Source organism: Electrophorus electricus, chromosome 5, assembly GCF_013358815.1.
Source record: "Electrophorus electricus isolate fEleEle1 chromosome 5, fEleEle1.pri, whole genome shotgun sequence".
Lineage (NCBI taxonomy): Eukaryota > Metazoa > Chordata > Actinopteri > Gymnotiformes > Gymnotidae > Electrophorus > Electrophorus electricus.
The window spans coordinates 10,122,890-10,177,889 of record NC_049539.1 but is presented as its reverse complement, the minus strand read 5'-3'; the positions used below and the strand labels follow the sequence as shown (position 1 = coordinate 10,177,889).

Here is a 55,000-nt window from a genome sequence, read left to right as displayed (position 1 = left end):
GGGGGCCTGACAGAGGCTTCTCCGAGAGGCAGCTTCAGGAGGCGGGAGCCTGCTTAACATTTAGATTGTTTCTCTTAATAGGGGGTGGAGTAACTCAAGAGAGTGTGTGTGTATGTGTGTGTGTGTGTGTGTGTGTGTGTGTGTGTGTAAGAGATAGAGACAGAGTTTCAGTGTGTATAAGGAGGGACTGGTAGCAGGGTCAACAAGGTGACTTTCAGGTAGGACCCGACTGGATTTTGAGGCCGAGAAATGTTTGGGAGGGTGGAAAGAGGGCGGAGGGGGATGAGCCAGGAGGTGGAATGGAGCGGTGGAGGTTCCTGCGATCCCACACTGAAAGAAACGCCACTGAAGCTGAACTTTTTTTTGGCTGTTTGGTGATTTCTACAGTCCCAGCCTGGTGTTTTGTAAACGGCCATGGTGGTCAGAGACAGTTCTAGGAAACTTCGATTCATTTACCAGCTATGTGCAGCGGTACCACGATGAAATCGACCATCCCTGATGACTCCTGCAGGAGGCGCCATACCTGATGAATCTTGCTGGTGGCACTCAGTGCCACAGAGCTGCCGAGCTGCCTGTTTTGAGAGGCCGTTAAGCGTCGTTGACTGGGTCGGTCCCGCTCCCTGAGACGTGGGGGAAAGCGCGCCCCCGAGTCCGTCCACGCTGTGGTGTCCTGCCTCTCTCTGCTGTTCTTTTTGAGAGGGCCTTTGAGAGGGCTCCCTGCAGTGGCCCTCCTGCACGGAGCCGTTTAGTAGAAGCGGCGTAGTAATCCGGGCCGTCTGCCTGTGCCCCACGTCACGCCATCGCCCGCGCCGATGTGTGACAGCTTATTTCCCCACCTCCCACCACCACCACCACCAAACACCCACCCCCTCTCCCAACAAATCCACTGCTAGTTAATAACCAAAGGCAATAGCTGGAATTCTGTGTGCACAAGTACAGAGAAGGAGAGAGAAGGAACACACCGAAATGGTGAGAGATTAAAGAGAGGCGATTATGAGGAGGAAATGTGTCAAGAAACACACAGTTCAATCTGACGTTTCAATTATGAGCACATGCAGAGTGGCTTATGGAGCGCTTTAGATAAGCCTGTCGTGTGTGTGTCACAAACACAAGGGAGGAAACTGAGCTAGTTTGTTTATACATCCTGTTTATTAAAGGTTTGCGCTATACCTCTCACTCACACACACGCACAGGCGTGTGTGTGTGCAACCTGAGATGCGCGCGCCTGGTGTGCTCCCATGGCCTGCTGCAGAGGTGTACAGAAAGAGGCCTGTGCATCTGTGGCTATAAAATGGGATTTCCTTTATCACAGGATTCAATCGATCAGTACGCCATCTTTCTGGAGGACTCTCCACAGTCCCCGCGCAAGCAGACTCAACTGAGGCACAGACCATGGGAGATATTCACACGCGCAGGACTGCAAACTTTACCTGCATCTGATGCCACGGATCTCACGCCGTCCTCTCCACCTGCTCGAGTGGGCCACTTCCCTGCCCGAAGCCCCACGCGCAGACCTGCATGCTGCTTAGCCAGAGGGGCTCGGTCAACGGGAGGTCATATGGTCACTCTGGTGACATGTATCTTAATGTTAGCACGGGCCTATTAAATTGCACACACACAAAACACAGACACACACACACACCGAGCCACACACATCAATGCACACACTTTAGCAGAGGTTTATGCCTTACAAAGCGGACAGCTCTTGAGAATGACATGCACCTTAACACAGTCTTTGCTAAGTGTGGCCGTGGCAACAGCTCAGAGCTGAATGCTTCTGCAGGGCTTTGCAAAGTTAAGCACCTTCAAATCACTCTTTAGACTCCTCACTTTAATATGCTCACACGCCCCCATCAGCCATCAGCACCTTTATGTATGCTAAATCTCCCAGTGCATCATGGGAGCTGAGGGCACAATGGTGGGATAGCTGTCATGTAAACCGAGAACGCCTGCTCTAAAAAGCGCTCACACCCACGTGCAATCACACACACACACACGCGCGCGCACGCAGAAATGCGTATGCGCACACACACACACACACACACACACACACACACACGCGCACACAAATGCGTATGCGCACGCACGCACGCACACACACACACACGCACATGCGCGTGCTTTCCCAAGCAATATGTGCATTTCCCTAGGTCAGATTACAATAAGGGCAGATGTGAATAATATGGAGAACATTCACTACCATGGAAAACGCTGAAATTAAGCACCATCAGCGATCTACACTTCTCCTGGAGTCCAAACGCAAATCGGGCCAATAGATGTAAATGCTATAAGATCAAAATGTGGTCCAGAACAGAACACATTGCTGATCTCTGGGCAGCTTTTACGAGAGCTTTAAGGAACGGGTTGACCAAGGTAACAAATGCGGCGCGTGTCATTCTGCCTAAGGGAGAAGATGCAGGCTTGCATTTTCTAATCACTTAAAACATGCAGAAAGTGACTACAAGAGTAATGCTCCCAGATACTATTAAAGATGGCATCAAACATTCATCATTTACGCTAATTAACAATTTGAGAGGCTGATGCATCAATTAAATATGTATATTTAATTCTAAAATGCTCTGAATTAAGTATTTGTGGCTTGACAAATGTGTACATGCGTGCAATTGTGTGTACGTGTGGCACAGTTACATCTGTGCCAACTGCCATCCGCGGGTGTGCACGTGATCCTTTATTAATAATACTAATGCATTCTTTAATTGCAGCTGTACCAGCAGCAATTTTGCAAGCGGGCTGAAACGAGCCGTCTAATGCCTTAATAACGCCACTTCTCTGATGAATAATGGCTTGCGTGGAGACGGTGGATAAGGGATGCTCCGGCCCAGCTCCGGGGGAGGCTAATTAAGCGGCCCCTCCACACAGAGCGCGGCCCCTCCGCAGTGGGCAATCAGCGGCACACCGGCCCCATAGGGCCTCTCTGATACACGTGGACCTTTCAATCAGGGCAGATGAGTGCTTTCAATCAAGGAGAGAGCGGCAGAGCGGTAAGCAGACCACAGTGGAGGGGGGTTTTGTGATTGACCGGTGGGCATTGGGAACAGCCCCTTACAGTCACACCCCACCCACAAGGCTCCACCCACTATGCTTACGACACTATGCGTGCATACATCGTTGTGGGAATGGTTTGGTGCGAAGTGCTGGCTGCACATGGTTCATAATGCCACTGACGTGGCCTGAACAAATGATTTCGATACTTTTCACAGCACACCACATGTTGGAGTGTCCTGCTGGTGATACTGGCTGATGTATACTCTATATACTCTATATATCTGGTGCGCCTCGCCATTCCACGGGGATGGTGGGTCTCACCGCTTCCCTCCTGCCTTTTCTCCACACCCTCCATACCTTTTGTCTCCTTTTGTAAACATCACGCAGCTTTTAAAACCCTCTAGCAGCATTTAAAAATGACTACCTTTCCCAGAACACTTCACATTTCAGGTTTAAACTGGGACGCCGGTTGCACGGAACATGAAGGGGAGTCTGTTTAGCGTACACCACCGAAACGTGGGAAACAACTGCACTAAGTAACTGTGTAATGCAGAAGAAAAGCACTACACAAGGTAGTAATAAAAGAAATCCCGCTGACATCTGAATCTAATCAGCGCAGTTTCTCGTTCCAGCAATGTCAGGCAGAGATGCATTCCTCTGAGCCCAAATAGCTGCAGCAGACACCGTCTGAGTTAGGAGACATTGTTGAAATGGAAGGTCATTCTGTAACGAGTCAAGCCACTTTGTCATAACCGTTTAAAACCTGATGATCCCAGTGAGCCATCTTCCCCCGGTGGCCATCGCAAAATGATTAGCAATCACCATGAGGGTGGTGAAACAGCCAGGACCAAGCCTGCAGTAGTTAAAGCTTGCAGCTTATGTTGCGGTGTTGGTGTTATGGTGTTGTTGTTAAAATGCTGGTGTTGAGGTGCTAAAATGAGATTAACAGGTTGAGATTTTGATGTTAAGTTGATTGTGTTAAGGTGATGGTGTTAAGGAGTTGATGTTATGGGGTTGATGTTAAGGTGGTGATGTTAAGGAGTTAATGTTATGGGGCTGATGTTAAGGTGGTGATATTAAGGTGGTGATGTTAAGATGATGGTGTTAAGGTGGTGATGTTAAAGTGATGGTGTTAAGGGGTTGATGTTAAGATGGTGATTTTAACGTGATGGTGCTAAGTATTTGATGTTATGGTGGTGGTGTTAAGGAGTTGATGTTAAGGTGGTGATGTTAAGGTGGTAGTGTTAATGAGTTGATGTTATGGGGTTGGTGTTAAGGTGATGGTGTTAACGTGTTGATGTTAAGGTGGTGGTTTTAAGGCGTTGATGTTATGGGGTTAATGTTAAGGTGGTGATGCTATGGAGTTGATGTTAAGGTGGTGGTGTTAAGGTGTTGATGTTTTGGGGTTAATGTTAAGGTGGTGAAGCTATGGAGTTGATGTTATGGAGTTGGTGTTAAGGTGGTGGTGTTAAGGTGTTGATGTTATGGAGTTAATGTTAAGGTGTTGATGTTATGGGGTAGATGTTAAGGTGGTGGTGTTAAGGTGTTGATGTTATGGAGTTGATGTTAAGGTGGTGGTGTTAAGGTGGGCCAAGCTCAGCTGAGGCCTGCTCTTTTCCGGCCACTGCTTCAGACGATTGATGCTTCTACTACTGTACTGAGAAACACACACTTTTTCACTCCCCCTGCCTGATCACCTCATTCAGAGCCATGGAAGGAGGATAATGAACTCTGCGCGTGTGCGCATGCGCATGTGTGTGTTTAGATGGGTGTGTGTGTGGATGTGGAGCAGGAACAGCAGGGGGACGACGCAGGACGACATGCGGCACAGATGAGGGAGCTCGGTCCTGCTTTGTCCCGTTTCAAACCGCGTACACAAAGCACTGCGCACGCCACGTTCGACCCGGAGAGAGGTTTGATCGATATCTAGGGCGTCACCTTGATATAATTAGCTGAATCATACTGTACAGATGGAATATCAAGGTCCGCAAATCACAAGGGCAACAGCGTGGATGAGCGCAGTGCATTGACACTCATCGCTTACGAATCTGCATTTATTCTGCTCTTCCTCAATATCAAGGCCACGCCGCCCCTCCCCCACTCTAAATGCAGCATTGTTCCTGCTGTTTGTGTTTCTGTAGATCATTTCTTTTCAGGCCGACTGGCGCTAACTAAAGCAGACACGGGCTGACGGAGTGCCGCCTCGAAACGCCAAACAGTAACGCACACGTTCAGGCACCGTGATAATTAAAACAGCCCTCCTGCGATTTACTGAGAAATGGCTTTCATTTTGGCTCAGGCCCCACAGAAGATGGGCAGCCAAGCATCTTTCCAGCAGAGGTAATTCTAAAATAATTTAGCCACACTCAAAATCCACTTATAAGATATATCAAGTAATGGCTTTGTCCTGAGCAGATGAGGCCATTTCAAAGCCAATTTCCTTCGGATTCATCAAGCTTGACCATTTCTGCAGCCACAATAATCCATCGGCGAGTCGGCCATGTCCTGACGGGCTGGTGAGACAGGAGATGGGGGTGGGGGAGCTAATGTCCTGTATAAAACCAGACCGGCAGGAAGCGCGATTGCTTCCTCTCCAGCCACTATTACCCTGCTCCCAGCGCACTAGCCACTGTTCCAAGCCCCGCAGTGCGATGGTCCAGGGTAAAAAAAACGTGTGGAGTAAACTGAAGGATGAGAGACGAGGCTTATTCATACAGATTAAAATAACGAGGTAGTCGTTTGTGCGCCAGGATCGTGCAGCTTGTTTTAGTGTAGTGGAACGATGACAGACAACATTAGAAAATGGAACTTCCTTTTTTCAGCCTGCCAGCGCTGACAAATGGCGTCTTTCAAAACATCACAGGCTGACCTGGAGCCAGGAAAGTGTCATTCAGCCCTGTGAAAGCAAACAAACAGACAGCCGTGGCGAGGCTGTGGAGGTCAGCAGGAGGGCTGTTCTGTTACGGTTTAAGTGTGCCACATAGTGGGGGCGTGAGTTGAGGGGAATCCCCCCCCCGACTCCCACCCCAAATTCCCAACTTTGCTTTGGGATCTTGTAAACAAACAGGTTTCCAAAGCTCCACAGGCAGGACAGCCATTCACACACACTTTCCCGATACAAGATGAAGGGGAGGCTTTTTTCATCATTTCCTTTTGATTGGCTTGATCTCTGCTGACCTAAGATGATTGGAGGGGGTGTATGATGCCGTTTTTTATTTTTTGTTTGTTTGTTTATGAATATTTTGGATTGATTTGGGGGGGGGGTTGTTACACAGGCTCTGAGGTGTGATGAAGCTTGCTGGTGGCTGTGTTCACCGCGTTCGATTCCCGGCCTGTCTGTCTCTGCGCCGGCTGCACCAAGCTTCAGTCTGCTCCGCGGTTCCTCACAGTGGGCGAGCACCCGCCAAGTCACTCAGCGACTCGCTCCACTTACACACTAAGGCCCCCCTGCTGCCTGATCGGAAGGCTTGTGGACACACACACACGTGTGCGCGCACACAACCGCAGGAGGTCAGCCCAGCAAGGAGCCACAAATGAAGGTCCTTCATATCCTCAGCTCTCATCAGGGACACTGTGGCTGTAGGACCACATGAAACAGGGTGTGTGCGTCGGTGACACGTTTGTACCATCCGGAGGGAGAGGAGCGGCTGCCTTTCTCCCGGAAAAAGCAACAGCAGACGCTGATCCCGACAGATGTTATGAATTGGGGCGCCTCTGTGCTCTGTGACCGCTTTAACATTCCGCACTCCACTTTTTTTCTTCTCAGGCTGAAAGAAAGTGAGTGGCGCGGCATAGGTTAACGTTTACGTTTGCAACTCCTGAATTCAAATGATATATGCTGGTCCTCTCCACATAACCTGCCATAGGATGGAAGTGGGATTGGGTAAAAGCAGAATAAACATATAACATGCAAATTGTACTGCCTGTGAGATAAACCAGCCTTCGTGACGATTGCTTTTCTCTGTCGGTCTTTCCTTCCGGTTCGATTCCTGATTGAACTGCTGGTCCTCAAAGGGAAGATTATATTTATGGTGGGACGCTTCATATATTTTATCATAGGTAACACTAACCCATGCCAGTGGCGCGTTATAACCTGTAGTAAAGGCAGCGTAAGACAGCGAGGGCAGTAACTTGTCATCTTCCATAGCCCGAACAGGGCCTGTGGTGCTAATGAAAGCAATTAGATAAAGCTGTAGTTGGGGGAGAGGTAGTGTAATATTAACACCTAATAAAAGAGTGATATAAAATTTTATTACAGTGAAGTCGGGCTAAATTAAAACACCAGTCCCAGGGGTTGTGGTGGTGCGGGGTGCTGTTGGAGGACGCCACCTCTTCTCATCCAGGGAGATTTGTGAAATTAATATAAATGAAGATGGAAACACACAAAAAGGGAGGGAAAGGGGACGTGTAAGAAGGACGACGGTGGAGAGACGTAAGCACGGCTCCTCCCTGCTCGGGATTATGAGGGCGGCCTTCAAAATCGCAGTCTGCCATTCTTAAATCCTTTTTTTTGGCGGGGGGGGGGTGTCCACTTTCCTGAGGGGAGGCAGAGATCGGGGGCATCACCAACCGCAGCAGACCGGCAGCACCTTTAATACGGAGGCCTAATTAAATGCACCCGAGGAAGGACGGGAGAGAAGTGTGTCCCGTTACATGGTTATTAAGGCTCTGCTTGTGGCAGCTGGGCTGTACACCCGCGCGGCAACGCTCCACTTCAGCTGCGCTGTGGTGCAGCACGGTCTGAAATCACGGGCTCCTTTAAATCCTCGCCTCAACAATAATATTACCATCTGCACATCAATGCAAAAATAATGCAAATGTGATGGTCCGGGGCAGGGGTGGGGGTGGGGCGTCATGGGAAATTGGGTTAAAATGTGAATGCATCTTGATAAAAGAGCAAGACTCCAAAAAGCACTTTCATGTGCTTTAATTGGCCAAATTATCCAAATCATTTTATCTAAGCGGAGCTGTATTGCATTGCGTATTGCTGACAATGGTTTTGCTCCTGTTTTGTGTGTGTGTGTGTGTGTGTGTGTGTGTGTATGTGTGTGTCAGGGGAGACTATGGCTGTATGGCTCATAATGGCCTTGTCAGTAGCTGTTGCACTGAGGGACGAGGGTTTTACGATGCCCCTCAGTAATAGTGGACTGAAGGACACTGCAGAGCTCCCACCAGCAGCAAGAGCACTCCACACAGGATCAGGCTAATAATGCATAGATTCAGCCCATAGGCCCCTCTCTCTCTCTCTCTCTCTCTCTCTCTCTCTCTCTCTCTCTCTCTCTCTCTCTCTCCCCACCTCCCTCCCATCGCGTGTTTCCAAAGGATTTTTCAAAGCCTGCCATTCCAGGAAGTGGGTCCAATCAGGGGAGAGAGAGATCAATAATGAGCCAATGGCCACGCTTTATTTGGCAGATGAGGTGGATCATTAAAGACGTGGCGTACTAATTTGACGGCTGACGCGCCGGTGTGCTGTCTCCGGACTAATGATGCCATTACGGCGAGGAGACCGAGCCTGCGCACACACACCTCCTGCTCCAACCCATTCACAGGGCTGAGACTGAATGGAGGGAGGGGGGATTTAAAAGTATCTTTGAACATTCTCCACTAATCAATTAATATAAATACCCAATTCAGTCATTTTGTGTAATGAGGCAATTTACGGGTACGGCATCAGCCGCACGTGTGTCAGGTGAATGTTGATGGTGCTGTGCGAAATGCCCTTTAATGAGCTGACACACGCAAGCACATGGCCTTGGAAACGAGCAGCCGACAATAAAGGGATGACCAGAGGAGCTAAATGGCAGCGGACCGCCATGGCTGCTGCTCCACTGGCCCCTGATCCCTTCAGCGTGCGCTCAAGGTCTGCCTGGAGGGGGTGGGCGCACGTGCATGCTGCCTTCACAGAGTTGTAGAACGAGAGAGAGAGAGAGAGAGAGAGAGAGAGAGAGAGAGAGAGAGAGAGAGAGAGAGAAAGAGAGAGAGAGAGAGAGAGAGAAAGAGAGAGAGAGAGAGAGAGAGAGAAAGAGAGAGAGAGAGAGAGAGAGAACAGTACAGAAAGAACTCGGTGGAACCCAGGCCTGCATTGATCCTCAGAAGGATCAGTATCCTTTCCCACTGTGGTCACTGAATGGGACAAAGGTTCAATACTAAAAAATCGGCCGCTCATCCAGATCTCACAAAAGCAATTTGTAATATGGATTTATCCTCGCTGCCTACAAAGCCCGCTGCTGTTTTTACTATTTAAAAGCTTTGATCGGCGGCCGGCATGCTCCATCTTTTTTAGGCCTCTGATGGCGCGATTCATTTGCAATGCGGGTCGCAATTTTGCTTAAAATAAACCCAGTTATGGATCATGTTTGGAATAAATGAGGAATTCATTCGATTGAGCCATTTCGAGGTGCCTCAGGGGCCACTCCTGATCCGGCTGATCTGCCGCGGGGTGACCCGACCAATGTCTGTGTCCCTGCCGGAGCGCGCCCAAGGACGACATAAAGGGTTCGTTCCGACCGGCCGGAGGAAGGTGATGTGGTAAATATATAACGAATGGTGGTGGGAGGCAGTTGATTAGTCTGTTCTCGCTCTGGCGCTTGTGAGGGGACGAGGTGGAGGAGACGGGGGCTGGGGTGGGGTTGGGTGGAGGAGACGGGAAGGTTGGATCAGAGTGGCGTGGAGTAATTAGCGCGGTGCTGGAGGCGTTCCATTGGGAAGCAAACGGCACATGAAAATGATCCTGATCTTTTCCATCAGTCACACGCAGCTCCCAGCCCCCAACACCACCAGCAGCAGCACAGACAGCACAGCTAGCCAGGTTTTACCTCTCCCAAGCACATGGCATACTTAACAACCTCACAGAGAGAGAGAGAGAGAGAGAGAGAGAGAGAGAGAGAGAGAGAGAGAGAGAGAGAGAGACGAGCTTGAATTATTCACAGCACCAAGTGCCTAACCCTTAGAAAATAGGGAGTGCAGGAGAGAAAAAGTTGAGAGGAATTTAAACTATTTCAAAGGAACTTGCAGAAACCTGGATTAATTAAGTCTCAAGGCTTCATGAAGCCCTTACCTGACAACATTTAGCCAATCTGATTCCCACATGTAAGACATTAAAGAAATGTTACAAGTTGAATTTAGGACTCCAAAGTACCTTTCCAAAGTTAGTGCTCCCATATTAGAACAAGCTAATCCCTGTGCTGTGCAAGTCGATGGTGGCTAATCAGAGCCAGGGATGCCCCGAACGTACTGCTGTATTCCACACCGGGAAAGACAGGGGCCAACAGCTCAGTGCACACGCATACATAAACAAACCAGTCATGCTCGTGGGCTTGCAGTGTGTGTGTGTGTGTGTGTGGGTGTGGGAATGGGTGTGAGTGTGTGATTATGATTGGGTACAGAACAAGGCTGACCACTTACCCTTACAGCTGTGAGTGAAGTGTGAGCATAGATCCTCTTGGCTTTTATGGGCAGCCAGAGTGTGATGCACAGTGTGAGAGGCCAGAGGCTATAGGTCTGTGTGTGTGAGTGTGTGTGTGTGTGTGTGTGCGCACGCACTAGAGAGTGTGTAAGTACATATGAGTATTGGTAAGTATGTGTGTATGTGTTTGTGCTTGTGCAAGTGTCTGAGCATATATGAGTACTTGTGAATATATGTATGTGTGTGTGTGTGTGTGTGTGTGTGTGTGTGTGTGTGTGTGTGTGTGTGTGTGTGTGTGTGTGTGTGTATGTGTGTGCGTGTGGCTCTCTGGCTCTGTGTTTTTTTTACAGCAGCCTCACAGTAGTGTCTCTGCTGCTTTGCAGCATCTTCTAGAGCTTTCCACAGAGATCCCTGAGGAACACTGGCCCGCATCCAAAGCTCTAAAATCCGTCTGTGAACATGCACTCACGCACACACACACAAATTCAACACATTTTAACAACAGTCCACAGTTTGTCTCGCTCAAAGCAAAGCAGCCTAATAGTTGATTTAGTACACACACTAATGCGTGCCTTGGACTGTGAAGGAAAGGCTCTTGCACATCTTTTGCACAAAAACACTCCTTTCGGGCCTTGTCACTGTAGTCCTGATCAATCAAAAATGGCATCTGGTGCAGAAGCTGATTGCTACGCCTGATTTAGTGCGGATTTCGACTGAAGCCCTACAGCTGTCTCCATCTCTGGCATTTCCCCTGGCCTCCCCTGTTCTGACGGTGCACTTACGCTCCAAGTGGAGCTCACTAAATCAGCCGTAATGGTCCTCCGCCCAGGCCCATCGGGACCAGGCCTCGGCTCGGAGGGCGAAAGGGGGCGGCGGTGGGACACAGTGCCTGCCTCTTGGGGTGTGAGCCCCATCTCCCAGGATTGAGCGGCTTGGGTTCTTTTTTTTTTGGTAATCGGCGGCTGTTTGATGCCTCCCGATTGCGGGAGACAATGGGCCCAACGGCAGCGGGAAGCCACATTCCCGGGCCTGCAAGTAGAGCTGCAAAGAGGCAATCGATGGGGTGTCTGTTCCCGCTCGGCCACAATGGCAGCCGGCTGCCGTGGCTAAAGGATCAATACGACAAATTATTACAATTTCCCCCAACCCCTTCACTGGACGTTCCACGGGGCGGCGAAAACACGCGTGCCTCCACTAACCCCCCCCCCCCCCCCCCAATGCTGTAGCACAGTTGAATGGAGCAGGGGTGAGGGGTGGTGTGAGCGTTGGGGGGGGGGGGTTTAAATATGCGCGTCGCGGACGGCCATTCGAACACAAATCGGTCGACGAATGCGATTGGGCTGGAAAGGTTGTGACCATTTGAATGAAGGCATCTGAATAATAGCAGCCCCTGGTGCATGAGGAGCTGAAGCAGCGGTAATGGAAAGTTTGGGCTCTATGTCTGTGAGAATGGTATGAAGCAAAGGACAAATAACATCACATGGTGCGTCAAGATGCAGAATGGAAGGATGGAGCCGTGCGCAGGCGGGTCTGGTTAGCATTTCAGCATGCGCCTTTGGTAATGCTAACGGGACAGGGTAAAGAAACGCCTTAGCAGTTTGCATCAGCCAGCGGTGTGTGGGGAAATGGAAGGCTACAGAGGTGTGTGTGTGTGTTGGAGGCGGGGGAGGTTCCCCAAAACAGCTGAAAGATATTTTGCATAATCCTTAGCCTTATAAATAACATTCACAGGGAAAGAGACCATGACATCCAGTTGAGCCACCTGTGGGTGGCTCTGGTAACAACTTCCAAAGAAATACACAGAGACAAAGGGATTAAAGTATATGCTCGATGGTGCCCAAACAAGTGTGATTAAGTCAGGTGATGAATGAAGGTCAATCTAAACACCCCAAAGGGCCCAGCTTTTGACGAGCGTGTCGTGGTTTTGAAACGGAACCATGAGTCAAAGGCAGATCACACACAGATGTTGCGGGAAAGGCCAGGGCACAACGCAGTGGGTGTTTGCCACCTGCCAGGGTGAGGAGCAGGCACATGGGCCGGAGCACGTACGGCAGCCGGCATTAGGCGAGCAGGAGGCAGCTTACTGGGACCAAGGAGTGGACCCTCTATAGCGCACCACTATAGTGTATTAAGGTCAGGTGGAGTTGACGGGTCAGAGGGGGAAGACTGAGTGTGTGTGTGTGAACGAGAAAGCAGGTGGGCAAGATTCTACAGTAGAGGTTCATTGCAAGACTGCAATGAAGAGGGAATAATAGAAGTGGAGCATGTAAGGCGAGCCTTACTGTAGTTGGGTGAACTGCTAGTTTACAATATTACTTTATCTTAGAGGGTGAAAAGTGTTACAGAATCATTCCATAGCTGGCCGAGCTGGTGGTACATTGTGTATGTTCTGTTATGGGGTGACGTGAGGTCATGTGGTGTTTCTGTATATTGCTGTAGCTAAGTGAGTTGGTAGCGTTCGGTGTTACCATGTATTGGTATAGCTGAATGAGTCAATGCCATGCAGACGTACTGTTTCTTACTGTAGCTGGACTAGGGCATGTGCTAGAAGTACATAAGTAAATCTTTATTTGTCTAGCACGTTTCTAGACAATATCTCAGTCCCAGACCATAGACCATTAAACACAACATAATACGTCAAACAAATACTGGAGTTCACGACATGTGCCGACCACCAACATTAAGGAACCACTAAAAGCAAGAGAATAAAAACAGGTCTTAAGATATTCAGAGTCTGATGGTGTTATGGCCATGGGAAGAGCATTTCAAAGGTTGGGTGTATACACCACAAAAGCACAGTCCCCCTAGGGCCAACTAACAGCCCCTGGCTCAAAGACTCAACAGCTGTCACATCTGTATATGGAGAGAGTAGGTCGGAGAAGCTCCCAGGGACCTTGTCCTGCTGTGCTTCATTGCTTAGATCCAAAATGTTGAAATCAATTCTAAAACTCTCTGGGAAGCACAGAAGGCAGGCCGCACTGGAGCGCTGTCCTCCCTCCACTTGGACCTAGTGAGGAGACAGGCTGCTGCAGTTTGTCAAAGCTGAAGATGAGCAATATCTCTGAAAAATGCAGGTTACAGTCATCCCACCGTGAGGATACACAGATGTGCTTTTTTTAGTGTCTTAAAATGGTGGGTGATTTTTAACTTAAGAGATAATAACCAGGAAAACTGGACTGATCAAGATTCTTAACATGCATCAGAAAGTTCAAGCAGGGGTCAAAGATCACAACAAATAAAAAAACTATTTAGAAAGGGGTCAAAGATCACAACTAAAGTAAAACCTTTTTAGAAAAAAGTTTCATGTTCAACTAAAAAGCTACATACATGTTCCTAAAAGTGTATTTAGGCCCAACAATGAGGATTTAAGAAAGTTAACAAAATTGGCTGACATAAAACCAGACAAATCAGACTGACTGACCAGACTAAAACCATACTGACAAATCTACGAAGTCATTTTACAGATGACTTCTGAGCATCAAGAGAATAGAAATTTAAAAATATATATTAAAACACTGTATAAGTGACTCTAATAGTTTTTATACTGTATCTTTCTATAGCTGTATATGTTTGGTCATGCAGTGTTACTGTATATTACTGTAGCTGGATTATCCTTTAAATAAAATATACATATAAATAAATAACACACACATGTGCATGAGAAGAAGGAACTATATATGTCTCATCCTTACCACGCATAATCACACAAAGATCACAAAACACATCGTCACTAGTGCAAGAGAAGTTCCTACAAAAAAACTATTATTCCCCTTTTTTTCCACCTCGTCTGTAAAATCTAAACAGTATCGTCAGTGATACAGTTCAGGACAAATGTAAACACTGTGATGCACATTTAAAAATGAACTGTTTTTGCACCCCCAACCCCCCACCAAATCTACATTTCAACAGCAGATTTACATTTGCCCGTGCTCATCCACTTTTGTGAACAAATCTTTTGTTGTTTACAATAAAATAAAGAACAATCCCAGTCTCCAACAATAGATGGCACTCTTTCCTTTGAGCCAAGACTCAAACATTGAAGAATACGTCCCAAGATTTTTTTCTCACTTTTGTACATCTAATATGAAAAACACCCTTGTCCTGGCCTTACTCAAGTTAATGTACTGAGTCTGCATGCAAAACACCTACTTAAAATCACCATGTTGACATGGCCATGCCAATTTAGATCTGGTCTAAGGTGAGGAACAATTCATCAAATAGCTCTAATAACAACAAATGCCCCAGTCAGGACCAAGTCCCAGGCTACAGATACTACTACAGAGTATCTGTATTGGATATCCACAGGAGTATGTGATCTTAGTAATCAGCAATGCCTTTAGTTGGAGCCTTGCTGTATGTCATGGGCATACAGGGCCGGCTCTAAACTGGCAGTGGGAGGATTAAAGGGGCCCTGCTAAAAAGTGAACACAGTAGTGAACACAATCATCCACGTCCAGCCATGATTAATTTATTGCCTTGCAGGGCCCAAACTGTTTAAACTGGAGCCGCAGGAAATTGAAGAGCCAACTGGAGTCGCTAAATATTTAACGACATACAAACACAAAGCCCAAACACGGCCCACCTTAGCTAGATTACAGAACCTCAAGGTAAAAATGTTAGAAATCTAAATAATCAATAATGGAAGGTAGAGAGCAGGAAAAAAAAAAGACAGAGGTGCTTAAAAATTCATCATGGGCAAAAAAAAAGAAAGAAAATAGAAGGAAAGGAAATGCAGAAAGCCTGAGAAATATGAATAAATAAAAATAACGATCACATCCAAGGCATCAACTCAATATAACCCCGTTAACATGGCCGATCCTCGGAGAGAGTGGTGGAGAGCAATTAATTGTCGATATGGCCCACGCTCCAGCCGCACAGACCCCCACACGCAGGTAGAGGTTAGAGTGCAGGAAGTAATGGAATAATGCCTTTCCACTGCAATGCATGCCTTAAATCTAAAAGCCAGGGGCTTCCTTGGTGAGGGGTGAATGTGTGTGTGTGGGGGGGGAAGGGAGGTGGGGGTATTTAATTCTGACTGGCTTTACAGAGAATAGAGGCAACTTAAAAGTAGCTGTCTGTTGCCTGGTCTTAGTGCTCGGCATCTGTGGGGTTTAGGGGCGGACGGACGTTTCTATAGGAGGCGGATTCTCTATAGGTCTCATTGGTCGTACCACCAATCCAGGCGCGTACCAACAAATGGGGGTTAAGAATCGCATGAAATAAAGTTTACCTTTGCCTTGGGTTCGAGCTTGAGCTGCTTCCAAGCCAGAGGCACTCAGAGCTGCTGCCTTATTTACAATCCCTTTGGCAGACTTACAACTGCCCCAGGCTATAACACTGTGTACCTAATGCTCAAACTGGCAGGTAATCTTATGTCAAACATACTCCTTTGATATGAAGTGATCAATACATTCTTGTAAAGAAGTAATTTCTCTGATGTTTCAACCCAAGATTTTCTTTTATTACAATACATATATAATTTATATTTTTTGTTCATCTTAAAGGTTGTTTAAAAAAAAACAAGAAAAAGAAAGGAAAAATTGGTATTTTTGGATTGAGAGCAATAAAGACAGCACTGAAACTGTGTGTTTAGATGTTTCCGGAGTACAACAATTTTTCGATCAATACTCCATGTAACACAATTATCTGCAGTAATCTCGTTGTATTGGAAAAGAGTTTGCTCTAGCCCACTCCCGGGTCTCGGGCTGCGAAAGCTCACTGATAATTCCATCATCTTTAAAATTTATACCTCTCAGTGAAAGGGATAGGATATCACTACTCACCCAAACAGCATCATTTAGAACCAAAAGAAATGGAAATTTATGGCCTGCAACAGTGCACATCATTATGACGAAAAGCCACCCCTTAATCGGGAAAAACGATAACTATTTTTAAAATTAGACGCAAGGTACTCAGCAAATCTAATTCAACCTTCGAACTCTAAAGATTCAGAGAAAAGTGCTGCGCTGGAGAGTAATCGTCCGTGGACTGGGTGCAGGCTGGGAGCAGGAGCGGGAGCGCCCTACGCTGTGGCCTAGGGCTGCCCTGGAGCATACACCACTTCAGCCGCCCACCCAGCCGCTACCGCTCGCACCGTAAACCCGTCGTCTCTCACCTCTCCCGCGTTGGTGCCATTTGCATTTAAATGTTTCTCTCATTTCTTGTCTTTTTTCTTTTACTGTTGGAAGGATGTGCTAAGGATTCTTCAATTAGAATGCAATGTATCATTTCCTGGAGACTCTCGCCATGGCAACCCCCGCACCGCTGATGCGCACAGCGGCCTCGTAAATCATGTCACTGCTAGCCAATCGGCGGCCAGCTTTTCTGCAGGGACAGGCACGGGCTACTGCATAAAGTTATATTCCAGCATATAATGCATTATTCCTCATCTTATTCTCCCAGAGGGCCGAGCTTAATGGCACAAAATAAACACCTCCAGGAAGTGCGGTGCGGCCCCGAAGCCTACGGATGGAGACTGAGGGCTGAGAAAACGACAGTTCCGAAACACCGTAAATCATGTCATTCAGGTCACTCTGGTGATGACTCAGCAAGAAACATTTCTGGACATACTACACACTTCCGAAAAACAAATGTCTTTTCCAATGTATGTATGTGTGTGTGTGTGTGTGTGTGTGTGTGTGTGTGTGTGTGTGTGTATATATATATATATATATATATATATATATATATATATATATATATGTATATATATGTATATGTGTATATATATATATATATATATATATATATATATATATATATATATATATATATATATATATATATATATATATACACACACACACACATACATACATTGGAAAAGACATTTGTTATATATATATATATATATATATATATATATATATATATATATATATATATATATATATATATATATATATATATATCTCTCTCTCTCTCTCTCTCAAATAATTGAACCGGGAAACAGAACAGAAACGATGGGGGTGGGGACTAAACATGCAAAAATAACCAGGTGGGCTTTATGTATAACACCATATGCAGAATGCGTAGAACAATAGTGTGGGTGGGGGAGTTGCATGTCATGGCGTGGAAGGAGAGGTCATACAAAGCACGGTGAAGAGCGCCGTCTGCTTAAGCACTCCATTCATCCATGCCAAAGGCTCATGCCATTCTTCTCAAGTGGCTGAAGGGCAAGGCGCTCTCTTAACCTCCCGCTGCTGGAGTCTGCCAGAGTTCCTCTACAGTGCGCTCTCGGCCGAGCTCGATTCACACTGCCTGCCTTCTTACGCTTCAATCAGCCACTTGAACTCTCACGGTATCTGGCACGTCTTCCCTTTTCTCCCAGATTTTTATTTAAAAAAATAATAATTTTGTTTACCCTCATTCAGAGGAGGGAAGAGATTTTCAAATGAAATCCATCACTTATGGCTGGTCAACACTCATTCCAATCAAACTGCACCGGTATCTTTGCGTTTTACATTTTACATTTTAAATGCCCCTGGAAATCAATATGCCACGCAGCTGTCGAGCAGCCTTTAAAGTTCCTTGGGGGGGGGGTGTTGGATCTGCGGGAATCTCATCAACTGAAACTGTTGCCTTGACGCCTGGGAACGAAGACGCGGGAGAGCGGATAAAAGGGCGGAGTGCCGTCTATAGCGACCTGGCGGCGAGGTTGGCGGGGTGTTCCGAAGGAGCTTGAGCCAGGGCCAGGCTAGGAGGACGCGCGGGGCTGTTGAGCGGGGAAGGGAGGGGGGTTAGGGGGTTTGTGTGAGGGGAGCCGGAGGGTAACGAGGAGGTGAGTATGGCAGGTGAGGGGCGAATCACCGGCAGCGCGTCAGCCAGCCTGCGCCGCATGCTTCAGAATCAGATCATAACCAGCACGCCATGGACGAAGGGGAGGGGTTCTACGGGGGAGAGATAACTCCCGATAATTAAAGCGCTCGGGCTGGAGGGCCGTCTGCAGGGAGTGGGGAGGGGGCGGGAGAGCTTACGCGTGGTGCGTGCGTGTGTAGGAGGGTGATCTCTGGTTGTCGCCACTGAGGATGCCCACGTTAATTCTTAATGAGACATTCCAGGGTGCGTAACAACACGGCCCCGCGCCACACAACAAAGGCCTCCCGGACTGCAAACGAGGAGTTCTCCACAGACAGCCCAGCCAGGCATCATTACCGCGCACACAAGCGCACGCACACCTTCCAATACATACACACATGCATGTGCGTGAGTGCACACACAAATGCGCACACACATGCACAGGCATCATTAAGGTGAGACTCCCGTGCGCATGCGCCGAGTTTGTGCAGCCAAGCAGTACCATGTCAGCTTCGGCTAAGCCAGACACACAAGCAGCCGCTCTGATACAGGGCCAGACACACGGTGGGGCGAAACAGAAAAGGATGCACATCCCACAAACACAACTGACACACACTTAAATAACCTTCACCGGTACTGACAATGCAACCTCGCTAACCGTAAAAATATCCCATCTAATCGAACTTACTCGCTAAAGCCCATCTGACTCCCTAGTACTGGTCTGAAGGACTTATGCTGGTCAAACCAGTCAACCCAAATGAATCAAGAATGTGCCAGTGGGCTAAGAGACACATACCTCCGTATCCATAACATTATTTGTGTGTGCAGTGCTGCAACAGCTGGTGTGATGCAGGTAAATGAAAGCGATGTTCTCACCTTACAGGGTGTCCAGGTCTTGTCGTGACAGGAGGAGCCAGATGTATCAGACATACATCCTCACACTGTCGTTACAACCCTGCAGACATGATGCCCCAGGATATTATACTATGTAGGTGCTATAAATGTTACATTTACGGTACATGTAAAACATCCAAAATGACAGCAATTTGTTGTGATTTCTCAGATGGTAACATATGAATGAAGAGTAATGGCATTAGTGAGGGATGGATGCTATTACTGAGAGCCAACAGGGTTGGTGTGTGCATGTGTGTGTGACCTGATATGTGTCTAAGTGAGTGTTAGACCTGTCAAAATTGGCCAAAATTATGTTTGATTATTTGTTCAAAAACACCACATGACCAATTCAAATACATTTTTTCCACATTATTTCCATAAAACCACAAACCAATAAACTAATAGACATACCTATACAAGATGTTAGCTATGTTTATTTCAACCTTGACCATGTCTTTTAACGAAACAAAACAGGAAATAAATCATTGGGGACCTGCAGTGCATGAAGCTTGTGTCTCTGATATCTATTTAGCTAGCACAGCAACCTACAATTTTGTATTTTTGCTTAACTTCATTTAAGGCACACAATTTCTAGAAATGTCACAAGGATTTTTTTGTGTGTGGATAATTTACACTAAAGTGCTATTAGAAATGGAAAGGAAGGCTACTTAGCTAAATTATTGACGCTAGAACTCCCAAAGTTCAGCTAGCTAGCATTAACTGGTGATAGATTATAGATGGAACTGTCTTTGTTCTCTGAATGTAATCGAAACGTATCTACCTGAAATATATTTTCTTTTCTGTTTTCAGAACCTGAGAAAATAAATCAAAGAGATTAACATCAGTTTGTCCTATGAAAATCTCATTATACAAGTGCAGGAAAGTGACCCATAACGTGTTTAATATAATTATTAAAACTGTTAACCATACTCCTCATTTGCCTGTGTATTTCTGAGATGTTCCCTCAGGTTATTAGTGCTGGAATGGAAGGATAACGAAAGCTTCCATAGCTTGCATACGTTATCTTGAATATCTCATATCTCGAATTTTGCCGAGTATTAACCGAGACTGTGTGGAGTGCATTTTGTTACCAAATTGTTGAATTATTCCCCTGCCACCAATACACACACACACACACACACACACACACACACACACACACACACACACACAAAGTCAAATGTCTGAGGTTTATAACAATTTGACGATATAATAGAATTCAGAATATTCGTTGACATTAGTAGTGTGTGGTGTTTGTGCTGATGTGTTTGGCATGAGGTGTGCCAGACACAAGACACTTTACCAGCCCTATAAAAGAGCCAGACATACCCACCAGCCCCTTAAAGATCCATGAATACCATAAGCCCCGTAAAGGGCAAGGCATGGACAACAGCCCATAAAGAGCGCGATGTGGTCATCCCCCACTGGACGGCCTAAATTCCTTACTCACTCCAAGTGTGGCAGGGTTGAGCATTTACTATGATAAATACTGTACATTATGTATTTTAATATAACCCAATTTGTTAGAAAGATAAGATGACAGAATACATGTATGCTACCTGATTTTCCAAAAAATGGTGTTAAAAAAATGTAAATGAGAACGTACACGCATAACAACGGTCTTAACAGAATATGATATAATTTGCAAATTGATATAATCATGGTGAGTGGGAGAGTGGGGTCTAGCCAATACAGATGGTAAATTTGCTATGTAAGCACACACACACACACACACACACACACACACACACACACACACACACACACACACACACACACACACATATATATATATATATATATATATATATATATATATATCAGACCCTGACCTCTAAAGCTAAAGCTTTATGGAGATATTTATGTGCTCTCGCAATTCTCAAACTCCTACTGTAAAACTAATGGGTCAGTATGCAAACACATCTAAAAAAAAAAAAACCTCCAGTTGAGCACCGATGAGCATTTAGAGGTTATAAACTATCGGAGGACCATCAAGGAACGAACACTGACATTTGGACGGATGAGAGCCATCTGCTGTGGCCTCTATTGCCAAAGTGCAGAAGGACATTGGTCAAAGGTGCAGAGTATAAGTAGCAATACTCCACTACTGGACCTGAGTACCATGTTTGAGTACTGACACTTGCTTATTTACACTTTGTAGACTTAATAAAATGTACTCCACTACAGTGACAGATCCTACTTTTGACTAACAATTAGTTACCCTGGTGAGTTTGTGTATGTATATTTCACATTTTGCTGAATCGAGGTGGAAACCACCAATTATTAGTATCAAGTTTACTTGATAATTATATAAAAGTTAAGTGCAATTCTTTGCACATTATTGTGCTTCCTCCTCCTCTCCCTCCTGCAGGACCTGCAAGCAATGACCTCAGATGACCTAATTAGGCCCACCATATGCTACGCATCCAAGCCATTTGAATGGAGGGTCTTCGTTATTTTATTTTTTTTAATTATTATTCATTGCCTAGGTGGCTGGGGCGTATATTCCTTTCCACTAAAGGAGGTCACTCAGTCCAAATGGGCCGCACTGGTTTGCTCTGTGTTGTGTAGTTGGTATACATATGCGCACCATTCCATTTTGAGAGCTTGCTAATACTGTCTCTATGTTTAGTTTGAGACAGGCTGAGACCACAGGTTTGAACTACACGCTGCAGCGATAGCAAATGGTGGTTGTTTACAACTACTGGTTAGAGCCGTAAGTTCTCCTACCATGTTTAGCAATAGCGTTCTTCATAGAATGTGCAGCCTGCATCAACAGCTATCACTATGGAATTTGTGTCTGTCCGTTATTGTTTAATTGTCTTAATTATACTTATGGAAGCAACCATCTTGCCCCTCACAGAGCACCTATGTCCAAATTCCAACTCGCATTACATGCATGAAGCATGTTAACTGAAGCGTACTAATGTGGCCCCATTATTCAAAATGCTGGGTGCAAGCCAACTGCCACTGATGTGGTCTGAACATAACACACACACACACACACACACACACACACACACACATACAGTCTTGCCACCAGGGGCGTGTTCTCGTCCTGGAACACATATATCACTCCCGACATCGCAGTGGTGAGCAGAAGGCTATCATTTCACCTGAGGTACCCATGTTCAGCTGGCACAGCTCCACGCCTCCATTCACAGCCGGCCCGCCAATCATTCACTCCCCTCATTTGAATATTCAGCGTCCTTTCATGCTGTAATTGGAGTCAATTGCACTGACTCGGCACGTCTTGGTAGAAATTAATCCTGACCCTAATTTGTTTCTGTCAGGCAATCAAAGCACGAGTGAATAATGGGGAGCGTTATTACGGATCCTGCCGGCTTTAGAGGAGCCGTCCGTGTGTTTAAGCAAAGCCTTTAATTATTTGTGAGGTGCAACAGGCCTAGGCGGCTCCTCTAGGGGGTGGGCGCGAGCACTCGCTAACGCTGCTCCGAGGGGTGAGTTATGAAAGACACGACGGTGTGGGTGGAACCTAAACGGAGGGCGGGCACTGGCGCTCGAGCAGGCGGGGCTATGTTGGGTTTTCCTCCTATGTCTATGACTCAGCCTGAAATGCTGACTCATCTCTGCTCTTAGCAAATAATGCTCAACTTCTTTGAACTAAACTAGGCAAAAAAAGGGTTGAGAAAAAGAAAAAAAAAACATCTCAAATATGTTACACTCTGTGACAAGCAAATTTAGCCCAAAACATTAGTAAACACTGAAGTAAACCTTCAAAAATCTGGTCAAGTCCTTTAGTAGTTTAGTACTTTAGTATTAGTACTCGTTTCTGAATGCTTTACAGTTCTAAGCTGATCTTACTGTAAGCCAGCCATCCTGGCCTGTGCAAGAAACTCTTCCTCTACTTGTCGCTTAGTGCTCCAGCCAGCTCAGGTGCTCTCTGTGCTACTGATTAGCTGAGACCATGTCATGGCTCAGGGTCTGGTGGATACACTTGAGCCTCTGGGCCTCCTGGGCCCTCTGGTGCAGCTCCTCCACAAGGCCCAGGGCCTCAGGACGGAGCTGCTCCACTACTCCCTCTCTCAGCCTGCCAGCAGCGTCATGACATTGCTGCCTGAGAGCTGTCAGCTCCTGTTAGGAATGAATAATAAATTAGACATCAGAATAAACAATAAATTAGACAGCAGAATAAATCACAAATTAGACAGCGGAACCCTGTGAATTAACTTCCAATAACTGAAACTCTGGGTAGTTAATATCGCTATATTGGAGTTGCATGATATTCTGCTGTGTGTACGCTGCAATTCCAATACGGCAACATTGTCTAATACAAGCTTGCTGAAGACATTATCTTAAAATACTTGTTTTCTGGTGCTTCTTGAACAACCAAAACGATGCCTTTAAAAAACAAACTAGGACTGCAAGAACTGCAGAGAAAACACATACAAACACGCAGAAACACACACAAAGTGACCGTGCCACTGTTGTGTGGGTTTTGCTCTTTTAAGCAGCGCTACAGTGAAGCCAGCATGGAGGGCCGTGGTGTACGTGGGCTGCTGCAGAGAAGCCAAGAACAGCAAGAGAGGAACAGCACAGGTAGAGCAGAGGGCCCTCCTGACAGAGACCACAGACATACGGATTTAAGTACTTCAGTACTTCACGCTGTTACTTCAACACTAAACAATTGTATTTGAACATTTACACACACACACACACACACACACACACACACACACACACACACACACACACATACACACGCACTCTTACAATTATGATGTGAGCCTAATAAAAAGCCAGAAGGGTGAAGGTGATGTGAAGGGCATTGGGTTATTAGTACTGGTAGCACTAAACACTCAAGTGAAGATGTGAAGGGTGTAGCACACAGCATCCAGGCTGGGAGGCATCTGGACCGGGATGAACGCAGGCCGGGAGGTGTCCGGGCTGGGAAGCGTGCAGCCTGGGAGTCCCTCTGATCCACATCCCCCACCAGCAGCAAGAGAATCAAACTCATTACCCAGCGTAATAATAATAAAACACTGTCATACTTCAAATCGGTAACTCTTTTATAACACACAAATAAAATTTGATTTGATTAAAATTACATTCCGCCAGTCTGTCCTTGTAGGCAGCAGTTAGGTTTGTACAAATTAAATTTCTCTGCAATAAAAAAAAATGATTCATTTGTTGCCAGACATGGTAAATATCTTCAAAAAGATGCAAACCCAAAGTGACATCAGTGCTGTTTCATTCATTATTCATAGCGTTCCTTCTTCCTTTTCTATTCTTTTTCTTTTTTTCTTAACCCCAGGACAACTCATACAAAAACAACTGCACTGGCTAACTGAAATTAATGAATCCTGATACACACAACAAATTGCACAGCCATCAAATGGTGTGAGCAATGCTGGGGGACGTTAGTATATTCCAAACAGCCTGTAAGCAAACAGGCCTTTTCCCCCTTTAAATGTTTAATAGTAATACCAAATGTTATACACATCAGAAAGAAAAAACTTACAAAAGACTTCCCTCTATATTACATCTGGCCAAAAACAGGATGGACGTTAATGCGCCTTCCTCCACGGTCTGCATTCAGGCCTGCAGCTGCTGCGTGTTGGAGCTGGCAGCCCTGAGCCCACGTGCTGCTCTGCTGCAGCTCCTCTCACTGCTGTTTGGAACATCTCACCATTGTGGTCCTTGAACTGCACTTATAAAACACACCTAAAAGACAGGTGTACTTCATAAAATGGCAAGTGAGTGGAGGCACAAGGTAGGTGTTTGATGTAGGTGGTGTGTGTGTGTGTATATATATAGAAATTTGAATTCCAACAGGTTCATCTTCCCCAGCTCCAGAAGCTCTTAGCGTCTGTGCAGATGATGAAAAGACTTTCAAATGTCCTGTTTTTTTAAAAGACCTTTGTGCACTGCCCTGACTTTTTTTTCTGCATCAATATATATATCGTCTGAAAATATCATCTGAAAACAGATTTATTCAGAGAAGCTGGGTACACAAATGGACACAATTAAAGCATATTTGAGTCAAACACAAAAATGGACACAATTAAAGCATATTTGAGTCAAACACAATCATGGCGATTAAACATCCAACAGTCTAATAATTTCATTTTGACAATTTTACATTACAGCCAATTTCAGTGGAGGCCCTGTTTTCATGACCTCAGAGGCTGGGTTCATTACAGCATTGCCGCTCAACTGTTTTCATGACTATAAAAGTGGCTTTGTTCTTCCTTGCCTTTGATAAATGGTTTAAAAAGTCCACGGTGACTTTGATATACTACTATTCTGCCTATAACAGAGAACCTGCTATCAAAATGTTATGCTCATATTATTATTATTTTTTTAAATGTTGTGCTTATTAACCGAGTGGAGCGACCAGCAAACCTTGGAACTGCTTGTTATGTCACATTTGCCTTGATTTCTCTCTCCTGCTGTTTGTGTCCATCATGTGGCATGACCCGACGTGTGGGCTTCACCGCATGTCCACCTGCCACTCTGACGGCCAGTGACCTGCACACAGTACAAAACATGCCGGTCTTGGAGAGTGGCCAGAGCGCTTCTCCTTTGCCAGGGTCATCTCTCAGACCCAAAGCGCTTAGCCACAGCATTGTAAACACAGCTTCCAGGTGCCTCTGTTCTGAACAAACAACACAACCCCTGTTTCTAACAAGCAGCTTAAAAGGACCCAGCTGCGCAGGCTGGACAACAACAACAAAAAAAAACAAAACAAAGTTTTTAAAGTTTAAGCTTTTTAACAATAAAGCTTTTTAAAGTGGAGTTGAAAAGTGTCACAAAGTCTACTGGCAGTTTGAAAACACCTGCGTCATACCAGCAGGTGACCAGTGAGAATAAAATATGCTTCTTCTTTTTTTTAAACATGTTCCAAAAACAGCATGGCTAAATAAACCTTTACTACCGATTACTAACTCAGTGCTGGTGGGAGGGAGGAGCTTGTTTTACCATGTCCTGGGTGACATTCTCGGCCGAGTCAATGGGTGCAAGGTGCCAAGGGTGTCTCAGAGCTGTGGGAACTGCTCCAGTCACATCTGGCTAGCTCCACCTACATCCGCCCCAAAACTCCGCCCATCGCGCCAGCTGGGCGCAGTGGGCAAATGGGATTTGGGTTCAGCGTCACAGGCACTGAGGTACAGTTGGTGAAGGGGATTGTGGTTGAGTTTATGTGTGCTTTTGATATGATATCAGTGAAGTCTGTAATAGCACAGGACTGGATCTATTGGCAGCTGAATGAAAGTTTGAATGTTGAGATACACTGTTGAGAGGTACTATGAGACTGAGTGTGTGTTTGTGTGTGTGTGTGTGTGTGTGTGTGTGTGTGTGTGTGTGTGTGTGTGAACATATATACAGCTAGTCCAGAAGTGTCAAATCCCAGTGGTATCATACCATAGAACTACTTAGTTTAGTGGTTTTAGCGGTCTGAGTAACTGTCTGGTAAGCTAAATCAGGCACATCAAAGCAAAACGAACAGGCTTTGGGCTGACAGGACCAGCGTTTAATACCACTCAGCTAGCCTATACTTACTGCATGTGTGTAGAGGACCGCAGCAGTTAACCTGTTGCTGCGTGAGCTGTAGTGCACTCCGTAGCTGCAGCTTCATCTGCTCTGCCTGGTCAAGGCAGGCGTCTCCTTGACGACGTACCTCACGCAGCTCCTGTAAGTGGTTGTGCTGCTTGCTTATGTACTGCCTGCTACACACACACACACACACACACACACAAAGAGAACAGAATAGGAACTTGCCTAACACCATAGCATAGCTGATGCAGTTGAAGAGAGTCAAACATTTAAAAAAATTCACCAATCCAGTATAGATGAAGTGCTTGTTTACAGCTGGGGTACACACATGCACAGACATATGTGTGCATGCGCACAGACACACAAACAATTACACATACACACAAGGTCAAGATACAAGACACGAGGTTCACACATGCATAGACACACAGACACACACAAACACACACATGCAGATACGAGCACACACAAGCACACACACGCATGCACACATACACACACACACACACACACACACACACACACACACACACACACACGTACGCACGTACGCATGCACACACACACACAAACACAAACACACACACACACACAGGTGATCACATACACAGGCACACAGACCCGTACGTATATGTACACATACGTGTGCATAATCACACATGCACACACACACACACACACACACACACACACAAGTGCACACACACAGGCACATGTGCGTACAGTGCTGCAATACACCAAAGTTCAACATCATCTGTATTCATAGCCTGGCTAAATATTGAAAATTATTCCACTGCTTCCAAACACACCCTCATGCATTTTTTCATGAGTGGGTAAATGGATGAGTGGCAATAGGCTCCAGTAGGGTCAGGGAGGACACACGTCTCTCCCCTAAAGAGCCCCTGAACACCACACCTCCTCTCACATGAGCACCTCCTCTCACATGAACACCAAAACACCTCCACCTGCTCTCATATGAGCATCTCCTAGATGCCACCACCTCCTATTCTCCTAAACACCACTCCCTTTCTTACATCTGTGGGGCTCTTTGCAGTGCTCCATTACCCAGGCTGCCAGATCAGGGCACTCCACCTGCATTTCCTCCACCTGTTGCTTCTGGTGACCCTGACCACACCCACACCCACACCCACACACACACACACACATAAACATACAACAACAGACTGAGCAAGACCGCAATACATATTAAGACGGATTGTTAGAGACAGGTTCAAATGGAGATCATGGCAAATGTCAGTGCAGTCTACTACACGCCTTCAATAAAAAGAGGACATTCTGACTAGCTGGCTATTGCTGGTTTGGGGAAGATTCATTTCATATTTTACAGAAAGGACACCAATATGATGTGTCTGAGAGACTGAAGGTAATATTTGTCAGATTTTAGGCAATCATCTATGACTGCAGAGCCATGATCGTGGTGGGCCTTGTCTCTTTTCTGCAGTCAGCTAGCTGCTTTCTGCCCTTACATAATTGCTTTTGCATCGTAGGCAGCTTGTTGTACCTCTTGTGTATCTGCAATCACAAAACCAAGGACAAGAGTGCTGTTTATTATTTCATACACCCAGGTCAATCCTTTCAATACAGTACTCTTTAAAAGCAAGATCCCATAATTCTCCTTTTTACCAATTTAACTATTCATAATAATTTAAGCAGCACAATAAACGCAATTACAGCCATACAGCTGTTGTCCTTGGGAGGCAATGGTGCAGGGGAGGTTGCCTAGTTTTTGCGTTGTAGCTGACTATGGCTGCTATTGTTGGAGTTTCTTTATGCAGACGCAGAGCTCAACCAGCCTCTTTATATGCCAGGAGTTCGTCTCTTCTTTCAGCGTCATCTTCAGGCTCGTGTTTAGCGCCAGATTAAGTCGGTTTCTTTAAAATGCTTCCTTTAGTTTCGAGCAACACGCAAAGAGAATTAACTGCTTCCATGCATCTTGCCCTGGGAGGCCTTGAGATGCCCTGCCCACACCAAAATCGTCCAAACGCAGAACAATGTGCCCCACCACACAGTCCAGCACAAAGAGGGCCTTATGGAAAGTGAAAGGCCATTTGTAACTGTCCGAAGGATTGATGGGAGTTAAGATAGCTCTTTGCCCTTCACCCTGCACTCGTGAAGAACAGTCTCAAATGACGGCGCGCCGGGTAGCTCCGCACCGGGCTGTTCTCACCACCGTAGTCCTAGCCCAGTGATTACACGCGAGCGCGTCCAGGTTGAATCATTTTGCTTTTGCGCTAGCCGCAGGCCGACCCGTCATACAGTGCTGTGAGCTGACGATCGCGATTTGGACTAATTCTGCCATTAATGGTCTGCTCTTGCGCCGTCCAGGTCAAAGCTCTATTGGGAAAAGAATTTAGTTTTTGCAGTCTATGCAAGCATGTTCAGGATCAATCGGAAACGATACTAAGTGTTTTTGTATTGGCCATCTGTCTTGAGCTGATGCCTTCAGTAACACAGGCATATGGTCTGCAGGTGCGGCCCTAGGCTCCCATTCACACTGGATTAGATATTTCACATTATACATGCACTAGGCCTCATCTCAGCTGTGAAAGACTCCAAATTCACTTAAAATGGCAGGCAAGAATCTTCAAGTCCCCTACATGACTTCTAAATAAATGAACGTTTCTGTTCATGAATTTAAAGGGAACCCAGAGACACCTAGGACTGAAGGATCTAATGGGAGTGCATGTAAGTGTGTGTGTGTGTGTGTGTGTGAGTTGGGATCATGTGTATGCTTAAGCCTTTGTGTGTAGCGGTCTGTGTGTGTGTTGTAGCATGTGTGTGTGTGTGTGTCAGGTGCCACATGGCCATGACGTGCCTTAAGGCATTTGCATTATTTTTCCAGTGGCCCCCCCCAAAAAGAGAAAAAAACCCAGAAAAAAATAATGAAAACTCAGCAGTTAAAATGATTTTTGACTGCAAAAAGCTCGTGAGACAACTGTATCATATCAACGGTGCATAATTCCATTGTGTTTGTACATTTCCTGCATGCATAATAGATTACATAGTGCTCTTCCAAAGCACATTTAACAGGCTCACTGCAGCATCATTTCACAAACCTGACATCTGATGGGTGGCAGAGCACAACCACTGACATTAACTGTATCTGAACACAGCACGTGGGGGGGCGGGGGTGCTGAACGGAGTGATATGTGAGTGCATCTCTCCTGATAGAAGGCTACAGCCCCCTCATGAAACATTAAAGGAAAAGCAGCTTGTAACACTCATTAGGAACACTGGCGCACCATCGGTGGAGAAGCTATATCATCTGTGCTGGTTGTTATTACACACCTCGTTTGCACTGAACCTTTGTGATCATCCATGCTTAAATTAAAAAGCCACAGTAGAGGACAACACTTAGACCCCGAGATACATAACAAGTTTGGTGCTCTCTTCCTTTTTTTGAAGAGGGGGTGGGGGGTGGTCTGAGGAGTGGGATATGGCAGAAGCTCTTCATTAAACGGGGGGCGGGGGGGGGGGGGGAGACATAGCACAGAATTGCTTGGGGTGGTGGAATTGTGCAGCTACACTGATGCTACAATACATTAACCCCCCAGTATAAGGGTCAACGATATCTGGAATTGCATTACTGCGCTTTAGTGCAGATGCATTAGGAGCATAATAAAAGTAATGTGAAATAAGGCCATAAACTGCACTCTTCATAAGTTGTGCGTCTGCCATTTTGTGACGAGACTTTGTTGATTATTTACCTGAGGAATGAACGTCAAGAGCGACACAGGCGCGCCTTAGCCACCCACAGCTGGGTCCATCACTCCGAAACTTTTAGACAGGAACCTGCGGCTAAAAAAGACTTGCATTACGGACAGGACGCCACTGAAATCAAGGAGGAGGTATTTTTAAAATCAATCACTGCATATCCATCTTCCCTCCCCACTGCTCTGCGTGTGCACCTCCCACCCTCCAAACATCAAATACTGACAGACAGAATCCCAACTGACGTGCAGTCGCTCCGTAAAAAGAGCAAGAGAGAAATAGGGAAATAAGTGTGATATGAAACCAGCCAACAAACAAATCGAGCGACTGTCAAGCGCATCCAATATTTATGGCAAAAAAAAAGCGTACCTTTATCGAGACGTCATGGTGAGATATCGGGTATTGCGACATTTAGACTGCAGAGAATCTGCACTAAGGGAGAGGCTCAAATGGAACTGTTGAGAAGCCCAGTTGCCCTAAACACACACACACTTCTCACTGGAAGTTACTCTGGCCAGTCAGGAGCAGGGGCTTCTGGGTAGCGGGTAGAACGGCATCCATCATGGCTCTCCTCACTGCCAGGCTCAAACGGAGGCCCTACTCTCTGCTGCACTGACATCAGAGAAGCAAATGACCTTTGCTCCTTGTCTCCCGGCTTCCCTCCTCTAACGGAGGCCAGTGGCACAGAAAAGACAACACCAGCTCTGGCCCACTTGCTTCTCTTATTAAGGCAACATGATTCTGTCACAAAAAAAGGCCATTGATGAGCACAAATACAAAAGTCTGGAACAAAACTATCGAAGCAACAGGACAAATGCGTTTTTAAAAGGCATTCTTTACGTCTAGAAATGAAAACTGTCATGATCCGGAGCTGCTGACGCAGTAAATATCGAAACGTTTGCAAAAACATTAGAGACGGTGATGCGGGGAGGGCAAGAGGGGGTTATTTCAACCCAAAGTGTTAAAGTTATTTGCTCAGCTGTGCTAACGCAGAGACTACTCTAGAACAAAAGCTGTTATTGTTCACCGCCCACACCCTTTTTCTTTATTCCCCTACAACAGGAAATAGACAGTGGCAAAGTTACAGTAGTTCAACATATGAGATCAGAGAGAAGGTTTTTCACTTCAAAACAGAAGCAGATGTGGCCTAGTAACAGGAGCCGTACCGAAATTAATGCCTCTGCTGTTTGCTTAGCAAATCTGAAGATAAAAGTTGTGGAGATTAATCGAAGCCCGTCACGAGCACTTACTTTTGGACATGCGTATATTTTTCGTAGAGGTTAGGGGTTAAAGGGACGGAGCTTTGCTCGGCAGCAGGATTAAGTGTGCGTCGCCAAACACACGTGCCGTCGCCGAGAAAATTAGGTTACCCCCATTGCAAGCGTCGCACTTGGAAATCCGCTCGTCCTCCATCTGAAATTCATTTAAAGTAAAAATATGAAGAGAGCTTTGCTGTGCGGTGAAAACCCTTAAAATACCTTCTCCTCCACCAGTTTGGGCCTGACAGAACCATGCTGTTTTCTCTCTACACAGAGCTGGTCCTCTGTGATTTTGAACCTAGCGCTCCCGGTTCAGGGCACGCCAACACAAACACATGCCATCTCTGAATGGTGATATTTAGATAAAAACACTGAAATTAACGTAATAGACTCCACATTCCTCTAAACAACACGTCCTGGGAATACGGCATCGCAAGGGATGTGGGAAGTTGAGAAGCGCACATTTCTCTTTCCTTTCCTCGCAAAGACGGGGGGCGACCGTGCTCCCTTTACCTTTGTGCCAGCTGCTCTTCTGGTGTCTTTGAGAGTTTCGCTTGCCCTACTTAAAGACTCCTGCTGCTGGAGAATTTGATCTCGCAGCTGTTGAGATTGTTCCATGTCTTCCTGTAATTTGGATTCGAGCAGGCCAACTTCTTAAGCCAGGCTATTAACTTTCTCCTCGCTGGTCTGTAACTGGGGGAGAGAAGGCAGGGGGGCTAAATGCTCTTCAAATCAACACAATTGTCCTTTTAAGTTCCCTTAAACATTTGTACTTTTTTGTACTTTGTTTTAAAAGGAGATATGCTGAGGTTAAGCAGGGCTAAAAAATGAGAGGCCTCTGTGTAGTTCTCGGCAGCCGGGCACGAAACCCTCCAGTCGGCTAACAAAAAAAAGAAGAACCCTGCAGAAGATATAGATTTCTGCATGAGCGCAAGCAGCATCTTGGTATCAATAAACAGCGCATCTGCCAAGCCCGGATAAATAGAGACACACCTGTATAGGCATGTGGTTTTGCATGGGCCTACCCTTGCGGGGGGAACAGAATAACAGAATTCAATACCTGGGACAATACTGCAGTAACACACTCACATCGATCCGTTTCACAGCTCATTACAAATTACTCAGTGGTCGTTCCGCTGTTCATGCGTTCCGACAGATATCAATTATTAAAACGCATTATTATTCAATCCGATCAACTGATCGCAGTTGCTTTTCAATCTTGCATCAGTAAGCCAATTAATGGGAATGGTGTCGGTGTCGTCTATTCAGTACACAGTCACTGAGAAACATAGCTTTAAAGGTTACTCTATGATATACAATCAGCAGCAGTTAAAATCAATTGACTTTGTTTTGTCAAGGACAAAGTGTTTGGCCATTCTAAATGAGCCAGGCCCATCATTCCTGAGGAAAACCAGCCAAAGCGCTTAAAGGAAGAATCCAAACCCAATTATATTCATCATTAGTATGCTTCCTTAATGCTCTCATTTATAATTCAGTGGAAGCCATAAAAAGTTAAATTCACTATTTCGCATCGCAGTGCTAAACGATATTCAAATGAAACGAAGCCCCTTGATTGCACCGCACACACCCAAGTCCTCGGCAGCGGCAGCCGTGTCCACGTGCTCCGGGGAGGCGGGTGGGTTGCAAGGGGTTGTGGGGGCGGTCCCCTTGGCTTCCTGGTCCATGCACTGCTATGTCCATGTTGGCTAACGGGTCACGGCCAGCGGGGGAGGTGCCGACCTTCTCCGGCTCCTGTGGCCTGAGCCCGCCCCCCTGGCCCTGCCCATTTACCGCGCCCCCCCCCCCCCCCCCCCACAGCAAGCAGGGCTGACACAGAGCTCGCTGTTAATAAGCGGTTTTACGAAAGACAATTAAGATAAGACCTGTAAAGATGAAACAGGTTTGGTCCTTTAAAGACCTGTGTTAAAGTTTTATCTAGTGTTAAATTTTCCGCTTTTTTATTTTTCAGCGCCACTTGATACTCGGTATCGAAACATTCTATTTCCTGTTCATGCTATTTGTCATCGAACGAAAGAATCTTGACAAAAACAACCAAAGTGCTATTCGCAACCTTCCAGGGGATGAGGGTAAGTAAGTAAATAAGTAAGTAAGATTAAGAAAAGCTAATGTCAGTTTATATGATGCATGGGGAAACAGCCCTCCTCTGTATGGAGCAAGCATGTTGACAAACAGCCCATGAGGAAACTCTACATCACTGTCAAGTCTGCAGGCCTCATCGAAGAAACACGAAGAAACAGAAGAACCTCTTTCAAAAGCTACCAGGTAAACTGGGAATTCTTGGGGAGGGGTTGAAGGGGGAGAGGTGGAATCAGCGTTCAAACAGCCCCGAACTCCAAAAGCTGCTTCTTCTGATAGGTAAAGCACCAAAACATTTCTGACAACAATGGCTGATTTTTGAACACCTGGCTCTTTTAAGTCGCTGGAGCTGACTTCAGAGGCTGCTCTTATGACAACTGCATCTGTACCAAACGAGAGATTAAAGTCTTCCAGCATATTCTGTCCATTAAAGCAATACTTAAGGGAATGTGATTTTTTTAAAGTCTATTACTAAAACATGGGGTAGGATTTGTCTCTAGCAACACGAGCCGGCTTTAAAACCCGCACCATCAGGGGGGCGCAGCCGTCACTCAGCACGACCCAGAGCGAGGGCCCGATGTCTTCGGTTTAATCAGAAACGGAGAGGAGGAATTGGACGTGATGGCCATCAAAGACGAGTCGGCCAAGCAAACACCCTTTAGTGGGAGATGAGGGTGGCGGGATATACCCTAACCGGTACAGCATGGCCCAGCTCAGCTACACTGAGCGTTTAGGCAAATATCAAGTTTCATTGTGAAGGGAACAATAAGCTCGTGTTCAGAGTGGTGACTTATTGCGAAAGACAGTTGAGAGCAAACTCTCCAGCTCCTCAGTGGTTCATTCTCCCCAGAGGCCACCCAGCAGACAGAGCGGTGACGTGGTGGCTACAGACTGCTAGAACGTGAGTGTGTGTGTGTGTGTGTGTGTGTGTGTGTGTGTGTGTGTGTGTGTGTGTGTGTGTGTGTGTGTGTGTGTGTGCGTGTGTGTGTGTGCATGTGTGTGTGTGTGTGGGCGCGCATGTGTGTGTCCTGTGCGAGTGTGTGCGCAAGCGGGAGGAATGTCCGCCTCCAAAGTTGCACACACACATACACACACACCGAATGGATCTAGTCAGAGCAGATGGCAGAGGGTTTGTGTGGGTTCACTGCAACGTTAAGAATAGAGGAGAAAGTGAGCGAAAGGGAGAGCAGAGACAGGCACACAGGAGTACACCAGGCCCGCCTAGCACAAGACCAGAGAGGCTGCCTCTCCGTCCAAATACGGATAAGAGAGAAGTGCCCACACACACACACACACACACACATACGTTTTCACACCATAGAAGCTGAACTCCAGAACTGGCTGATTCACTCCTCCAGCCCATCATCTGTCTGGCTCTGACTCCACTTCCTAATCTAACACAAGCCAATTAAAGCCTCTGTGGGGCGGCCTTCGGGCAGAGACCACCACTCCGCTCCTGCCGAATCTTATGAGATCCTATTGCAGCCAGGCCTTCCAAACACACCCACATGGTCCCTTTGAGGAGTACCTGCAAACCAGCTTCTTCCACAGCTCTGCCCATTTCATGGCCTCTGGCTGCTCCTTCCGAGTGCTTTTGCTGTGGCTTTTGCTGAAAGCTTCTCCCAGGCACCTCGGAGGCACTTGGAGGACTGCTGGTGCTGACCTCCATTTCACGCCCATTTACATGGGAGCATGTGGTTAGAACCCTAAACACGGTTGTGTTGAGGGGGTTGGGGCTGGGTGTACCCTTCACAAGGCCTGCTGCAGCCACAATTCATGGTAGACTCAAAGGTGAGAGGGAGAGGGAGAGAGAGAGGGGATAGAAACAAAGAACCCTCAAAGTTTGAGCATCTTGTTGGCTCTCAGTGATGCTGGTTGGGGCTGCCTAGCGCATCTGCAGGTGATCGTCATCTTGTGAGGCCTGCAGGGGGCGCTGTGGTTCAGGCTGCTGCTCCTATACGCTGCGTTCTGAAACAGTCATCCTCCAAACAGCAAACAGAACTACACACATTTTACACATCATCCTCACTAATTGCACGAATGCAAAGCTTTTAATAATAATAAAAAACAGTGCTCAGGACGCAGTCCCCCTTTTAGTACACTGTTATAACCAGAGAACTCTCAGAACTGCTAGCGATTTTGGCTGTAAGTCGCTTACAGCAAGAAACGTTTAATTTCCCACCTGCAGAAATCACTGACATCATTAGGAGGGAAGTGACATTAGCGTTTAGGATCCTGCTTCCTGCCCAAGGCCTAATCTCAAACCCGGCAAATCTGATGGTGAGAGCTCCAGTTTGGAACTTCTCAAGTCTCGTTTGACCCACATGAAAAGGAGACCTGAAAATAGAATATCAGATTGCTACATTTGAAATGGGGGCTTAAGTCCAAATATTATATTAGAGGGCTTCGGCCAGACAAAGAGCCCACGGAGAACATAATAGAATAATTATTTTGCCAATCAAAGTCTCCCTGGGGGTTTTTGGCCTAGGCGGTGTGCCCTGCTCAGCCAGGGATTGAGTCCCCGGCCTGGGAGAGAGAGACAAGACAGATCCTGCTGGATAAATCCACGATTGGGCGAAGGCACTCGCTCAATTCAGGACTTCAGTGTGAGACTTACAGGACAATGTGAGAGTAAGGCGTTGTGTTTCCCATGGCCAGCAGAAGCCAGGAAATGTCTGCATGTAATAAATTAAATAGATTTATCAAGGACATCCCTATAAGTAGGTAGTTTAAAGTGAGGTGGAGGTAGGGTAGGTGAATGAATTTTCAAATTCCAATAAAAGGAGGTATTTAAAAACTTAGCAGGAGAGACTTCTGAACAACCTTTACAAAAAGTATTCGGGGTGGTGGCATTCATCCAAAGTTTGGAAAATGTATTCCAGTCACTTACACTTTCTGAACTAGGAAAGTATATCCACATATTGTAAGGAAGCAAACTAAAGGCTAAACACAGTCCTGCACCAGAGAAGCTGGTCACAAATAATGCCCACCATGGGGCCTGCATCTGCCTTCAAATTATTAAGGAATTAAAGCTACTAAAAGGAGTTCGGCATTAAAGCGATTCCTATATGGTGACTGCATGAAAGGCACTGGTGCAGTGGCATTGGCTGACAACCATGCCAGAGGCCCAAGGGGGTCAGTCAATGTCAAAATGTTCGTTTCACGTTCATGCACGGAGGGAAGCAGCCCCACCTTGTGTCAGGGCGGGGGTTGAGGGGTGGTGGTGGTGCAGGCTGCCTGCTGAGGCCTGTGGCCCCTGACAGACAACATCTCCAAGGCAGGATTTCTAGAAAAAGTTTTGCAGCTGCGGTGAGCGGAGCGTATTTATTCGATGCTTGTGTCAAGGATGAGTAATCAGTCTTCCTGTGATTAGCCGGCCCCGGGCAGGCGACAGGCATGTCGGGAGCGTGCGATTCGTCGTGCTTTCTGGAGTGAACTCGGTAGCCATGATTTATCGGGAGTGATGGAGGAGAGGCAGATATGAGAGGGCGAAGAAAAGGGTGAGGGAAATTGCTCTACCAAAAACAAAAAAAGCAGTGTGTGTATGTGTGTGTGTGTGTGTGTGTGTGTGTGTGTGTGTACGTGCGCCCATTGTTGCTGCATGTTTGCATGTGCAATGGAGTAAATGCAGCCCGCCAAGTCTCGGATCCGATGCGCCACACATCCGTGTATCCAATGGACAGCCTTCGGTCCCTGGGCAAAGAAACAATCGCATCGAGTTTGATGATCCATTAGCTTCCCATGTGGGTGGGGATAAAAGGGGAATTATTTAGCCCATGCCGAGTGTATAAATGACAAACTTAATGCTTTTTCCTGGAAACCACAGCCAATGGCGTTAGGACGGAAAGGGAAAAAAAAAAAAAAAGCTTTTTAGCTTTCAGCGGCTCAAACGTAAGGTATCACTTGAATATATAATACAATCTGGGTTAACGCTGGAACCAGAGCCTTTCGTATTAGGCCCCTCTATCTAGGCCTCCTGAAACAAGCCTGCCCTGCACACACAATCAATTTCTATCCAATTGCTGATCTCCCTGCAGTGCCATGGCCTATCCGGAGGACTGCTCTGTTTTTAGCCGCAACTTGAGAAAAGGTACAGCTGCCCAAATGTCCCCGGGACAATAAGGCAACGGAGCACTGTATCACGTGCTAATGCCCCGAAAGGCGCTCCGCGTCCAGCCGCGTCCAGTTTGCATTGTTCACCCTCAAGCGAGTGAACAATGCAAACTGATTACGCATGTTTAAACATGCTCTGGTCCTGCTCAGTTGAGCCTGGGACAAATGTACATGGAATGGTTACACTTTAAAATGGCACATAGCTACGTTCGGCGCTGCTGTGACTGTATGTAAGCAGACCAAATACAGAAAGTATTAAAAGCAAGGCCAGGGAGTAATCTATGGCCAGTAGCAGGGGATTAGTACTGGAATCACAACCTTATATGCTGATGACACTCAAATCTTTTCCCTGAGGGTCAGATTCTGCAGAAGATCCACCGTCTTTACCTAGGAGTCGGCTGTGAAGAGTGGCAAGTCTTTTGAACTAACTTCAGTGATTAGGGCCAGGATTGAGTATCAGTATTACTGATAATCACTCTGCTCTTTCAGCACTTCAAGATCTGTAAAATGTTCAACACTGATCACAACTGCTATTTCCAGAATATCAAGCAATCTAAATTAACTGATGGAATTCTGAGACTGTGTGCAAAGAGACATGTGACTGAATACTTCAGCCCATACAACCTTTTTTTTTCTTAACCTAATTTATCCCAAAACCACTTGGCATGTACGACAGGGGAAAAAAACAAAACAAATTCTATTGATCCACTTCGATAAAACACATGCGCGGAAAAGACAGAAGTCCTTCTTTCCTTGTTGCTTATTTGGCTTCGCTCCAGAGAGCCCGAAACATTGCTGGCCGCCTCGCCCCGCATTGGGCGCCGAGGCCTGGCATTCTGCATGGAGCAAGGCAGCCTGCGTGCGGGCGAGTCGCTATACGCTGGGCGCCATTGCGTCAGGCTGTCCTTTTGCAAACACCCCCTCGCGCACACACGCGCGCGAGCTTACACGCCGCGGCACCGTATTGCGTGGGCTCGCGCAGACATGGACATGCAGACCGGCATAGCCACAGTGGCAGGGGTGCAAAGAAGAGGCATCTTTAATCGCATGGGAAATAAAGTTTTGGGGTTTTTTTATTTTTTTATTTTTTTTTTTCAGACGAAGACATCGCGCGAAGCTCGGAAATAAGCTGACACTGACTGAGACATACGCGCGCGCGCGCACGCACGCTCAGTGATGTCGGAGCAGCAGGTGACATGCTCAACAGGTACGCGAGTGCAAACACGACCATATGGCGCCTCCGTGTCTCTCATTACCCGAGCGTGACATGAGGAATTATCACCAGCCTGAGACTTCATCAGGCGCGCTAAACTGGTGCCAGGGCCCGACATCAGATAATGAAGACACAGCTAAAAACGGGACGCCGCTACACACAATTAATTAAGTAATTAGGCTAATGACTTCTTTGCTCAAGCCCTGTTCTTTTTGGCTGCGGATATGAATTAATTAACGCGGGTAATTAAATTATGCAGGTCGTAATTTCCCAGCTGCTCCGGTGGTCCCGCCGCCCCCGCCTTGCTCTAATCAGTGCGCGCTAATCGGCTAGCCCTGACGGCTTCTTCACCACAAGCCTAGCAGAGCCACCATGAAGTAAATACGTAAAAAAAGAAAGAGAAAGAAAGAAATGAGTAAATTAAATAATATACACTCACGTGCTGGCAACTGTTTTCTTTGCAGCGCGAGTCAGCCTCCAAAAGTGAGGCTAGGTGCTCTTCGCAGGGCTCAGGGTAGCACCTGCGCTTACGCAAATACATCTGATCGCGTATGTTGCATAGATCATCAATCCTAATCATGTGGCCGAGGGCTGTGTGCATGTATGTACGTCAGCCCCTTAACGCAGGCTGTCTCGGCTCTCGGCCCTGTAATAGGCATGTCTGACACTGGCATGAATCATTACGTAGAACAAGTGGTCCTGATGAAAGGCCCCCGCTATGGAGGGGATGTGCTTACACTGCAGACGGGCGTGGGGGCGGCGCTGCGTCCCTGTCTGTCTGCCATTACGGAGCTCCGACGGATCGGCTGAGCTTCCCGCCGCCCGTTTCATCTCCCTCTGGTGTCTGGCTGCGCTCTTCCCGGACTGCAGTAATCGCTTGTTCTTAATGGCAGTGCTAGAGAGATGGTATGAGTATCAAGGTCCGTGCCCTTTGCTCTTGAAACGAATTCCAGGCCTTTTCAAGAATTTTTCCAGATTACCCCTTTTTTCTCATCAGACTTTCCACACTTTCTATGTTCCGTTTTCTCGCTCTCTGTAAAGGTCATTAGCTGTACTGTGGAAAAGGAAATTCTGAAATTTCTTTGAAATTGGATATGCATTAAGGAGAGGGCATTAGAGTTAAGAACCTTGTAACTTTTTTTTCTCTGAAGTGGATATCGAATTTTGGCATCTTGAAGTTACAGCTTTAAATTCCAGGCCTTTCCAGACTCTGCAGACTTGCACAAGAACCTTGAAATATTAAACAGGTGTGTCCCGAAAGCTGTATGAAGCTGTTCAACTGAAATATACACTGACTGTGTACAATTTGTATACCTGACTATGAATTTACTGCATTATTTGGCTTCACAGCATCTATTCAAATATTTCTGTAAATCTTCAAATCTGTATAAATATATTACTTATGCATGTCAGTCTGAGTAATCTGATGTGAACACATGCGCGTGTAATTGGAGACCAAGAGGTGGTGGGGGATAAGACCTCGTGAAGATTATGGTGGAAGGTGAAAGAGAACCCGTGGGGTGGGGTATGTGCCAGATAGGGGGCATACTGAACATGCGCCTTGCCGTGATCTGAGTGACATCTGGTATTTATTTATGCAGGAAGGGAAGAGTCAGTATCACATGCAATGTTCCCAGACAGCTGAATGGTGTTGCATGAAATGTCAAGACTGGGGATCCTCCATGTGCACCTTCCTGCTGCACCTCATCTGGACTCGGGCGGCTGCGTGCGCCGAGTGGGGCTGACTGGCCGTTAGGGCGCGCAGGGGAGCACGTAGCAGGTCAAGGTGGAATGCACCGCGATGTAACGAGAGAGTGACCGGCTGGGCCTGGTGCTGAGGGTTTCAAGGGACACAGAGGCGGTAGAGCCTAGGCAGAGACTGTAAGGACCAAGCCCCACGGCCCCACTCCTCACCGTCATCATACACACACACCCCATCAGCTCCCTCCCAGCATGCACTGGGGCCTCGGTGGGGGTCTGAGTGGGGGAGCGGTTGGGCCAAATTTGGTGAAAATGAGTAGAGATGAATGGAGTCGGGTGGAGGGCGGGGGTGGGTGAGGGTAGTCTCTTGGCAGTGATGCAGATAGTAAATCAAGGCTAAAAAGAACCTGCATTTTTCATCAGTTTACCAGATGGAGACTGGCCTCATCTTTCATCTGATCACACTGGACACGAAATGTTCAGGGAGGCGGTGCAGGCCGGGGGGTTTGAAAGCCACCAACCCGTTCAATCTGAAGAAGCAGCATGAAAGCTTCTACCCGTTGGTATGCTCATCACTCTAAATTCACCCAGCAGGTCAATCGACAGTCCTAAGGAGTACAGCGAATAAACAACACACAGCACATGTTTGCTGCTGTTTAACGGAAGGTAAATGACAAGTAATGCGCAGCTCAACTCCACGCTTAAACTTTGCCGTGTATGGATGTTCCTTGCTGCCTGGTCAGTGTGGCCACAGTTCTGCAACATTTGTGGTGCTTTTAGAAATCGGACCATCAGCCAAGCTCACTAGCACCTCTGGAAAAAGGGCAGTTTAGATACAATAACAGGAGCTGTGTTTAATGCTTGCATACGATTTATGGATATGTTTTAACAATTTATAATGATTGCCTACATACAAAAACCCGACACGTTGCTTCTTTAATGTCTTGCAGATGTGTACTGAACAAGGGTCAGCACCCCCCAACACACACACACACACACACACAAACACAGCACTTAAATAAATATGGAACAGTTCAAGCCAAAAAGATTTCAGATGAATCCCTGACACAATGCATGTAATATTAATGCTGTTTTTTTCTCTTTCCCCCTCCTCCCTGGCATGGTGCTTTCCCCTCTCTGCCTCACCTAAAACGCTGTTAATCAAGGTTCCGTTTCAAATGACAAAATGTGCCGAGTGGAGGAGTAAGTTGCTGTGATATGGTAATTCGCTTCAGATATATCATTCTGTGAATAAAATGCTGAAGCCTGTGATTAACTGGGGGGCTCGCCATAGATGGCACGCTGATTAATTTTACCCTCTTCAGCCAATGCCAAGGTCTTCACTCTACCCCACCCGCTTTGCTAAGGGTGAAAATTAAATCAGTTCCTCCTTTTAATTTCTGAATAACCTTGTGCCATTTCTTATATTTTCCCTCCCTCCATCCTTGTCACAGGCAGACTCCCACGGAGGCAAACAGAGCTCTCAAGCGCTAACAGATCTCAGTGAACCCTACAGCTTCATAGCCTGTGGTGGTTGGTAAACTCGTGTTTGAGACAATGCGGATGGTAAACTGCGAGGCTCGGCGCGGGGTGGGGGTGGGGGGGGGTAGAATCGCGCTCTTGTTTAAACATTCTTCAACATTCCTTAACGTTTGCCTTCACCCTTCTGTTTATTCCTGCAGTACTGACAGACACATAATCCACCTAAACAACAGAATCAAAGTGAGTTTTCCAGTGTCTGCAAAGCGCTCTGTAGTGATCAACACAGAGGTAATTGGGCTCTTCGATTTGATATCTCCCATATCTCCTAGGTATACCTTTGTCAATAAACCTGCCACGTACACCACAGCTGAGCTGAAACAAATCAAACAAAGTGCCAACATTAAACAGCGCTGCTCGACTTTGCGCCGAACACCGTGTTTGTTTACTGCCCTATCTGCACTATTTGAAGCAGTGCATGAATGTATGTAGGCAGAGCCAATTCTGTGGGAGGTGCCGGGGAGAGGGATGATAACCCAATCCCCTAGTGTAACAACAGCGTTCAGCATCAGCATGGGAATGAGAGAGAGAGGAAGAGAGAAAGAGGGAAAGGAAAGAGTGCACTTCTTCACACTTCACCCTGCTAAATTTTATATATCCAGGAATATAGAGACATAAAACATACCATTATTCAATGTCCTGCTGAAGAACTGGAGCTCTTCTCACTCGTCCCCAAATTTCCCTCCACTACATTCTGATTTACCCCTGACAAAGTATTACATTCGCTGGTGACATTGTGCTTATAACCCTTACATACACTGTAATAAACAGCATGCTGCCTCCACTGGATTCCACACTCTGCCGAAAATTGAATTTCTGAGTGCACTTTTATTTAGAAAGATGACAGCAATAATAAGGAATGCAAAATATAATAACAAAAAACCCAACAACAAAAACGTGGATCATTAAGGTAGCATTTGCTTGTTGATGCAAGCAGGCTATAATGAACATCTCAGCTTAATGATATTAGAGGGACGTAAGAATCACAGAAGCATCAAATTATTGGCTGCAGTTAATGAAAAATAGACAAGGGGCTAGCAGCCTCTTCACTTGCAATGAAGAGCGAGTGTTGGGATTTCTCTCTCTCTCTCTCTCTCTCTCTCTCACACACACACACACACACACACACAAAAGGATTCAAGAAAACATGAAAATCCCACATCCTAATGCAAAAAACAAAACAAAACAAAAAACAACAACCTTGATGGACAATGTCGTAAAGCCTGCTGTCCTGTTTATAGACGTTTAATTGAAGACGGCATAAAACGATAAACTAAGAAACATGCATGGTTGACTCCTCCGATTCGGGCCATAAATCATACTGATGCTAAGACAAGTGGGCCAGACACAAATTCTGATGATAGATGACCCATTTAACTTTGATTTTTGAAAGCAATGAGCTCGCGAGCGGAGCTGGCTCGTGGCGAGAAATCCCCCTCTCCTCAGAATCACCTCGCAAACGGCCGCTCTGGAGAGGCTGCGGGGGAGCGAGAGGATCCGCGTTAGCGAGTTGCTAACACGCGCGTGATTTGTGATGCACAGCCGTCATCTACAAACTAGGTCGTCAGCCCTGTACGTCCACCGACAGATATACACACCACTATAAATATAAACCCAGTCAAGACAGACAGGCACAGAGACGGGTACAGGGAAATGCAGATCAGATATGGAACAGGGGTTAATGAAAAGCATACTGATTACGAAGTGATGTTTGCAATAACATGCATGTGCATACCAAACACGTGGTGAAAAAATTGCTTAAAATCCTTTGTTGAGGTCCATCCGACAAAAGAACAGGAAGAGTGTTCCTAATTAGAGAAATTAGAGTTTTCTGGGTTTATTTTGTCATTCATTACTATTTCATGTCTTCCTTCCGTCCTTTAAATGAGCGAGTGCCCGTGTTCGCTGGGTGCCGGTGAATTATTAATTCAGAACATGCAATAGCATCTAGGAGGAAACAGAGCAAACTGACAGTGGGACACTACATGCGAGGAAACTCCAGCTGGTGGCTCTCTTTGCCTGTGACTGCAGCTGTGTGCGCGCGTGCGTGTGCGTGCGTGCGGTGACCGGGGATTCGCAGCTTAAGTATCCTAATGCAAGGCCAGAGGAGAGAGGGAGAGAGAGAGGGGAGGTGGTAGAAGGAGTGAGAGAGTTCAAGACACAAGAAAGAGGAGGAGAGAGAGACGGATAGCAAAAGCGGGGGGGCGGGGGGAGCACTCCCTGGGAGACCTGTTTAGCCACACATGATAACATCAGACTTTCAGTCTTGTTAGTAAACAGTCTGGATATGAGAGCAGGGGGAGGATGTCACAGCAGATCCTGTACAGGTTAGATTATTCAAGACCACCGACCTCCACTATCAGTGTTAGCCTCCTCACCACATCTTTTTGCCATCATGTACTGGCAACCGCATTCATTTGAGTGGAAAGTGTGCGGTGTGATTTTGCCCCCGTCGACTGGTGATGGAGGTGTTGTTGCATGGCTGGGAGTCAACCGTGCGCTCAGAGTGTACTTGTTTCAAATCTGTTGTCGCCCTCCTGGTTGAGTGGCATGCCAGAAAGGGAATCCTTTATTGTGTACAAGGTTAGAGAATTAAAAGAGAAAAAGGAAGATGGGGAGCGAGAGGGAGGCGAGTGGAGGACGGGGAGCGAGGAGACGCGACTGCGGGGAGAGGAGCCGAGACGGGAGAGCTCAAGCAGACCAGAAGAGGACGAGCCAGTGCTTCGGGTGCGGGAGCTGCCAGCTCTTACCTGGCTCCCCGTCAGGATGCGGCAGCTCGGCTCCCTTCCGACACTTGACCATGATCACCTACAACCAATTGAAAGGAACGGACGTGCTGCAATATTTGGATGGACAAGTCTAGCAGTGGGAAGAGAAAAAGCGGCAAAACAGCGAGAAGGAGTCCCCAACACACACACACACACACACACACGCTCACGCACACACTCACACACTCACCCAGTCTTCACATGCTTGGTTTCACCCCTTAATTAGAGCCATTCATCAGAGCGCGGGCGAGGGATGAGGCGTGGGGCTGGCCTCTGCCACGCCGCACCTCACCACCTGTCAAAATTACAGCTTTCGCTTCCCGCGCCATCCCTCAAATGGTTATTTTCTGCAAGCCTGGCTGCGTCTCGCCATTCACTGTAGGCTCGCCCTGCCAGAGAGCAGCCTCCAGACGTGCAGACGCACAGACACTCGCGAGGGTGGGGGGCAGTCGTAATGTCAGTGCCAGACGGTGCTAATGGTCATTAACTCACAGATCAATCCCAATTAAAGGGCATTAGCAGTGTTTTCATAAGGGATGATTATTGTTTTCATAATTCAGCCAAACAGGCGGCTGGGTGTCCTTGGCCTGTGTGTGGAAAGGGAGAGCAAAGCTTTAGATGGTGACCTGAAACAGATATGCTTTTTTTCCATTACAAAGGAATCAGCTCTGTGTGAGCTAACAGATCCCAACATCAAAAGCTAAAACAAGATTAATCAGTTCTGACATGTGACTTATGAATGAACAAGAAAAGAATCATTTTAAGTGTTTTTTTGCTGTGTCCACTAGCTATTCGCTAAGACAGAGTATAAACCAGGAAAATATTTGCAAAACCAGAGGGAGGGAAGGTCGGTGTGGGCGTGGCCTCTCCTCGGGATGGTCTGCTTTCGCCCCACCTCCCTCTCGTTCTTTACAACCCCCTTCCTGTTCCTTGCTCTGGAGGAGCACTCCTACCGCCTGCTCCAATCTCGTTCAACAAACACCGCAAAAGCAGCCGGTCCCGCTGCTGCATGGCCTGCTATTGTCCGGCCCGAGGGGCTTCTGAACACGGGGGTCCGCCACAGGCAGCAGAAGACGGGCCGGGATAACCAAGTTAACCTTTTACTCCCTGCGTCAAGCCATCAGCTTTTCCTTGTCCGTCTGCTGCTGGAGTTGGTATTTAACCCTCTGAGCAGACGCCTCGATGCCCGCAGGTTTCAAAAGAGAGTTGAGGCTGGGCAGGGAAGGGCCATCTCAGCCCAGGAGCCTGCCGTGGTTTTCTTTGGGCTGGGAAGCACAATGCTGCTTTGGGTGTTGTAACAGGGCATTCGTGCTTAAGCGAATCCGATATGTTTTTAGAAATCAGCTTATTTATTGAGAAAAACAGAACAGACGGCTGGCCCGGGAATAGTGGATACATGGGTCATTTCTGCACAAGGAAAAGGATCAGAACTAATCTATGATTATCCAATTTAGGACAGACCCCCAAGACCCTTCCCAGTATAAATCAGTCCCCCAAGACCCCACGGTGTCCACTAGCTTATTAACTGGCTTTTGATCTTCTAAAACTGTTCGGAATGTGTTTCGTCAATAAGCATTTTCATCATGCCTCACATAAATAATGCACTTCACTGAGTATTTAAGGAATTCAGGTAATTTCCCTGATGTTTGATTATGGAATTTCACCACACAATCCTTCGGCTCAGTGCTGGCCTCAGTGCCGCACTGCCTCGGTTGAATATGAATAATGACAAGCTGCATGGCAGAGCACAGTTGGCCATGCTAGGTGAGATTCCGAACATTATTGATCACAAAGGCCATCGCTTTCTCACCCTCAACTCCATCACTGTGTTTGGAATATTCTTTATATTCTTTTCTCCCTTGGAAACTGTAGTTAGCAAGACAACCGGCACTAGAGCACGCAGTAGTCTGGAAGGACGGAAAGAAAAATCGGTCATAATTATAGTTGGGTATTAATAACACTGCAAATATGAATCTTAGCGGTAAACATTAAGTGACTTTAAAGAAATTGCACGTAGATTGTACTGTAAGAAAATCCTCACAAAGAGTTCAAACAGTAATAAGAGTTGCAAGCATCTTTTTTTTTCATATGGCATCGCTGTAGGCAGAAAGTAGCAGGCAATTCATAAAGCGATCGGATTTGGCATATACATATTTCACCTTCAATTTTATTTTTTTACAACTCTCCCAGCCACAAAGGAGATTCAATTAGGTTTTCTGATTGGGGCGCTGGCATTCTGTCGGGTCACTCAAAGGTTAAGGAATTCAGTGCTACAAACACGATTATGCTACTGTAGCATTTGATCAGGCCTACTGTTTATCATACGAACCGGAGACACATCCCAGGTCTCAAAATAATGCCACTCGGCGAGATTCCTGGCAGGTAATGAAGGTAATGGTGGCCCATTTTTACATCCTAGATTGCTTGGCTACCACAATTTCACATTTAAACACTTCCAGGGGAAGCAAAGTGCACGAGCATGGCAGAAGCAACATTACCGATACTCAGTGGTGCTGAAAGCCAAGTGCACATTAAATCATCTTTATATAGTGAAGGTACAAGCAAAATAATGTAATTTCCTTTCCTCTTTCTACTGTTCTTTCTGAAAGAATGAGAGAGATGAAGGGTGAGAGAGAGAGAGAGAGAGAGAGAGAGAGAGAGAGAGAGAGAGAGAGAGAGAGAGAGAAAAGCAGAAATAATCAGAAGCTTAATTCGATAGGTTTGGGTTCAGAGGGCATATACCCCGTCTCCTTATACTAGTGACTTTATACAGCCACATAGCATCACTGGACTTTTTCTTTAGATTAGATGCTGCGGCTCACACTGGCGTGGATACGCAGGTCCTGGGTTTAAAATCATGTTGGGAGTGTGTAAATGTCTTTTTTTTAAGTTAGCGTGAGAGATTTTTGCGATGCTGGTGATACTTTGAATCCTTGGAGTATCATTCCATTTCCCACAGCTTTTTTTATGACATCTTATATATGTACGATACGCATTTCATAGCTGTAAATAAGTTTTTCTCTTTTTGTTTGGGAATGCTAATATCTCCATATGCCATCTAGCTACCTGTCTCTTTCACCCTCTAATCACTGCTGGTCCCAAACGCTAGTCTGTTCCGTTTGTCACATAAACCCACACACGCACACCCACAGACACACACACATGCAAACCAAAAAAAAAAAACCCTCCAACAGCAGGGGACAGGTGAGTGCCTGAATAATGCATGAAGAGTTTTATATTGGGAGTGATGCTTGTCAATCACGCCTGCCTAAATCTGGATAGCACGGATCATTTCCATTTCAACCATCCGATATCCGGGCTGGAGGCAAAGCCCCGGCACCCCGTGCAAGCGCCGTGTCTCGGACGGGCGGGACGTCCCCAGCTGTGCTTTAATTAAACTCCGGGAAGGCCTGTGCTTCGGCCCATGGCCCCGATAATTTGCACCGACGCATTCAATATCTGTATTTACATGCCAGGATCACTGAGCAAACAAGCTCATTTAAAAGTTCATATGCTAATGTATGACATTTAAAGCAAACTTTACACGAGGAAAGGACACACAACAAAAGGCTCTGATGCGTTTCTGTTCCGCGTACTTGTAGAGATCCCATATTCATGACCTTAAGGCTCAAGCACCTTCACACAGAGCTCTCAGATGGAGGCAACCATTTAAACAACAACAACAACAACAACAACAAAAACAGGTCTCCCGCCTAAAATTATTTGACCAAAAAAAAAAGTGACAGTAACAATGAATTGTTGTTGGGTCTGGAGCGTTGTGCGTGTGCAGGTGAGCATGTAGATGTGATAATTACCTGGCCTGTGGATTGAGGGCAGGACAGCCTGGCCTCCTGGAATCAGGCAGTAATTGCCCGAGATGTCAGCCTCAGTATCTCAGTGACCTGGTTCTTTAACTTAAAACAGGCTCCATGTAGGGACCTGAGACAAACCATCGGCATATTCAGATGTTGGGCGCTACCTCTCTAAAAGACCACAAAAGCCCTTAATCGGGCTCTTTCATTTTGCCCATTTTCATATCTTAACGAGCAGTCTGCCATTCGCCCGTCGGGGGGAACTGGATTTGCTCCCGTTGCCTCTTCGACTTATCTTTGCTTTTCGGGAGCTGCGAGTTTCGACACAAAAGAAAACCACAATGTCAACCAATTGGACCTCACTTAAGCAACGCAGGGGATCGATTGGCCAAGCAGTGGATGAACAGGAGTCTGCATGTGGACCGTGCTGGTCAAACTGCTCATTCATTAAAAGATGCTCTTCCTTATTGATTTTGGCTTAAGTAATGAGAAAGCTTATCCAAAAATCTTTAGCATTTGGCCTCAAGTTAAGGAAATCAATGCCACCATTTCCCATTTGTACAGCATATGCGAATTTTATGTACAAAAGACAAGATAAATCCAGAATCGTATAAATCAATAGACTTTGTCAATACAATATAAAGCTGGCAAATGACATTTTTAGGCTATTAAAGTGAGTTGTAAACACATGGAGGCCAATCAGGTCAAATTGTCTCTAATCAGTGCTTTAACACTCATTGAAAACAACCTGACTGCATAACTCTACTCTAAACAGCTGCAGACGTCTATAGAAAAACTCTTCTGTGCTATTGGAAAGCCATAGTTCAGCATTGCACTGCCGCCAACTACCTCTCACAAGTGTGACCCAAACTAAAACAATATGTGTATATTTCTCATTCCTGGAGCCTTTTATTGAAGCCAAAACCTTTTAAAACAAGGCAGATGTTGAAGGTGAACCTGGATGCGGGGTTTGTTATGGCCCTGGTGTTAGGAGGGGGTCTCAGAGCCATGAATTAAACTCCAGCCATCTTTTCAGAATGTCTCCGCATGAGACGGCTCTTCTAAAGTTCACGCAGTGCATTTAAGCCCATCTCTAGTGCGGAGTAATAGAGCAGGTAAGCCTGGATAATACCACACTCAAAAATATCAAATACAAGTGATGCATACATAATTGTAACTAATGTAGCTAATATTAATTTTCACAGCATTCCTGTGTGGTAATGCAGATATTTTTGTTGTTGTTGTTGTTGTTGTTATCAACTGCTGCTATAAGTAAACTAACTGCTGTATTTATTAAATCAAGATTTATTTCAAAATGCCTCTGCCCACAAACTACTCCCTGAAATATCTAAATAGCGCAGAGAGAAAAATCTTGCATATGCATGTCCACACTAGTCTAAAAAAACCTACTGAAGTGAACAAGAATAGAAACATGGACGACGGAGTAGGAGTAAGATGGTGAGAGCAGGACAGCGAGAGCAACAAAGAGAGAGAAAGAATGAAAGAAAAAGGAGTGAATGAGGGAGAGGGAGAGAGAGAGAGAGAGACAGAGTACAACAGAGAAAAGTGTAGACATGCACTATTCTGAGTAGAAGAGGGCGGAAGTGCCATCAGGCCAGAGCAGATGCAGGAGCAGTCTGCTGGGGACTCTCTGCAGCAGAGGTGAGGGGCTGTGTCAAGCCAGAGACTACATTTCCCAGCGGGCTCTCCCCCTCTCGTTAATATTCATTTCAACCTGATTTTGAGTGCATCAGTGACATTCTGGGGCTATAGTGTAACACCGTGTGTGTGAAAGGAGCCTCTCGCGCGCACCTTCAAACACGCCGCACCGTTCTCAGACTCTGGTGCAAGTTCCTGTTCTTTTCGGTATGCGACGTCACCCCTCCATACACCAGTTTGCATGCTGGGCCGTGAGAGCGCTCCAATTTGCAGCGATGGGCAAATCGCACGCAAGAAACAGGCAGCTTCTCTGTTGGGCAGCCATGACATTTGGACTGTGCGTCCAATGAAATTATAACATGGAGAGAGTCAGGGATGATGTAGTATCTGTGAAGCCTCAGGACCTGGGTTACCATGGTGAGGCACCTTTTCAATGCATACAGGGTCAAGAGTAAATGACCTGGCCATAAAGAAATGCCTTTTCACACAAGAAAAAAAACTTGGGTTGTGATATGCTTGCTTACCTTACCCAGAAGGTGGATTTACATAGTTGTGTACTTAAATTTCACATATTTGCTTTATATCCCTTGCTACCTCGAGTGTATGTGCGTTTGGGTGTGTGTGTGCTGGTACACGCATATGTGCATGGTTGTGCATATAATCCTAGTAGAAAGGCAGGGAAGAGATGCATTAATAATTTTAAAAATATTTTAAAAAATAAACATAGACAGGTATCAATACCAGTCATGTATAAGTTTTTTTGACAGTTTCTTAAGAAATCTGTAACATTCTTTATTAATTTCTAACAGTATCAGTGTGCTTTTTCTCTATTTTTACTGAATTTTATACTGAGTAAAAATTTTTTAAAAAGGCTCTTGTGGACCCAGCTGTTAGACTGGAGAGGATTTGTAAAATACTGCAGATGTAGCGTTAGTAAGAGCTGCCAGCTGTCACGTGTGCGAAAGCCAATGTTATGACAGTAAGTTTCAAACATTTAGCCTACGTGTGGCGTATAGTTCATCACACTGGCCTATTTCCTCTCACTAACTACAGCATATATGACAACAAAGTGAACAAAATGACCTGGAGATGGCAACGCTGAACAAAACCATGGAAACAGGCATTTCTGACATATATGCACACATACACCCACACGTGAATGTGCTTTTCCCAATGCATTCCAAACCTATATGGAATCAAAACAAACCCCTCCAGAAGCCACGGTCAACTGTGAGCCCAAACCGCCATTAAGGTTTGATTCAGCATGGTCAAAAGGTCCGTTCTGAGCTGACTGACATATTATTTATCAACACTGACATGTGGAGTCTAGCAGTAATGAAGAGAACAGCGGGGCCCAGGCACTTAAAGCGCAGACAAGCTCACTACAGCCGCTGCTCTTTAAAATGCGTCCACCCTCCTCATGATTAAAACGGCCCTGTTTGCTGGTGTAAGGGATTTCTCATGATAGTTCAATATGGCATTATCTCTTTGGATACAGCACAGGAACCTGCAGTTACTTCAGATGCAGGGCATAATCGCCATTGTTGTGGTAACTCACAGGACTTTTTTTGACCCTGCTGGACTTAATTCAGCTCTGGGGAAACACAATAAATATGGCTTGTGCTGGGATTCTGGCTGATCTCTCACTTTAGGCCTGCACATGATTCAAAAGCAACATTTGCATTTCAAAATGGCAGTCTATGAGCAACCTTTAGGTCATTGATGTAAGTTTCTGAAACGTAACATTTCTGTATCAGCAGTATGAGGTCAAATTGAAATTTTTGCTGCAGTGGGTGTGAAAGTATTTAAAAGAAGAGATACACCTAACCACTCTTTTAAAGGCTGCTAACCTTTCTTCTACTAAGGTATCAGTCAATGCTAATACTAAACTAAACTGTTAAAACAAAAACATTTCTATTTTATTAATTCTCTGAGGTTATGATTCAAATTTGTACATAAATGGTGGTGCCCTTTTGTTATGTCTTGCTAGTTTGTACTAGTCACATCTGCAGCCTCCAGCCTGCCTCCAGTGGACTCCACTCCCCATAATCCTCCTGTTTATTTGCAGTCCCCTGTTCATTAAAGGCACCTGTGTCTAGTTTATGCCTAATGTCTCTGTGTATTTAAACCTTCCTGTTTCAGTTTGCCTTTGTGAAGTCTTGTGAAGGCTTTCTATAGTGTCTCTGAGCTGCTACTTTACTTAACTCTCCCTGGTTTCCTGTATCGATGCCTGTGTACTCCGTTTTGCCTCTTTTGTCTGACTGGTTTATTTGCTGCCTCTGGGTTTGTACCTAGCCTGGTTTCTGACTCTGATTTGGGATTGCTCTGTGATTGGTTTAATTAAACCTTTCATATTTAACCTGCACTCGACTCCTCTTCTGCTCACCAAGCCTGACGGTACTCACATAAATAAAATGACACAGATAAAAAATATTAGTGTTTCTGTACCAGCCCAGTACAACCTCAGTGAACTGCTATTCAAATGTGTCTGTCAATGATCTGTCAATTAACTTACAACTGTCTCCAGTACAATAGAATGGAAACAACTGCATTGTCCACTATAATCAAATACAGAACCAGATTTGTGCTGTTATACAGTAACATTGCTAATGCTGCCACATTAACAAGGAAAAAAAAAAAAAAAACATCTCTGTCCTCCATTTTAGGATCGCTGTATAATAACTACTATGCTGAACAGAAAATACGCTATCCGGCTAATCAAAGTCAGCTCATGTGAAAACATTACTATTGCTATTACTGTCTATTGGAGAGTAACTCAGTGAGAGTAATGCCCTGTTAAGGCTACTGCATCTTTTACCTTCACATAACAACATTTAATTTATTCTTTTTTTCTCACCCTACTTAGCTGGGCACCTCAATTTGCAATTCTGATGGAATGGGTTCTAATTAGAGGCCGAATCATTTTACCCAATCAGACAAGGGTACGGGACTGGTGAATCAGCAAATCAGATGAATTATCATTTCATGGCCGCATAGCCCTATTAGGCCATGTTGGTGTGCATTTTAGAGCCTAATGCGAGGACCCCCGGCTCAATTCAAAGCACATGTTCCCATTAGCGAGGGGTAATGGACACTTCTTATGCAAAGTGGCCGAGAGTGAAGATGGTGCAGCAGAAATCGGATTAAATATTGCTACTCCTCAAGATTTGACTGAGAAGACGCTGCAGGACACGAGGCGCTGCTCCCTCTCGCTCGCAGGGAAGGGAACGAGGGTGTGTGAAAGCAGCCACTTAATCATATTATGTTTAAAAGTCGCCCCGGGAACATGCTTACCTCAACTAATGCTGCCTAATGACTTTCAGCCAACTTTGGTTTTTTTGCTGCTTTGCATTTCTGGCATCTTGAATTCTAAAAACTGAGTATTAAAATGCCAAGAAAAAAAAAACTTGATGAAGAGATTTTGAACGGCAAGCTTATTTTCCAGGCCATGACTGCGTGAACCCCTTATCTCATAAACTTTTTTTTTTTCTGTACAGTGTCACCAATGCGTGCTAATAATTTTCAAGTTCTCGCAGAAAACATCAAAACGCACGCAAAATAAAACTCTTCGCAGACGGTTGCGATCTGCCAGTGGTCGCGATCTGTTGGCCCGAGCATGGAAATAACCCACAGTTCGTCGACGGCGCAGCAGGTCGGCGTCACCTCGAAAGCGGTCGCCCTTCTAAACGCGTGGCGCCAAACTTGTGCATTCAATTAAAACCCAGGACGATTACAGGAACTCTGTGGGGAGAGGTGGGTCCTGCGGTAGGTCCTGTGGTGGCCCAGCGGTGGAACAACACGATGCCTTTATCCCTTTGACCTTCGCTCGCATTTTGACCGAAGCCCTCGGGCCCTCGGCAGGGCGACTTACTGTAAAGCATAAATCAGAGACCCGCACCCCCAACACAGCCACTCTCTTTACTGAATGCCTGTGGTCCCCACGCCGCATTCCATAGGTCACACCCGGGGCATGTGGGAAGTGAGATGAGTCAGTCACATCAGAGAGTGGGTCACCCTTCATACACCAGCCATGGAACGGGGCTTTCCCGCACAAACCCCCCCCGGCACCCCAGCCTCATGCAGTGACAAAGATGGCTTGTCTAACCCGTTTTTCCTCAGACCCATCAGTTGTAATAATCGTGGGGCACGGCGGCTGAGTTCAGGAAAAGAGGTCCACATTCAGAGCACTTTCGCCGCAACTCGGCGTCGGGAGGTGTCTCTCTGGCCTCTTGTGCAGAGCTGCGAGAGGCACAGGGCGTGAGCGTGGCCCGTCTGCACCGAATGTGCAAATAAACGCTGCGTGCTATGACCATCTCAAATACCTCAGCCTTCATACCATAGACCGTTCCTTACCACATATAAAAACGTACACTAGACAAAGGGAAAAATGCCATGCAGACTCCAGCTTAGACTTGGTCTAATAATTAACATGTAGAAAATGACCAAAAAGGTTATTATCATAAGTGATAGCTGCCACACTTTTTTCAAAT

At 46.2% G+C, this 55,000-nt stretch overlaps 1 long non-coding RNA gene across 6 annotated transcripts; it reads right to left on the bottom strand.

Moving 5' to 3' along the window:
- Positions 1 to 6,555: 6,555 nt before the first annotated feature.
- On the bottom strand, positions 6,556 to 39,619 carry LOC113573878. Of its 6 annotated transcripts, XR_003410256.2 has the most exons (10): positions 39,471 to 39,619; positions 30,346 to 30,436; positions 27,652 to 27,742; positions 26,624 to 26,790; positions 25,469 to 25,594; positions 24,585 to 24,787; positions 22,928 to 24,038; positions 19,884 to 19,915; positions 19,085 to 19,163; positions 6,556 to 6,773 (listed from the first exon to the last, which is right to left on the bottom strand). It is a non-coding gene; the product is annotated as an uncharacterized LOC113573878 (long non-coding RNA). The 6 variants fall into 6 exon arrangements; XR_004776080.1 differs by having other exon boundaries at positions 22,928 to 24,787; XR_004776083.1 differs by having other exon boundaries at positions 22,928 to 24,787; positions 26,624 to 26,787.
- Positions 39,620 to 55,000: the final 15,381 nt, after the last annotated feature.